Source organism: Bicyclus anynana, chromosome 11 (assembly GCF_947172395.1).
Source record: "Bicyclus anynana chromosome 11, ilBicAnyn1.1, whole genome shotgun sequence".
NCBI lineage: Eukaryota > Metazoa > Arthropoda > Insecta > Lepidoptera > Nymphalidae > Bicyclus > Bicyclus anynana.
In genome coordinates this window covers 2,146,750-2,218,838 of record NC_069093.1, presented here as the reverse complement: position 1 = coordinate 2,218,838, position 72,089 = coordinate 2,146,750, and the positions used below count along the sequence as shown (strand labels likewise).

General features: G+C 35.9%; 1 protein-coding gene across 1 annotated transcript; it reads left to right on the top strand.

Annotated features, from left to right (window-relative positions):
• The first annotated feature begins 56,699 nt into the window (after positions 1-56,699).
• On the top strand, positions 56,700-70,629 carry LOC112043008 (protein cortex). Its single transcript, XM_024078246.2, has 9 exons — positions 56,700-56,857; positions 60,674-60,778; positions 64,090-64,267; positions 64,998-65,158; positions 65,736-65,893; positions 66,647-66,857; positions 67,650-67,848; positions 68,925-69,065; positions 69,981-70,629. The coding sequence occupies exons 1-9, from the start codon at positions 56,828-56,830 to the stop codon at positions 70,118-70,120; spliced, it is 1,323 nt and encodes a 440-aa protein (XP_023934014.2). The 5' UTR covers positions 56,700-56,827; the 3' UTR covers positions 70,121-70,629.
• Positions 70,630-72,089: the final 1,460 nt, after the last annotated feature.

Genomic DNA, 72,089 nt, shown 5'->3' with positions numbered 1-72,089 from the left:
CCAATATACAAAAAAGGGCACGCAAAATGAAACTGTTCACTATTCCAACATGTAGGTTGGTGCAAACCCGCGAGTCACCTCTTGTTCGCGCGTTGGCATTGCTAAGCGGGGTATTGGAGTGGGACCCGGATTTAGATTTGTTTTTCTCCTCGCCTGCTGAATTTCACAGAACTTTCAGCAGATACGTTCAAGTAATTCAGGAATTATAGATAGTTTATATAAACACATTAGGTTAAGCCTGTAATGTTTATATATATATGTGTATAAAATAAATAAATAAATAAATAAATAAATAATTCTTAAGCTGGCTCAGCTAGTCAGTCTTGTTGTCAAAGCACTCATCTTCATGTCTCTGAGTCAATATCAGTGGTTCATCATAATGGTCTGTTCATAATAATCAATTTAGTCTGAAATTAAAAAAAAAAAAAAAATATTTCATACTAAAAGTTAGATAGAATCTTTTAGAGGAAAACATTAGCAGTGGTGTCCTGGGTTTGATCCCTGGCTGGGCCGATTGAGGTTTTCTCAATTGGTCTAGGTCTGGCTGGTGGGAGGCTTCAGCCAGTTACCACCTTACTGGCAAAGACCTACCACTAAGCGATTTAGCATTCCGGTACGATGCCATGTAGAAACCAAAAGGGGTGTGGATTGTCTTACTACTCCTAACAAGTTAGCCCGTTACCATCTTAGATTACATCATCACTTACCATCAGGTGAGATTGTAGTCAAGGGCTAACTTGTAAAGAATAAAAAAAAAACCTGCTCCAATGTGGATTGGTAGTTATGGTGTTAATATATCACTATCAGATGTTAATGATAATTAATGTTCCGAAGGTCCTGTGTTTGATCCCCGGCTGGACCAATTGAGACATACGGCCAAGCGATTTAGCATTCCGGTGTGATGACGTGTAGCAACTGAAAGGGTTGTGGATTTTCAGTTTAACTTGTAAAGAATAAAAAATAAAATAAAACAGTAACATTTTGCTCTCAGTAGAGGATTTTGAATGGTATATCTAAATGCCTAGATAAACTAACTCTGCGAACTCATTGTAATTATGACACTGTTGTTGGCTGGTGAAGGAATAAAACACCCTAAGAGCTAGAGAACTGTTCAAATCCATCACACACTTAGGTAAACCTATGTATATTAGTGCTGATTCATACGAGACTTAGAGATTAACACTGGGATAAAAATAACATGCGGACTTTTCTAAGAGACAGAGGAAATGCCCACCCTCTCCTTTTGCGCAGCCAGGATGTGCTAAATACTTCCCAACAAAGAAATTACTGCTATAACTAGTGCAGGGACATGTAGTAGACAAGCAGCGCGATCACTTATTAATCGAGCATTGTTGATTGTTCTTCAGTTGGCTAACTGTAAGTTAACCACTTGTAATTACGCTAACCACCTTAGCCCTGCCTTGCCTGAGTTAAGGGTTGTTTTAATGAGAAACTTCTTAAGAAATGGACATCGACAAAATTAGATAGAGGTAGTTTTCTTTTTTGTTTACTTTTATATTTTTGATTAACAATAACACAAACGAAGTAAACTTTGCTCCTAAGATCACTATAATTTAGTAAAACTTTGCTCAATTTCTAAATTCTCTTTAAAAGTTAAAACCTGAAAAATAAAAATTTTGTTTTGTTTTGTTTTTGTTAAATTAAAATTTTAATCCACAGGTTATTAATATGCTATGTTTCACCACAGACTAATAGGATACCCCGTTATTTTGACACTAGCCTACACAGACAACAGGGAGATTACCAAATAGTCCAAATAGCCCTTGGTTAAATTCGTTAATTGCGTTTTGTTACTTGAGTTGCATGTACCATTTTCTCGCGCTATTTTCTTCAATAGTAGATATTTTTCGTGAAATTTAATGCTTCTTTAATGTTTTAAACAAAAGACATAAAACTTTGTTAAAATATATGCATTATTATGGAGTTTGACTTAAATTTGATAATATTATTAACGATAGTTTCACTATCGTTTTGCATAAACAATACGCAATCTTCATGAATGATTTCAGTTCATCGTTCACCATCCGGTCTTCATATAATGAACTAAATTAGACAATACCAATGTAAAGTTACGATTGATCGTTGATCGTAGCCGATCGTATGAACTTTACGATCAATGAACTCCGTTAGACAATTAGGCCCCAGGATATGACCTCTACCTCCGATTCTGGAGGGTGTGGGTTCGGGGAATGCACCTCCAACTTTTTAGTTGTGTGCATTTTATGAAATTAAATATCACGTGTCTCAAACGGTGAAGGAAAAACATCGTGAGGAAATCTGCATACCAGAGAATTTTCTTAAATCTCTGCGTGTGTGAAGTTTGCCAACCCGCATTGGGCCAGCGTGGTGGACTATTGGCCTAGTGGCCTAACCCCTCTCATTCTGAGAGGAGACTCGAGCTCAGCAGTGAGCTAAATATGGGTTGATAATGATGATGATGATGATATATAGCCTTTTTATCTCGATATTTCTACGGTTATAGGAACTACGTGAGAATGTTTGTGTAGTAAAGTATGTTTGTTCCTCCTTTGCGCTACCGCTACTGAACCAATTTGGATGAACTTTGGAATGGAAATAGATTTTAGCCTGAATTAACACATAGGCTACTTTCATCACGGAAAAATCCATGTTCTCCGCGGGATTTGTGAAAAACTGAGTTTCACGAGGACGAAATCGCGGGCGTCCGCTAGTTTTCAATAAATTTGCTTTAAAAGCGTCACGTCGCTACGGGGCCCTGCTAGACCAGAATCCTAGATTTTAATCACCGTGCGCTGTCAAAAATTGATAGCTTCGTTATCCGTCTCCGTCAGACGGGCACATAAGGGCCCGGACACAACGCCTTTGAAATATTTTAAGTTCCCATTAAATATACACCTATAAATTGAGTAGGTACTGAATGTATATGAAATATAACCTATAGGTTAATATATAATATACTAGCTGACGCCTACTTGGATGAATAGTATTTTAAATCAATATAAATATATCCGTTGCAAATGGGTTGGCTAAAAATTACTCAGTTGCTTTCTTCTTTCACAAAGAAATTTGTTGTACCACAATGGTTTTATTTATTAACAATTCACATATGCTTAGTTTCCTAAGCAAATAAACTTTGCTACTTTCTTTTTCAACTTAATAAACATTATTTGTTAAATAACATAATACTTAATTGTGCGTATGGAAAAACCTGGTCATGAGAAAATAATAATTAATTAATTACACGTTTATTGAGTGACGAGCGAACGCCCGCGACTTCGTCCGCCCTTAATCCGGCCCTTACAGTAGTATCGCTATAAAAATGGAGTAACTTCTTCCGTTTTCCCAACATTTCCCTTCACTGCTCTGCTCCTATTGATCGTAGAGTGATGAAAAGTTTACTATAACCTGCCCAGGAGTATGAAGAATAATTGTACCAATTCTCGTTAAAATCCGTCGAGTAGATTTTGTTTCTTTAACGAATATACAGACAGACAGACGTACAGAAAGACAGACAGACAGGCAAAAATTTTGCTGATTGCATTTTTGGCATTTGTATCGATCACTAATCACCTCCTGATATTTATACAGAATTGATCTCTCTACAGACTTATTAGATGTGTTGTGTGTAATAACCTTTATAAGTATTGAGTATTTTAAACATAACGAACGCACCAACTGCGGTATGCTGATACGCATGATGATTTACATCTTAACTTGGCCACATGATAAAAACCAAGACGTGACCAACCGTCATGGAGGAATACTAGTAACATAGTCCTCCTAATATGTACTTCACTAGCTAACGCCGCGCGGTTTCACCCGCGTGGTTCCTGTTCCCGTAAGAATACGGAGTTAATATATAGCCTATAACCTTCCTCGATAAATGGGCTATCTAACACTGAAAGAATTTTTCAAAACGGACCAGTAGTTTCTGAGATTAGCGCGTTCAATCAAACAAACAAACAAACTCTTTAGCTTCATAATATTTGTATAGATTATTATTTTAACAGCCGACAACAGTGCCAGGCTTCCTTCCTAAATGGAGAAAAGGAAGCTTAAGCCCATCACGCTGCTATAATGCGGGTTGGCGAGCTTAGTGATAATATAAAGGTACCAGTTACATGACGATAATATAAAGATAAGAGTCGGATCGAACGAATCATTCATCGAATCGAAAAAGAACGGATCATTCACCCGGTGAGTGTCAAATTCTCAAACAAATAGAGGTTGAATTCGACACTCAGTGGCTGAATGATCCCCTGGGAGTGTCTCTACAACGTCTATGAAGTCCTCCACTGTTAGACTATAGTCTATTCTAGTTCATCATCATCATGAATATTGTCTATTGACTATTGACATCAACAACCCATATTATATGGCTCATTGTTCAGCGCAAGTCTTCTCTCAGGATGAGAGGGGTCAGGCTCATTGTTCAGCGCGAGTCGTCTCTCAGGATGAGAGGGGTTAGGCTAATAGTCCACTATGCTGGCCCAATGTGGATTGGCAGACTTAACATATAAAGAAACTTGAGTAATTTCTCAGGTAAGCAGGTTTCCTTACGATGTTTTTCCTTCGCCGTTTGGGACACGTGATTATTAATTTATTGAAATTCATATTTGGAGGTGCATGTCCTGGACCGGATTCGATTTTTTTTTGAATAATTGCCACGAAGCCAAGATACTGTACTATAAGTAAGTACTATATTTTAAGTTACAAAATCAAGCACTTACTCACAAATTTGTACAAAACCCTCGGTGACCGAATCCGTCTTGCAAAAGCCTCTACAGTCGTTATAGTATAATTCTAGTAGAGTTTTACCACTTATTGTAGACTAGTCAGTTAGATGTAATGGTATTTAAAATTACATAAACATAAAGAAGTCTTATATTTAAATTTATTCATATTTGTACTAAAAAGGTAAAGGCAAATACTAATTATTTCCTAAGTATTTATACCACTGCCACATAGAGCTCGCTATAAAAATTTACGACCTCTTTTTTTGTTTCTAATAAGTTATAGCTTCGTAATTATACAGTTACAGATAACGTATCACGATGCTGTTAAATGGTAATAGAACATTTCATTATCAGGCTTTTTGCCACTTCTAACGATTCAATTCTAATAAATTAATGACATAACTAGACGCTTCGAGTTTTATGGGGTTTTATTATAAACGAAGCAATTCAGACAACAATAAGGGCTCCCACATACGGGCCACCGGCCACAACCACAAAACGCCATTACCGGCTTATTTCTTGTAGCTTTCATACAAATGTATGAAACGCCGCTACCAGCATATTTCCTGTAGTTTTATACATGTTTATTATTTATTATTTTATTTATTATTTATTTATTTATAGACATGAAATATGCCCAGAGAAACATTACAGTTTCCCAATTCGTTACTCGAGCAATCAGAAATATAATTACAACAATAAATCTAAAATTACAAAATGAATATTAAACAATCAAAATAATTTAAAAAATTCAATTCAAATTCAAACAAATTAAAAATTAAGAATAAATTAACATTAACCAAGTCAAATAAATAAAAATTAAACAATTCAAATAAATTAATAACAATAGTCAATTAGAATACACAAAAAAATAACAATAAAAATTAACTAGTCAAAAAAACAAAATTAAAAATATCCTATACATAAATATAAATATATAAATAATAATAAAATAATGTAATATGAACTCGCCGCACACGGTTGCCGCCGATGGCCGCCACACGCTACAATCGTCGCTGCTCGCTTCTTGTGGCCCGCATCAGCCACTAAACGCCGACACAAAACGCCACCACACGCCACTCGCGCGATTATGATACTGCATGTATGGGTTAAAAAAGTAGCAGTCACCGACCACAAGTGCCGACCACCGGCCACATGTGGCTATCGCGCGCTTCAGCTACTTTTGTGGCCCCTTCTTGCTTCTTGTAATGGCGTTTGTGGCTGTCGCGTGTGCCCCGTATGCGGCAACACTAAATAACATAGACACCAAACCACAGCAGTTATTATTATTATTATGGATCCTTGAAACCTGCTACCTCCCACAGCCACCACCCTCCAAAGTCCGTACTTATCTATAGACGGAACATGAGCTGACAAACTTTCAGCTTTTATAAAATGACGAAGAACAATCATTCTTTTTTTTTTCTTTAAAAAAAATAATAATATTTGCCATATTTTTATATGGCATATAAATATGACCAATATTTCCATTCCCCTACAACTAGCCGGGAAAACTGTATTAGGAGTGGGTACGATAATAGACCAACGGGGCGGTGATCGAACCACCATCCCTCGATGACGAGTCCGACCGCTCTTACCGTTGAGCTATTGAGGCTATAAAATCATTGGTATGCAACATTACAATATTTTGAAATATTATGAATATGATAATGTGTTTGGTACAAAATGTAACATTTGTTGTGGTTTGTAACGCATTTCTCAGTATTGACAAGGTTACACAGGAGACATTAGTAACTGCCAGATTGATCACGACATTTCAAGCCAATATTGGCTTAATTTAATCAGAAATGGTTATGACAAACAAATTAATTTTGACTTTCCTGCTATATTGTTAACTCATACCAGTTTATGTTAAATTGATTTTATTCATGACTTCATTTACGTAAATACAAACGCCATAATGCTATGCTTATGTATAACTATGCTCTATAACATAGGTTCTCAAAGGATGTGATAACGTCACTTTATGGGCATTTTAGACTTTCAGAGACCCAGATAAGTAGTAAGAAAATAGGCAGATTCAAAAAAGAAGGTAGTAGAAAACTGATTTTACATTTAAATAAACTTCGAATTGGATGATATTAAGATGAATATTAATTTATGTATGTTAGTAGTAAGCAAAGTGAGTGACTTAAACTAATTTTTAGTTAGTGACTAGGTTATTGCTTATTTTAAGTTTATGTTGAAGTAAAATTACTAACTAGTCACATAAGTTGGCCAAATTGTAATTGTATTGAGTAACAAATTGAAGCTTTATAACAGAAAAAAAAATCGATTTTTATACTATTACAACATGGGCAATTCACATGAAAAAATATTCTCGAAAGGTGAGTGGGCAGAATAAGTTTGAGAATCTATGTTCTACAATATGCTTTGCATAAACCGACTCCTTTATTTTTTTAATCAATTTCACGCTGGATGACCTTTTAAATCATTTTAATATTCCTCAAGAACATTATTGTTTTTTCTGGTTGTAAAGTACCCATATTTTTTCTTGTATACTTGACAAGATGTATGTGAAATTTCAAGCTGATCGGTTGAGTAGTTAAAGAGCTAAAGGGTAACATATAAATAAACAGACTCAATTGGAATATATAATATAGTATTTTATTTTAATCACATCACACTATTATACAGGGTGTTCTGATAATAGTACGACATACTTTGCAAGGTGATAGGCCTACTAAAATAATATATGTTAACCGAAATTTTACGGTTTTTAAGTTATATGCTTAAAATTAAAAGACTCTTTTCTCAAAGTAACTAACTAAAATATGGTTAGTTTGAGAAAAGAGTTAAAATATTTTGGGAAAAACATCGTGAAGGAAACCTGCATAAATACCAGAGAATTTTCTTAGTTCTCTGCGTGTGTGAAGTCTGCCAATCCGCATTGGGCTAGCGTGGTAGACTATTGGCCTAAACCCGCTCATTCTGACAGGAGAGCTCAGCACTTCACTTAAAAACTGGCTAATTTTGCGTTGACAGTTTTAGAATTATTGGTAAAGAAAATTATACATAAATGCCTTTAAATATAGTCCAATATTCAATAAAATCCCAAATTCAGAGCAATTTCAATCTTAAGGATTGAGTTTAAGGTTGAATTTGCAAATGCGATTACTTGAATTGAGTGCCAAGAAGTTGTGTTTGGCACTCATTGAGTGGGGACGATTTTGTTCGCTGATTGTGCCTCCACTTTTTTATAAGAGATTAATGCTAATACTAAAGCAATTAGTATGGATGTAGCTACATAATGAATTCATGCGTAATTGATTTTAGTGATTTTAATTTTGTGAACAGGAATACTGTTTGAATAAACTGTCAATTCTGTGATACAATCACAGAATTGACAGTTTATTCAACCACGCCACACTGATGTAATGATTTTTATTTAATTAACCATTCCTAAGATGCCTTTTACATAAGATAGCATTATTCCTAGATAACAAACACACTAGCCGTCTTTACGATTTTCGAAAGTTCCCCTCGATTTCTCCAGGATGCCATCATCAGATCCTGACATCAAAAAAATGGGACCACCCTGGAATTAAACAAAAAAAGAATTTTCAAAATCGGTCCACAAATGACGGAATTATCGCTGGACATAAAAAAAAAAAAAAAACATACAGCCGAACGTAGAACCTCCTCCTCCTCCTTTTTGGAAGTCGGTTAATAAAAGTTGTTTTTGACACAAAAGTCATTTGCAGCAACATTGTTGCTGTCGGGTCTCTTTGACAGACTTTTCATTTTAATTCTTTTGTATTAAGTACACCTCAAATATCTTACACCATTCCTTGAGCCCTAAACACTAAAATGTCAAGAGATAAAGGCTATTTTTTTAATCTATGAATAAACAACTGCAGAATTACAATTGAGTGTATGTAGTTAAAAAACATAATGATATATCGATCAATAGGGCCATATATAACTTAGTGTAACGATGTACGTATGTTAACATAGTCGTAATGTATATTATTATATTTTCCGTTTTAGGGTAAAATATTTCCCCATAAACTGGTGAAACAGTCGCATGAACACTAAAAATGTACATGAAAATTCAATTTTTTTTTGACAAATAAAGCTAATTTAATAAGCGAACTATGTAGTGCAAAAAATGTGCTTAATTGCTTACAATGAATGTAACTTCGTGCGTTAAGTTTGCCGCATTTTTTGTATTAACATGGTTAATATTTTTACCCTCTAATTAACTGAAAAGCCTAGACTTGACTTAAGATCTAGCAAGCGAGATTTTGGATGTCTTTACCAAGATTCCAGTAAGAATAAAATGATATTTGTGTTGGAATTAAAAAAATATGTATAAACAAAAAAATGTACCGACATATAAAGATGCATTACTCAAAAACTATACTTTTTAGAGTACTTCGAACACATTGCCAGGAAAGATGGAGATAATCCGGAAAAATTAGTTATTACTGGCAACGAAGGTGGAAGGAAAACGATCGCGGGGGCGCAGCCCGATGCGTTGGTCCGACCAGGTCCGCACTACACTCGAGTCAACAGTTTACGATACTCTTCGCGTAGCCTGAGATAGGAAAGAATGGCATACCATCCTAAAGACTAAGATTATGGAGGTGGTCATGACCCTCACACATGAGGAATACGACTCACGGAGGAGGAGGACTCTAAAAAGCGAAATATAACATCGTACCTATGTCCTTTCTATTGATCGGTTTGAAGGAGGTGCTATGCCAATTAGGCTCTTAAAGTTTGTTTTGTTTTTTGGTATACTGAATTTACTTTATTTATTACTCTCCTTCCCCCACCGCCCATTTTTATCGCGAGTAGGTACTATTTTTGAAAAATAATAATACGACAGGATAACTTTTGGCCCGTCAGCTAATGACGTAGCTACGCTTATGATACGATTTATGAAGCTTTACCGAAAACGATTAAAAATAATTTGTTGAAGGACAATACGTGACAATACTTACCGTCCGGTAGGTACGTAAGCAAGTCCGTAATTATATTTTTAACTCAGTATTCGTACTTGTAGTAAATATTTGCTAGACATAAAGCGTGACCTTTATTTTCATTGTGTACCTACTATTAATGAAAGAAAGCTTCCATAATCGAAGGTACGTTTTGTAAAGCCTATAATTATAGAATAGAAATACTACAACATCTTAAATAATACATATTAAAATTATTTTCTATGCAAACCTTCACATAATAGTTTATATTATGTGAAGGTTTGCACCTGTGTACAGATTAGGCTACCTGCTGGCCTATTCACTATTTTGGTCTTTATTATCAATCTATTAAAATAAACATCAAATCAATTGACAAAATGTCACTTACATACTGTCTGATAAGCACCGGACGATATTTTTACATAGAATCTCAATTTCGTCTATGTCAACTAGCATACGTCAAAGATAGTGAATAAACCTGATGAACTATACAGACTATTGTTAGACTAAGTAACCGATTTTTTATCTAATTTAGCTATGTAATAGCTATACAACATATACTTAAAACTTATTCAGCTATAAAACTTACCCGGCAGATTCTCGAAAAATTCCGAAATGTTCCTGTAATGATGAAAAAAATTCATTAAAAAACAAAATAAAAATAAGGGTGAACATAATAAAAAGTAAGCTTCAGTAACCTTCCTCACATTCATTTATTAGGGTTAAATGTATACTTATATTATAAAGAGGTATCCGGTATTGTAAGAGTTATCTCTAGATATACTGAACCGATTTCAAAAATTGATTTACCTATATAAAGTCACGTTATTTGTGAATGTCGTAGGCTATATTTTATCCCCATATAATGAAATTCTCGCATGACAATGTTAGTTGCTATACTCCACCAAAACTGCTTCACCGATTTTGATGATGTTATATACTCAGAGGCACAATTATCCGCCCACTTTAATATACTCGCGTCATATTGAAGCGGGCGGATAATTGTGTCTCAACGTATATTTATATTCGACAGATCTATTTTTCGTTAAATTAATTCGAAGTGATTCACTATGTTTTAATGACGTTTAATTTCTTAAAATGCACATTAACAGTTGGAGGTGTATGCCTTGGACCGGATTTGAACTTACGCCCTCCGTATTGAAGACAGATGTCATATCTACTGAGCTATCACGGCTCTCACGACAGACTGTAATGATTGAAAGTCACAAGAGGTCGCTAGTGATCCATAAAACACATTGGCGATACAAAATATACATTTTTGCACCGTCACCTGCCAGGGTGGTTATTCCGGTGCGGCACGCTTGATGTCCATTCCTGACCCCCCAAGTAACCTTTGTCCAGTTTGTAGCCACATTCATCCATATTTATTAGAAACGACAATTTTATAATGACTCTAATGATATCAATGATAACCTACACAGCTTGGACTTTTAATTGAAAGCGCGCATTTGAAATAACTTTGCACTTTGTTTACTTTTATGAATATCAAACATCCTTTTCAAAATTAATCTATATATATAAAATAAAGTCGAGTTTGTTACAACACTTATAACTCGAGATCTGTTGGATCGATTTTCATGGATTTTGATTCGTTGGATTTGCGTCCGCCCCGAATAGCAGAATTTATCTTCCGTTTTTGTACTACGTACGTTCGGAACCCTAAAAACAATGCAAAATGATTTTAGGGGTAGGGTAGGGTAGGGATAGGGCAGAAGTGCACATAAGTCAAAGTGAAGCTTGACCGGGTCCGCTAGTTGTTAATAAACAATAGTTGCAATGAAAATGATGTATTTTCCGGTTTCATCATAAACTGATGTTAAAGCTGGAAGTTATGACAGGAGACCTTGTAATCATTTTAAGGAATTTATTGGTATTAAAGGTACATTGTAATTAAAAGACAATGTTTTAAAAATCTATACTAATATTATAAAGCTGCAGAGTTTGTTTGTTTGGTTGAACGCGCTAATCTCAAGAAATACTGGTCTGGTTTGAAAAATTGTTTCAGTGTTAGATAACTCATTTATCAAGAAAGGCTATAGGCTATATATTATCCCCATATTCTTACGGGAACGGGAACCACGCGGGTGAAACCGCGCGGTTTCAGCTAGTTATTAGATATGGCTTAGATATTAGGATTTAAGTTTTGAGTACTTTAAATCCTATACCATTTTTTCTCTGAGTGAAAAATCTGGCGAAAAGTAATGTTAATTTTAAGATGTTAACCAAGAAAAAAATACATATATGAGGTAGATTTTATCTGTGAGTTATACAAGATAATTTCATATATGGCTAAAATAGAGTAATAACGTAGTAGGTACTAATGGTATTAGTCAAGTAATTAAGTGTAGGTATTAATCCGAATATGTTATGGGCTCGTTAGGGTCCAAACTAGAGTGGGCGCCTACAAGGGAAATGTAACAGTACATGTAATAATCTATTAATGCAAACAAGGAAAAGGCCTTTCCTGTTAATTAATTTAGCGTTTTACAACATTATCAAAGTACAGCAGTGTTGCTAGCAACTTTGACAGTAGTTCTTGGCTAGAAGATGCTGTTTACTCTTGAATATGCCCTATATTGAAAATGGCGAGGAAAACAGCTGGGTCACTGGTCATTCCTCAAAATTTTAATTTTAATATTATAATTTTATCAGCCTGGCTGTCCAGCGCGGAAATGCAGCCCGTATTCTTGCCACCATTCCACGTGGGCATGATTTGTATAGTTATTAGGATAAGTTAGCTTAAGTTCCTTATTGTATTCTTTGTATCTCTGAAATAAAGCTTATTATTTTGATTTTCATGCGTATAAGGAAAGAGGTACTACGAGTACACCTCAGAAACAAAAAATAAATAATGATTTTCACGTGAGAATTCACTTTTTTCTTTTTATTAATATGACCGAATTAGTCTGCGAATACCAGAGTATCTCTCGGGGTGAAATAGCTATATAAATATTTTTCCGAGAATTGGAACCTTATTTGAAGGATTTTTTTCCTCTGATTCAATCAGTATTTGAAAAAATAATCAAACCTGACGGTCTCTTTTTATGAGTTTTATATTATTCTTTACAAGTTAACCCTTGACTACAATCTCACTTGATGGTAAGTGATGATTCAATTTAAGAAGGAAGCGGGCTAACTTGTTAAGAGGAGGAGAAAAAACCACACCCCTTTCAGTTTCTACACGACATGGTACCGGAATGCTAAATACTTTGGCGGTACGTCTTTGCCGGTAGTCACTAGCCACGTCGAAGCCTCTCACCAGTCAGAGGTTATAAAGAAAACGTCAGTCAACCCAGCCGGGGATCGAACCCAGGACCTTTGTCTTGTGAATTCACCGCGCATACCACGGCGCCGCGGAGGCCGACAAAACCTTGTAAATATAACTTATAAAACATATAATATTATTAAAAATATGATTACATGCCTATTGCATAAATGCATATGCTATGCGTAACTATTGTATTCGCTAAAAAAGTTGATATAATTAGAATAATGTCTTCAACAATGCGTCACTGTACGCCCGTCAACCGGAAGCGTAGGTGTTAAGCCTCATTTATTTTATTTACATATTTTTTACTACCAGACCCCACATACATTCCTGAACTTTGAAGAATTAAGAACGTTGACTTACAAGTTTTCATGATTTTTTTCATTCAAAATATGTAGTTTTTGTACTACATATTTTGGATAATTTTGGATTATTTTGTTTACTTTTACTTCTTTTAGTCAGAAATCATACTGTTTCACGGTATCATATATATATCATATACCAAAAAAATAATGAATTATTAAAAAGGAAAAACATTTAAAGAAAATTTGGTCAGGGGGGGTCAAATCCGGTCTGGGGCATACACCTCCAAGTTTTAAGTTATGTACATTTTAAGAAAAACATAGTGAGGAAACCTGTACACCAAAGAATTTTCTTAATTCTCTGCGGGTGTGAAGTCTGCCAATCCGCATAGTAGTGGACTATTGGCCTAACCCCTAATCATTGTGAGAAGAGACTCGAGCTCAGCAGTGAGCCGAACATGGGTTGATAATGATGATGACGGCATGACTGGCTGGGAGGTCAGAGGTAAGGTACTATTATTTTGTTTTTTAACAAGACGGTTATTCTGGGCACCATCCAATAAATTGTCTACGGCCTTCATACTAAAGGTACGCTATTGTGTAACACATAAAGAAGTTAACAAGTAAATAGCTTCTCAATGCTCATTATTATGCACGTTCTGCATAAAAGCATTATTTTACTGTATTTGCACAATTAGCTTCAAGACACCAAATGTGCTGTTGACATTATCAACCATTACATACTTTTAGATAAGGAAAAGGTCAAATTAGATGTTATTTTTCAATGGCACGGTTATGGATTAAGATATTTTATATACATTAAACATATGTCATATATGCAATATCCGCACTTAGTACTTATATTTAATCGAAGTACATTCATTATCTGCCTATTCTAACCGCCCACAGCATGACCAGCTGGCCTATTCACTAATGCTTTTAAAACCCTAGTCGGACTCCAAACTTTTTTTTAAATTGGTACAGGATTGGCTGGTGCGAGGCTACGGCCACACTACCGTCAAGCGATTTAGCATTCCGGTACGATGTCATGTAGAAACCGAAAGGAGTGTGGATTTTTATCCTACTCCTTACGAGCGAGCTAAATTAGATCGCTTCCATCTTAGATGGCATCATCAGGTGAGATTGTAGTCAAAGGCTGACTTACTTGTAAAAAATAAAAAAGGTGCTGAGGTCAATTCTTCGTGGACTGGGCCTTTAGGCCATATTAAAAGCCTTTTTAACCCATTACGAACTGGACCTAAACCTAAAAACTACGTCAAGCCTACAAAGGTATGCAGATAAGGGCGTTTGGACGTGGCGTCCTTGTTCCAATTAGCAACCTTTTTTAATTTAGTGACAATTTAACGCTTAGTTACGTTCACACCTGATGTTAAGTGACGATACAGTCCAAGATAGTATCGAATTAACTTAGGAGTACAATTTATTTACAGTATACCAGCGGCGAAGAGTCTATACAAGCCGATTCCCGCCGGCTTACCTTTTAAATACCCATACATACATACATATTCATTGTTGTATTATTGAATATACAATTAACAGAAACAGGAGCTTGGAGGAGTATCACGCGGTATGGATTTCGTTTTCTTTGGGACAGCTTATCTTCATAAAAATTCCTTCTAATATGGGTATATGGGTAAATAGGTACCCATATCACTTATATATGTATAATGTAGGTAGTAAGCTTTAGAATGTTTTCATTAAAGCTCGTCCGGGAATAAAATAAATAAACTAATGCAATACGCACAGCGCTATCTTGCCACATCAGCTTCGCGACTCGTTGAGCTATGTCGGTGACTTTGGTTCTTCTGCGGATCTGATTCAATCAGAATCAGAAATGAGGAGATCCGAAGACGACAGATCTCCGTATTCAAATAACAACATAGATTTAAAGATAATACTGTACCTTTTGTTATTGAGCGTGAAAAGCCGCGGTATGGAACTTTATTTTGTTTTTATGCGGAAAATAAAACAGTTGTGTACAATTATGGCTTACAACTAAAGTAGATTAAAGAATGGTTTAGATACACAACATACATCTCTATCCACAAGTTACAAAATACAGATAGGCTTAAACTATTTATCAACATTAATTTTAGTTTTTGAGTTTTTTCTATTTTATGTAATAAGTATTTTTCAAGGTTTTATTTACGACTTTTTTCAAATTTTCAATGTACGTAGTCATGCACATTTACAGCATTCTAGGAGTAATAATAGTCTCTGCGCTAAGGCCTAGTTCGGACTACTTTAGTATTTTAGACGAGTTTGGGCGGTAAATCAAAAAATTGTTCTTACTTGACTAAAATACTAAAGTAGTCCGAACTAGGCATACGCCGCGTACAGATAGACCGACGGACAGACAGACAGACATGGGAAAACTGTAGGGGTTCCTTGTGGACTACGGAACCCTAAAATGCATGCACACTCAAACGGTAAATGATTATATACTAAAGTATTACGTGTGTTATGTTTACACAAGTTGCTATTAGTTGTCTAAATTCCCGTAATAACGCATACGCGATAAGTAGTGTGAAGTGAACATCTGCGTTAATTTCGTTTCACTCAATTAAAAGGTAAAGTGCAAAAAGTAATTTGTTTTATTTACAACTAACTATGTACACTACGTAATGCGTAAACATATTGAGGAACACGTTTCATAGAATAAAATGTGAAGAAGGATACTTTTCTGCTTATTTTACTTTAAATACCGATCTTATCTGAAGATATGGTATTTTTATTGCAAGCTCTTTTATATAACGTTATTTATGTTCTTTGGAACACAATTATATACAGATGTAGAACTTAAGGATATAATTTCCTGTGAATGAATTTGTATCTTGACCTGAGGAATGGATGTTAAGCCCTGTGTCGATGACTTTACCAACTATCCTAACATAGAAACCAAAATAAAACAGGCGATGCTACTCTGTCTGTCTGTAGCACCTTAGCTCCCAAACGAACGAAGCGATTACAGTTTAGTTTTTTTTTTTGTATTAAAGGTGATTTATGTGCGGAAGTTCTTAGACATGTTTGTTAACAATCGGTTGAGTCGTTTAAAAGTTGTGGGGGTGAAAGTGGGGAAGAATAACAGAATGTCTGCAAATATACTAGAGTGAGGGAGTTTCAATTGTGTGCACTTTAAGAAATTAAATGACACTTGTCTCAAACGGTGAAGGAAGAACATCGTGAGGAAACCTGTATACCAGAGAATTTTCTCAATTCTCTGCGTGTGTGAAATCTCCCAATCCGCATTGGGCCAGCGTGGTGGACTATTGGCCTAACTCGAGCTCAGCAGTGAGCCGAATATGGGTTGATAATGTATGTATGTATAGATTCAAAAAATTATTATACTACACTAATAACTCTATTAGCGACATAGTAATAGAGTTATTAGTGTAATAACTCTATTACGAACGAAGCTGAAGTGGCAATGGGCGGGGCACATAATTCGAAGAGCCGATGGACGTTGGGGTAACAAAGTGCTGGAATGGCGACCCTGAACTAGTAAGCGCAGTGTTGGCCGAACCCCCCACCAGGTGGACTGACGACATCAAGCGAGTCGCAGGGATTCGCTGGATGCAGGTGTCTCCATCGGCTGATATGATGATGATGAATAACTCGATGTGATGAAGACCTCCGAACCGCCTCACGCCTGAGGTACATATGTTATGCCTCATGAAATAGTGATTAATTGCTAGTGAAAAATGTTAATCGAATAGTAAAAATCACTTAACGCAGCATTAACGCGCCTCGATCAACACTTGTACGGCTGTACGCATACAGTTGTTTTTATTCCGATCTCTCCGATTATGAAAGTACACTTTGTTACGTTAGGGCGTAAGCAAACACGATACATTCGTATGCACATATCATATATACTGTAGTGTTTGCACACACTCTCTGGGTGATCGGTTGATCACTGGGGTTATCACATCCAGTTGGTTGAATACTGTATCTACTTAGTACCTCGTGATACTTACTGCTGTAGCACCAAAGTGCAACTCCCTCCCCCTCTTGTCCGAGGCTTGTATTTATAGACTCAACTATTGACAGTCTAGGCTGTTGACATATACTACATATACTACCAAAGATTTTATACTATTACATAAGTCACTGAAAAACGAAAGTTACCGGCGTAGTTTAACGAGTCATAAAGCTGAAGTGGCAAATGGCCGAGGCCAAGAGTCGATGGACGTTGGAGTCCCAAGATACTGGAGTGGTGTCCCCACACTGGATTGCACAGTGCCGGTCGACCTCCCACTAGGTGTACCGAAGATATTAAACGGGTTGCAGGTAGCCGCTGGATACAGGCGGCTCAAAACTATGTTTAGCACTGGACGTCTCTCCCTGGGCTGGACTAGCGACACTACTAAACAAGTGGTAATACTTCAATTAAAAAAAACTAAACAAATTGTGTAGTAAACCTTCCATTAAATAATATTTATTACAATTACATAAAAACCGGAATAGTAGCTGCATATAACGCGTCCAATATAATACCTAGTAAGAGTATAACCTACTTTTTGAAAAAAACTACTAAGAAATCAAGCTATGGTAATAACTATTTGCCGAGACTTTGCATGTTTGCCTATTCAATGCAAGAGCTTAAGGCTACAAGCAAATTTAAGGCAACGGCAATTGTTGCCGATTCTGTTTGCCGTTCCGGCAAATCAGTAGGAAGTCTATGTGTTGTCTCAACTGCTTGTCGCTAGTTTGCTCCGGCCCTAACTTATACATCACAACTTCATTCTTAGCCATTTACGTTTTCAATAAATCCACATAAATCATCACGTTTCAAGTGCAAATGTGTTCTACAATGATGAATACGACTGTTAGCATTGTTTTATTAATCTCTTCAATATTTATATACCGTGTATGATTTGTAGGATTAGCTGAGAAAAATGGAACATTGAACTTGTCATAAATCATTATCAGTCAATATCAGCATTGGCGTAACTAGGATTATTTCCTAGGGTCGTAATAGAATTCCATATCGGTAGCCTAGAATCCTAGGGTGGGCACAGGTCCATTCTAGGGTGGGCTCCCTCATATACGCCTATAAATATCGCCAGAATATATTCAATGGCTGATTGCTACTATTCTACTGCTCACTCCATCGATGAATCATTATGATAATATAAACAAAAAGAAAAAAATCAGTTCAACCGTGTCAACGCACTCTGTAACAGGTGGGAGCCCGCGGACTATAAACACTCATTAAAAAGCAGTTATCTCAGATATCAATACCATTGGGAGGAAGTAATAAAATCGCGCGGATTGCGAAACGGCATAAAAGTGTTGCCCTTAACATTGCTCCATAGCTCGCATGCCTGCTGTAACGAATTCAACGCTCGACGCGCCACCGCGGCGATCTCGTGCATTACTTGCGTGGCCGTTAGTCCAGGAGACAACTGACACATCTCTTCTGAGACTTCGAAATACTACGCCCGTGGGGACCGAGTACCTACTCACTTCCTTTTCAAAGAAATCAAGAGTGCAGTCCAGGATAAATCTGTCTGGAAAAAGTTTGTTTCGACCCTATGCACAGCCAGGTGTTGAAGGACTTGAAGAAGAAGAAGAAGAAGACTATATTGTTAAGAGAATTCCGAGATCAGAGAAAGATAAAAAGTAACGGTACAGCCAGTTTCGATTTTGTTAAAATTCTAATTTCAAAGTGTGTGTAAATAAATGATTACAAATTCATTAATTTGTGTTAAATTGTCCAACTGGTTCGAAATATATTTTATTACTTATCACTGGTAAGAAGATATTCCTGGTCACATTATGGCTAAAGCTAATGACCTCTTACGTAGATAGCTGTGCACGCCATTTTTTTACGTAAAGACAAGTTGATTAAGGTAAGGATTAAGTCGATTTAATTTGACCTGCTGTCAGTTGTCGGTTGAAAAACTGAATTACAATGTTAGCTGGTGTATTTTGTAACATCGTTATTTACAATTACGGTCATGCAATGATTGGTAATTATAATTTCATTTGGCTGCATTTTATATTTTTATGTTTTAAATACATTCAAGGTAGCCGTCTCTCCTTCTAGTACGAAATGTAATAAATATTGTTAATCTACTCTCATATTATACAACTTCAATCATCAAATTAAAAAAAAAAACATCAAAATTACATATTCACGTGCATATCGTAATAACTTTTTTACTAATGATGATTTTTATTTTTTTAATTTGTTATTATAGTAGGTACAGTTAGAGCTCTGGTTTATTTGTATTTATGCCCCTGGTGTACATTTGGTAAGACAAACATTCAGTTTAAAAATAACGAAGTAAGTACAACAACACGGTGAAGGAAAACATCGTGAAGAAACCTGCATATCAGAGAATTTTCTTAATTCTCTGCGTGTGTGAAGTTTGCTAATCCATTGGACCAGCGTGGAGGCCTAACGCCTCTCATTCTGAGAGGAGACTCGAGCTCAACATGGGTTGATAATAATTAAAGAACAGTCTAAAAGCCTGTGGGCTTTAAGACTATGACAGCTTACATGCAAATATTTTAATAAAATCTGTTGATTACTCACACGGTTAGGTGTGAATGCGTTACACACAAAAACGTGTATTTGCATGATATGATACGGGATATAGCAACAAAGTATTCGGCACTACCACATAGTATGATCCTCAATACAATACTGTTACGCAGTGTTACTTCATATCCCAGACGCGTCGAGCAAAAAGCGTGAACATAAATATACATTATTCATCAACACATCCGTCCGTGTGTCTCCACTAACGGTCCGAAGCAGCGCCAACTGCCCTGTACTCTGGAATCTTGATATAATAACAAGCGATGGACTTTTTACAGGCATTCGTTCAACTATGTCTTACACTCGAGGTATTTATCGGGATTTTTGAATAAAACTTGCAATTTTTATTACTCACTGGTCATCCATTGCAAGCCTATATGGATCAAAGTACTTTTATGCGGCCTACAGTACAGTATATGGCAGATATAGACGCGCAAAAGCGTAAAACAAAAACCCATTAGTCCGATTTGATTCCAACCCTTTACCGTTTAGCGGTTGTAGCTTAATATCACCATTAACAACCCACATTTGGCTGACTGTTGAGCACGAGTCTCCTCTCAGGATGAGAAGGGTTAGGCGTTAGTCCACTACGCTGACCCAATGCGAATTTGCATACTTTACACACAGAAAATTAAGAAAATTCTCAGATATGCAAGTTTCCTCACGATGTTTTTCTTCACCGTACCGCCAAGCGATTTAGCGTTCCGGTACGACGTCGTGTAGAAACCGAAAAGAGTGTGGATTTTCATCCTCCTCCTAACAATTTAGCCCGCTTCCATCTTAGACTGCATCATCACTTACCATCAAGTGAGATTGTAGTCAAGGGCTTACTTGTAAAGAATAATGAAAAAAAAAACCGTTTAAGACACGTGCTATTTAATTTGACTGAAAAGTTGGAGGTGCATGCTCTGGACCGGAATCAAACCTACGCCCTCCGAATCTTGGCTGTCACATCTCATATACTTAATATACCTAAACATTACTCATAAGTCCAACGTTTATCGGTGAAAAGCGTCTAAAAATCCCTTTAGAAATTTCGCGTCCTCATTGATAGAGTTTGAAGCGTAAGATTTAGACGTACTATTTTTACTAATGCACATAAAGTTAGCGTTACACTCACTAATGAAAGTGCGGCGACTGATATATTGTAACAAGCATGCCTGTGAGGAAAAGAGGAACCTATCTTTTCGAGGAGAGGTAATGAGAAATTTTCATTTCTAAAAAAGTAACGGACCACGTGGGCCACTCATTACACAGAAGTTACTTCATAGTGAACGAGATTCAATGAGATGTACTTTTTTCTGTTTACAATAAAGGATGTAATAGTTTGAGAATATATCAGAATTCCACTCTTATTTTTGTCTATTTGGTACTACAAATAATCACAGCAGTTAAATTGTTTACGTATATGTAATATGTATGAATGGTATGAAGGTTTTGTGATAGTAGTTTTTGATCAAAATAATAAGGCAGATTGTCTTAAATTCATTTTTCGATTCGGTATTTTTACATATAACACTCCTGACAGTGCATTCAGCTTTAATTTTATCGGGGTTCTACCCCTAGCAGCTGTCAACTTCACATCTCGCAACTTCAGTCCCGTCGTGACCACGATCCATGCAAGTGGGTCGAAATATCGACATTAAAAATCTTGTCGTTTTATCGTGATATGTACCCGTTTAAATAATATTCAAAAATTATAGAAATAGTTTTCGATTTATTATTATTTTCGTTAATGTAACCCACTGTAGTCTAACAACGTAGGTACACGTAGAAACTTATTGCATTATGCATCATAAACCTCCACGAAGTGCTGTGTGTATACGATTACATTAGTTAGGCGGACAACATTATGTCTTCATACTGACGTATCGCTCGACGGTTGTGCACCGTGTAACAGGACAGCCAGGCTACAGGTGCCATTAGTTAACTCACTGTTGCTGCGACGATTTTTCCACAACCATCATTTAAGTCCGTATTTTAAGAGATGTGACTATTTAGCTGTTTACGATAAAAGGTCCGTTAATTCTAACTTAAACTTTAAAACTGTTTAGTTATTTCTTCTATATATGTATAATTTACTTAAATCATCATCATTATCACCCATATTCGGCTCACTGCTGAGCTCGCGTCTCCTCCCAGAATGACCAGCGTTCCGGTACGATATCGTATAGAAACCGAAAAGGGGTGTGGATTATCAACCTCCTCCTAACGAGTTAGCCCGCCTCCATCTTAGACAGCATCATCACTTACCATTGTAGATTGTAGTCAAGAGCTAACTTGTAAAGAATAAAAAAAAACTAATTTTTTTTTGACACTTTATTTATTCAATATATTACTTTATTTATGCACCTATAAATAAATACTTGTACTTATAAGTAAATTATTTTTACTGGCACATTGCACTGATCGCACTGTGAATGAGGTGGAAAATGATTATACCAGCTATGAGGTGGGTATGACATACCGAAGATTTTTTGTAAAATAATCAATTTGCCTTAATTTGTTGAAAGTTTTGTGCATGCCACGAAAAGTAGCGGTAACAAGGGTTCAGGGCCTGTAGCCAGGCGACACGTCGACTCTCTTTCTACAGTTGTCTGTTTGAGAGTGAGATCAATCGTATGCTTTACTCTTTTCAGCTAGTTGTTACCCCCTATTACTTTGTTAGTACTTGGAAAAGTTAAGAACAGCATAAAGACAAAAAAGCAAAAAAAAAACATTTTATTTACTTATTTTATCTTAATTGTGCCTATATTTGACTATAAACAGACGTAACGACCCTGCACTAATTGCGCAATAGATGATGATGATTGTCGTGGTCAATCATTGTGCAATTATTTATATTGGGCAATTATTTAAATTACAATTATTTATTATAGTATATAGTAGGAGATGGATGGGGATAAACGTTACAAGACCTTAAGAGTTAATAATTATTATAATTAGCAATTAATCTAATTTATTATAATCAGCGATAAATTGACGGAACCCAGCGACAATGTTACTTTATAATGTACTAGCGGAAGCCCGCGACTTCGTCCGCGTGAAACTCGATGTAAACTTTCAACTACCTCTACCCTACCCGTACCCTACCCTACCCGTAAAAAAGTATTAAAAAAAAGTATCCTATGTCCTTCTCCTGGCTCTAAACTACCTCCCTGCCAATTTTCAACTAAATCGGTTCAGCCGTTCTTGAGATATAAGTGGAGTAACTAACACGACTTTCTTTTATATATATAGATTTACCTATATAATAGGACCATAGGTTGACAAAATGTCAGCTTACCTACAGTAAGGCATATCTTGGACTCCCGGTCTAAAATTATCACTTAAAATCTATACTAATATTATAAAGCTGAAGAGTATGTTCATTTGATTGAACGCGATAGTCTCAGGAACTACTGGTCCGATTTGAAAATTCTCTCAGTGTTAGATAGACCATTTATCGAGGAAGGCTTGATAAGCTTTATATTATCCTCGTATTCTTTCGGGAAGGGGAACCACGCGGGTCTGCTAGTTACGTTCAAGTAAAAGACATCAACGAGCTCGAATCCTCCTTTACGCCATAACAATTAATAACTAAAAAGTAACATTACAAATTGTAGTAAAGCCCAAAAATTTTGAAAACGTACAAACATTAACTATACTTTATTAATATAAACTGCATTCAATAAAATTAGTCATAAATTGAGCAAATAAAATGTGCTTAAAGATCTTAATTGCAGGTCTGAAGATGGAGTCTCAATCAGTTAAAGCGTACGCATTACTCATTCACGCTACTATTTTAATAAGGCTCCAGTATTTTAATTAGCTAACTGAGGTCTATATAAATCGCAATTGCCAGCGATATAGACGCTGGTGCACATTCTCGGAACTAAATTAGCTTGAATGAGTTAAACTTATTCCAACCGCTCAATTCATCTAGCTAGACTATTTTTATTCTATGTTAATAAATAGCAATACACAGAATTCAAAGCTGTCGTTAATATTTCTTAATTTATACTAAAAAGAAGTAAAGTTTGTAGTGTTGTAGGGGTAATGTCTGGAACTTCATAACTGATTTTGAAATATCACTTTTAATTAGACTAAAATATCGGTCTTAATCCTTTAAAATGGTTCCCTATAAAAAAGAAGGCATGACCTTGTAGGTCATGCCTTCTTTTTTATAGGAAAGGGAATCTGGAGCTTGGATCCACCATACTGCATTGAAGTATTTGAACTGTGCTATTATTAAAATAACTAGCGGAAGACTTCGTCCGCGTGTAATTGGTTTTAGTCTTTCAACCCCTATTTTACATGCAAAAAGATAAATAGAAAGGTATATTTATCTTTTCGCATGTTTTATAATTATAAATGTCCCAACTCGAAATATAAACGATTTATATGAAAAACCTTTAACCCTTTAGGGGTAGCATTTAAGAAATCTTAAATTACATTGTTTTTAGTATTTGTCTTGTAGTACACATATCAAATTTTACAAATGTGACTTGAAAACTGAAGGACTTTCCATACAAACTTTCAACCCCTATGTCTCACCTTTCTGATTTAATTTTCGCGACAAAAAGTATCCTATAGCCTTCTATGTAATATAGTCTCAAATAGTGAGAAGTTTCATTTGAATTCATTCAGTAGTTTCAACGTGATGCACAGCCAACATAAAATACAGACAGACGGACAAAAAATATATATATTTTTTGCCTCAGTATCGATTATACAATGCCTTCTATCCAAAATTATCAAAATATCTTCAATGTACAACCATTATACCTGTTACAGTTTTATTATAAGTATAGAATTTTATATTTTATAATTGATTTTACCAAAAAATCGAACCCCTATTCTTGGGTCAATTAGCATCGTCAAGTTTGTCAAACGTCATAATGACTCAGTCTACACAAATTGCAAGTGAATTCATTTTCACAGCAATTCGAATTAGTCAGCTAGTCGAAGTAAATAGAAAATACCGAGTTTGATTGAGAATGGAATTAGTACGAGACATAATGTATTGCTAGAACATTGATCATTGAGATTGCATTCATTATCATTCTATTTTCTTAATCTTCATTTAATTATTTAACTCGCTGAACGGCAACTTCGCATTAATTTGATTTTTTTTTACTGTTCGTGGTAATTATCATCATTAACAACACATATATTCGGCTCACTGTTGAGCACGAGTCTCCTGTCAGAATAAGAAGGGTTTAGCAGATTTCACATACGCAGAGAATTAAGAAGATTATCTGGTATGCAGGTTTCCTCGATGTTTTTCTTTCACCGTTTGAGACACGTTATATTTAATTTCTTGAAATGCACATCACTGAAAAGTTAGAGGTGCAGCCAGACCTGGACCAATTAAGAAAATCTCGATCGGCCCAGCCGGGGATCGAACCCAGGACCTCCGTATCGTAAATCCACCGCGCATTCCACTGCGCCAGGAAGGCCGTCAAAAGCTGATGGTATTCAGGATTTTAATCAGTTATTAATATAATATTACAGTAAAATCATGTGGTAGTGGCGCCTATGTATTAGGTATGCGACCGCGATGTTATATTTCACTTAAAACCTAACTGTACAGCGCAAACGCAAAGTCATTCAAGAATTCCGACCAATCAGAATCTTCTTGTTCGTTTTTTACTTTCGGACGGTTTGTAGGAGTAAAGAAAGCATTGCCATCGACTGACAATGGGGAATGAGTTCAAAAAGGAATTAAAATAATAACATGAAATAAGCAATAAGATTAAAAATCACAAGTTTTTTAATTTTTTAATTTTGCCAAACCTTTTAATACGAGCAGAGAACGGGAAGTGTTGACGATCGTCAAGGAATTCCTTAATCCTACATCCTGTAGTCACAAGTTCAGGACTCTGCTCGGAGTTTATCTCTCTACCCGATGGTAGATTGCGATGGACCCGGCACCCGCACGGTAAATATATTTTCCTAAAGTAAGTGATGTGAAAGTGGTAAGTGATGAAGCAATCTAAGATAGAAGAGGGCCTTGTTAGGAGGAGGTTTCGGTTTTCGGTTTCACACCCCTTTCGGTTTCTACACAGCACCGTACCGGAACGCTAAATCGCTTGGCGGTAGGTCTTTGCCGGTAAGGTGGTAACTAGCCACGGCCGACGGCTCCCACCAGCCAGACCATAAGCCAATTAAAAAATCCTCAATCGGCCCTACCGGGGACCGAACCCAAGACCTCCGATCCACTGCGCAAATGACTGCGCCACGGAGACCGTCATTTTAAAGTGATATTTAGTTTAAAACGAAATTTATCGAATTTTATGACGACATTGAGTTTACTTTACCGGTTGGACGTGTTGCCAGCGGGCAGATGAGGTTAATTACTTCATTTTAGCACCACCTGTGTCCAAGTACCTCCACAGTTACATGCATTTTATATGCATTGACAGCCTCCGTGGCCCAGTGGTATGCGCGATGAATTTACAAGACGAAGGTCCTGGATTCAATCCCCAGCTGGGCCGATTGAGGTTTTCATAATTGGCTCAAGTCTGGCTGGAGGCTTCAGCCGTGGCTAGTTACCACCCTACCGGCAAAGACGTACCGCCAAGCGATATAGAGTTCCATTACCGCGTAGAAACCGAAAGGGGTGTGGATTTTCATCCTCCTCCTCCTCCTCAATTTTTTTTTTAAACTGTAACTCTAATAATTAAGAACTTTCCATACAAACTTTTAACCTCTATTTCACCCCTTCTATTTTAATTTTAGGGTTAAAAAGTACCCAGTGTTTTGCTCCAAGGTCCCATTTACCAATAAACCAAAACTCATCTTGATCGGTTCAGCTGTTTAGCCGTGAAAAGGTAACAGATAGACAGACAGACATAGTTTCGCATTTATAATATTAGTATAGAAGTATAGATTTACAATGACCAGGAACCAAACTCGGAGCTTTAAGTAGCGAGTAATACCGCTATCCAAGACAAAAACCCTGTAACGGCGACACATCAAATAAATTAAGCGCCATAACACTAAGCGAAGACTGGTTAATAAATTATACCACCATCAATTTTTTGTATTGTATTTCATTACAAACCGGACACCATTATTGTAAAGTTTAAATAAAATCAATTACGGTATTTATTAATAAACAATTTATTCGTTGTATTTAACAATGAATAATTTATTATTTTTTTTATTATCTATCGATGAATCCAACCAGTAAAATCACCCAAACCATATATTTAAAAAAAAAATGCTCGTTGTGTTTATTGGGTTATTAGGGTCTTAGAGGACCTACCAAAGTCACCTCGGGCAAAACTCCATATTTACCTGCGGTAGGAGCGTGGGATAAAATTTTTTCAACTTTTATAAAATAACAAAGATCTGGCTATCGCAGCCTCTCAACAGTCCTTACAAGGCGCGTCACATTTGCATGTAACCGTTCAAAAAGCGCGGAAAAAGCTGGTTTACAATAAAAATCTAAACGCGTATCTCGCCACGCATAACTGCGGAGGCAACATTGATTATTATCTTACGCTCATCTCGACTCGTCCCCACTACTTTTTGCCCCCCATAAATGGCATATCTGGACCAATTAATGTTAAGCATTCCCATGGACCCACTTTTTTTCTTACCACTTAAACCTGGAAGAAGATTGTTTAAGTGTTTTGCATTAATATATTTATTAGCTGATGAAAAAGTCATCCAATTAAGTTCCATAAATTCCATACATAGAGTGTTATATATGCCATTTAAATCGACATTTTCTTTTATAGTTGTGTTTTAGTATCGGTGATGCGTTTTATGAGACTTTATTGCTTTGTCTGAGCCTTATTTGATACTAGCTGACATCGCGCGGTTTCACCCGCGTGGTTCCCGTTCCCGTACGGGGATAATATTTAAGCTAGCCTTAAGAATTTTTCAAATCGGTAGTTCGAGATTAGCGCGTTCTAGCTAACAAAAAAACAAACTCTTTAGGTTTTTAATATTAGTCTAGATTCGTTAACAAATAATAATAAATTTAGGTTTAGCAATGCAATGCAATGTAAGTGGCTATCGAAGATTTTTTTTTACGTATTTAGGTATCTCGGAAGGAAAATTATCCACCTGATATTAAAACTTGAACCTGATTCGAAACTTGGTGTTTTTGAATTTTTTATTCAGCCTAATTCTTCTTGTCGTTAGTATCAAATAGAAATTAATTACTAGCAAGATTTATTTATTGAAGCTAAACTATCAACGGCATTTTGCTACCTGATCGATATTATAATAAAGAGACCGAGACGAGACCGCATCTGATCGATTTTATAATATAATCATTAGTAACATAGATTTTAAATTAATCTAGGAAGCTCAAGTAAATAGAATTAGGACTTCAGCCAACCATTAATATACTAGAACCTTACTTATTAAAGACAACTAACTACATTGGAGTATTAGAACAATTGTATTAAAACTTTAACAATGTATTTACACGTTTCAAAGAAAAAGAAACACCTAAATCTTGATTATAACATATTGATAACATTCTTGAATATTAATAACTTTTTAATTACTTTAAGATCGCGATATGTTTCTGAGTACAACTCTAATTGATGCAGGCTTCATACACTTCCCAGGAATTAGTTCAATCACTTTTTTATAGCCTCATCTACAAACAAGGATGAGGCGTCAAGTTCAAACAGTCGCGAGGGAAGCAAAAACACATCTCGCTTAATAAAAACCTATTTCCCCGAACGAAATCCATCGATGCATAATATCGGGCGGAATCTATGATTCGATTCAGAGAATACGATTTATAATTGGCGAAATCGATAAGACTATAATACGACTTTACACTATCAAAGTCAAAGGTACAAAAATAGAAAATCTTTTCTCTTTATAATATTAGTGTAGATAATAATTAAACAAATAATTTTGCCTGTAACACAGTAATAACCAGTACAGGAGGCAGGGCTTTAACCTAGTTGTGATATAAAGTATTGATAAATAACGAATTATTATTATTATTATTTTGTAGGTAGGTATCTATCTACACTAATTGTTAAACTTAACTTAACTTAACTTAACTGCCTCATTGGCCCCGTGGTTAGCTGGTTCAGCTACGGACAATGAGGTCCAGGGTTCGATTCCCGGGTCAGGCCAACAAAAACAAAATAGGTTATTGGGATTTTTCTTACAAGGAAAATCTTAATAGCAGCCTGGAGTTGGGAAGTTGGCGGTGTTAGTACACCCCCGTGCCTCGGAGAGCACGAAAAGCCGTTGGCCCTGCGCCTGATCTCTCACCGGTCGTGTCGCTCTGCCGTCCCATCGGATTTCGAGAGTGAGGGAAGAGAGAGTGCACCTGTGCTTGCGCATACACTTGTGCACTATAATATCTCCTGCGTACATGGTTAATCTCACCATGAGATTAGCCGCCGTGACCGAAAAGTCGGTCGGGAGCATATTATTAATTGTTAAAAGTTCAAAATAGATTTAGAATGCACCAATACAATAAACTCACGAAAAAATTGCCCAAATTAGTTAGTGACGTAATATCTATGAAATTATAACAACAACTGATGACACTTATTTGTAAGATTATATATTTTTTAAATTGGAAGTGGGGATACAAGTATTATAAAGCATATTATAAAGCTGAAGAGTTTGTTTGTTTGTTTCCTTGAACGCGCTAATCTCAGGAACTACATGTCTGATTTTAAAAATTCTTTCAGTTTTAGATAGCCCACTTATCGAGGAAGGCTAAGATCATATATTATCCCCGTATTCCTACGGGAGCGGGAACCACGCGGGTGAAGCGCGCGGCGTCAGCTAGTTATTCTATATCATTGACTTCTAATACCCCGTTACACATCACTATAGAACAGATACTGCGTATCATCCAAGCATAAAACTCGGCCACAATATTAATTTAAGTGTGTTTATTCTGCGTTGATTGTGGCCACGGCTTTCCGCTTACCCGAAAAACGTTGTCGAATCGATTTAATCGCTCGATATAAAAGTAATCGAATGCGGCGAATAAAAAATTGAACGAAACGAGTGTTAAAAAACGTGATGCTGCGTCACGCACGACCAGCCGCCGCCTCCTGTAGCCTGATGTCAAAGACTTCGGCCACTGATTCATAGGCATCGACACCGTTTAGCAGATATACAGTTCCGAAAATCGTATTGAAATGGAAATCGATTATTAGGTAGTAGGGAGTGTTACGGGAAATATAAGGGTTTAATTTTTCTCATTTTTGTTTAAATTTTTACTGTGGTGTTTTGTTCCCCTTTCTTTTTTAAGTACCTACTTAATTAGTGTAAATGGATATTTTTTTCATTTATTTTCTTAATTATAATATAAAACATAAGAAATTAAAAAATTGGCATATCTCCTAAATAAAAAGAAATTAATTGAAATAAAAGTAGCAAATTATGCTTGGACTTCCGATTAAAACCTCCGATGTAAAAGTGTCGGAGCCGAGGTCGGAACCGAAGGTGTAATAACAATCGGAAGTTTCGACTTAACGGAGCTGGAGTCGAAGCTCCGTAACATCCCTGCTGTCATATTTCACCATTTTAGAGGTTGAATTTTAAAAATTCTTCAATGACGTATTTCGTATTTTTTTATGATTTATGAACAAATTTTTAAAACTAAAAATGAAGGACTTTCCATACTAACTTTCAACCCTTATTTCCCCCTTCTATTTTTAACCGACTTCCAAAAAGGAGGAGGTTCTATGTTCGGCTGTATGTATGTTTTTTTTTTTATTTTAGGGTCAAAAGTACCTTATGTTATGCTCCAAGGTCCCATTTACCACAATACCAAAATTCATCTTGATCGGTTCAGCCGTTTAGCCGTGAAAAGGTATGAAAAGGACAGACAAACTAACTATCGCATTTATAATCCACGTATTAGTATGACCAATCATGTTTGTTTGAGGCTTCAACTTACGATGTTCTAGCTATATTCTAGCACACAAGACACCTACAGACATATTACATATTTTACAGTTTACTTTAGAAATGAACTTACCTAAGTTCATATCCAAACTGTACAATATGTAAACAGTGGCCGAGAAGCGTCTTGACAGCTTCTTTCGTAATTGGAATGTCACTTCTTTGAAAATGAAATGGTTTCTGTAGGACTCGGTTTTCTGGTAAAAAGTATATAACAGAATTTAATTTAGGACCCATGTTGTGGTCAATACACTTTTTGGCTCACCATAAAATGGTGTAAATGTCATTAGGGTTCCGTTGTCCACAAGGAATCCTTATAGTTTCGCTATGTCTGTCTATCCGTCCGTCAGAGACTAGAACGCTGTAAATTAGCATGAATACATTACAAGTACATTACATGAATACATTACAAGTACATTACATACAAGTACATTAAAAATGTGAACAAAGTTGTAAAATAAAATCTTCAAAAATTTTTTGAGGGATCTTATTATTAAGCTTAATAATAAGAGCCTATTATAATATATAATTAGCCTAAATATATTAAATATTAGATAATATTAAGCTTATCTTAATATTATCTCTTATTATTTCATAGTGTGGGATATCATTGGAAAGGTCTCCAAAAATATGAGGGGTCTTTTACCAATATTTTTCGATTTAGGGATCCGTAAGGGACGGTTGTTTATGGGCGAAAAAATTCACGAGAAGATATACAATAAATTACAAAAAAAACCATGTAAGTAGTAGTTTAAAGAGTAATAGTTGACCGACTTCTAAAACGTAATTGGAACTCGAAAATTGCATAGTATTCCGTTGTTAATTAAAAATATAAAGTTGTCAGTAATTATAAAATTTTAAATTTTGTATAAGTATGTATATTAATTACGTCTGTAAAATGGTAAAAAACTATCATGAAAAAAAAAATTTAGGGTTCCTTCCCAAACTCAAATCAAAAATTGTAAAAAACTATTTGTATACAATTTAAATATGTTACCTCTTTATATAATAAAGTTAGTTTAGATAAAACAGGAGGTTAACTTTATCTGCCATTGAAACAGTTATAAAGTCATAAATGACATCTCTCAGTGCTTGCACTGTCAAGTTTGACACCTCTATTTGCGTCGCGGATCGACATGACAGATAACATATCGACATTTTTCGATGTGCGAGCACGAAAAATAATTTACACTTAAAACGCATATAAACAAATAGTATATGCCAACGTAAAAGACATTTATCACCTTTTAATAATTCTTGTGGTTTTTGCCGCGAATACTTGATCGTTCGTGTCGCACCGCGTATCATGTCTCACGATATCTCATTATTCTATAATCATCTTGAGGCCATTACAAAACTCGAATGTAATTACATCTATAAAGAAGTGCCTAAAAACAATAATCATTGTTTTCAGTGTACTTTTAATCTGACACTGTTGTGTTCAACGAATTATGATTTTTAATCTGTTATGCAAACACGTATATCATCGTAGACAGAAAAGTAAATAGACAGATAGAAAACATTCATTTAATTCCCTCAAAAATAAGAGACCAATTATTTATATGTGAATTCTGGGAAAAGAAACGACAAGTTTCAACAACGATTTGATATTCAGTGTCATGGCGCGTGCTGTTTTTTTTTCGGGCAAAACGACAGTCCAAACAAGTATGACAAATATAAGTTAATAACAGATAACAAAGCTTTATTTAAATAATATAAAATAAATGTATTAGGAGCACGAAAATATAGTAAGTTGGCTTAAAAATATATTGACACAAAGATGGTTCAGTGTAATGTGGTTGGATGTCAAAATCTATAAGCCAATAAGTTGTCTGTTTACTTCTCTTTCTACGTATATTATATTCTTTTTAAAGATGGCGCCTCTTTAGCTGGCGCTGTGTATGTTGGCAGAATTAATAAAAAGGTCACATTAATAAGAGGGCTTCAAATAAGAGATCCCTACTTGTTCTTGGAGTGCTTAACTTAAAAATGGTAAAACCTCGGAATTCGAAAAATAAAGATTTATTGACTGGCCCTAGATTTCGAGATATAAACCTAACGGCACTCCGCTGTATAATAAAACTGTAACAGGTGAAATTCTGTACATTGAAGATATTTTGAAAAAATTTTTTGATGGGCATTAAATAATCCATACTGAAGCCAAAAATATTTGTTTTTTATTTTTTGTCTATCTGAGTGAATGAATTGAAATGAAACTGGCCACTATGACACGATTTTAAACTGTAATTTTGTTAAAAGATTAAATAATACTTTTTGTCGTAAAAATAAAAATAGAAGGGGCGAAATAGGGGTTGAAAGTTTGTATGGAGAGTCCTTCATTTATCAAGTTACATTTTTCAAGTTACGATTTTATAATGCCATACAACAAAAACTTTTAAAATATCTTCAATATACACAGAATTAGACCTGTTACAGCTAACTAGCAACTAACACAGGCTTATAGAAGAGTCGTATTATAGTGTTAATGACTACATAAACGACAAAAAAGCTTGGAAATGAAATGTATTACATGACTGGCTACTTATATAATACCTACTGGTGTTGGTCATAAACTTAAAAAAAAAAACCTGGCTGAGTTTGTTGTGGGCTCTTCTCGGACCAAGGCGCTGTGGAACCCTTGTAAATTTAATTTTAGGTTTCGACTAATTCAATCACCGTCATTCTATAATATTAATACCTGACATTTCGGAAATGCTTGTATACTAAGCCTAATTGAAATAAATGAATATTGACTATAAGAACACTAGCGGACGCCCGCGACTTCGTCCGCGTGGAATTTATTTTTTCCCAAATCCCTCGGGAACCATGGATTTTAATGGATAAAAAGTAGCCTATGTGTTAATCCAGGCTATAATATATCTTAATAACAAATTTCAGCTAATTCGATTCACTAGTCGAGGCGTGAAAGAGTAACAAACACCCAAACATCCAAACATCCATACAAACTTTCGCGTTTACAATATTATTAGGATTACTTTTTCTATTGGAAAAATTCCCTAGCTTAAAGCATCGGCGACATAAGCCCGTGAATACACACCACGTTGATACTTGGCTACTTATTTACTTAAATTAAGACAACCTTAGAAAAAACTATACCTTTGTTTCATAACAACTTCTTCATTAAAACATCTCCTGTCTCCTTTATTAAAATACCTCCTAACTCTTCTCAAGATAAAGGCCGCCAATGCCGAAATTCTGTCACGAAGATGGTTTTTCTCTGGCCATGTTGAAATAAACAATACTAAGGAATGCTCTTTTTATTGAAATTGTTCCATTAACATTTTGGCACTGTCCTAATTAATAATTCAAAAAGTACACTCCGCAAGAATGGAGAGTACAGTTTTTCAGAATTCTCAATAATTACCTGTAGAACATACGTCGGCCATACGACATTAAAATTGAATAATAAGTTACATATTTCTTTAATTACTATGTTTTGTACGCCAATAATAGTCATGAGGGACTTGTAATTTGACAATAATTGTATTTTGAGATTCCGTTGACTAATATGGGGACAGAATTTCTCCGTAAATTTTAATGTTAGGATGTGACTTGCGTCGATAAGTATGATTTACATGGATCACTAATTGATTATTTTCACGGATAATTATCATCCTTTCTTCAGCAGTAGTAATTACTTATTGCTGTAACGGTAAAAAGTATTGTTGTAAATCGTACCTTAACATCTTCCTTGCAAGCCTTCTTTGGAACGATTTTTGGCGATAAGTATGCGAAAATCTTTTAAATTTTCCACAACTCGTCGGGTGTTTTTTGGTGACCGAATCCTTTCTTGACCAGTAACATTCGTTCCCAAATTAATTTTGGAATCGAAAACTTGGCTTGTTCTTTTTCAGATGCAGTTGATAACCATCTCGATTATGTCAAACAAAAAATCGCATCATATTCGGTACATTCAAACACTCACAGTCTGTGTTTCTGTGTATCTATGTGACTGTGTGTGTAGGCCATAGATGAATTAGATTTGGAGTTGCATCGCACCCAAATGCACCAATATCTCTATCAACGTCTGTCACTGTTTGAGGGGACGACGTAAGCTCACACATCGAAAATATTTAACACCAATAATTAAATTTTGTGTCGTTACACAAACTAACGAACACATTGCATGAACTCGCTACATATTTGATTACTTGATCAATTTACAGCAAATTGATCAATTAATATTTGATTATTTGATCAATTTGCTGTTCCGGCTGAAGAATCGATTCTTTTTTATTTTATTTTTTCACAAGTTTGATATAATAAAGTTGTAAATATTTACAAATAAACCGTAACTTTAACTTTTAATAAACTAAAAGTTAAAGTTACGGTTACCATTATCACACCAGCAATTTACCAATAAATTTATTTTTTATGTGAATTATAAAAAACCGGCATTTTTAGAGAGCTCTTACTTATTTACAAGACGAAAAGGTTTACAACAATGAACCATCAATTCTATTGAAACAGTTTTTATAAACGCGTTAGATCGTTGATCTTATACTTTGACATAAAGGTAACGTCTAGAGAGTTTATAGAAATAGTCTGAGGATCCAACTTATAACATCTCTCTTACGTTGGTGGTAAAATAAGCAATCATAATTCAATTCGCAGCTATCGCTCATTATAATAAATAATGTCTAAGGATATTTTATTATGAAACCAATTATTTTTATTAAATAAGGCACGATGTTGAGCTAATTATCAATTACAGCTCATTTATCAAACGACAGAAGTAATAACTAAAATAATAATGGATATTTAATTGAAGGTTTCTAAACAAACAAGCTATTATTACTATTCAAATTAATTTATTCAATAAAAACTTCAAAGTTACGTTTTAATCAAGAAACTGTTTAAACATAACCGTACAATACTATTTTATTGAAATATTTTAGAAGATATTAAGTTAGTAATAATATTTGACACTCGTCAAAGGAGTAACCCAGTCTCCCTACAAAATTTAGGCCCAAAAAATTCAAACGATACATATAAGGAGATCTCATGAGCCCAATTTTCAGAAAAATCTATGTTCGCAAAATTGCCTAAATTGCTTGTTAAAGGTGCATTTGCGTAACTTCGCTGCGCAAATTCAATGCATAATCTGTGTCAGACTGACAGTTTTTCTAGGGATTTAACATTAATTTGACACATTTTGTCTCTAGAAAAATTGTCAGTTTGATAAAGATAATACATAAAATAAATTTACTGTCAAACGTATTCAATGACATTGACGTTCACATTCAGAGACAGTGTGCATTTTCAAAGACAGCTGGCAACCAATGTCAATCAGTGATATACGACTAAAATACTAAAATTCAAACGGAGTAATCTAGTGAAAAATACAAAATTGTAAATACATAGCTATATATAATATAGTACATACTCGCAAATACCGTGGCTTTCTAGTGGTAAAAGAATTTTCAAAATCGGTTCAGAAGATCCAGATATTAACCCCTACAATACCACAAACTTTATCTCTTTATCAAATCATATAATCCATCAAATTCATAATCATAAATTAAGCTTTAATTCTCAATTCTCTTAAAGTAAAGTGGACCTAATCACTAGTGTTTTAGGATTATTTACCATTATTTAATTTGAAGAAATTTGAGGTTTAAATCCATGTTTGTTATTATGGCCGAATAATATAAGTAGGCGTCCACAGATTTTATCTACCGTAATATTAAAAATCCGTTTGATGCGATACGCCCGATAGGTACGTACGATTTGGGTCTGTGGAACTACCATTATCGTGTTCTCCGTGGCACCTGAATCCGCAACGACGGGTTAAGAGTTTCGCCAGTCTGATTTTCCTGACTCTCTAAATTAAATAATAAACTATATTAACTTTTATAGAATCGTTGACAAAGGCTAGCAAAATTAGTTCTACCTATTAGTTACATTTATATACCTCATGTGCGTTTCTTTCGACCTTTTTTCTAATGTTTTAATGTGTCTTCAAACGAACATTCTGCCAACATGTATAATTATACGTAATCAGAGCTTAACTACTTCATTCAGTATCTTCGCGGTAATAAAGGGCTTCTTTACTTATAAGTACGCAGCTGTCTCTGTCATAATAACCGTTTAATGCCCATGTACGACAGCGCTGTGACCAACATGCAAAGGGATGCAAACTAAAAAACGAATAACTAAGAATCTTCCTAAACTTTATAGAATTCTGTACCTCGAAAGCAAAAGAATCGGATCAAAATTCAAATTTCATTTAAATAAATTAGGCTTAGTTTACAAGCACTTTCGAAACGTCAATATTAAATTTAATGTACCACCGTTAAATTCAATCATGACATAAAGTAAAGTCGAAAACTTAAAATTAAAGTTACGAAGGTTCCAAAGGTATTTTTTTTTTTTGTAAAGCACCATTTTACAAACTTATCTAGAACTAAGTACACAATCGCATTATAGTGCAGTTCAACACCAAGTTTTTTGTAACATTTATATAATCATTAACATATAATAAGACTTTCCTAGATACTTACGTCTCTGCTTGCGTTTAATAAAAACTATGAACTTTTTGAAAGACATGCCTGTGGCTTCATGTGGTAATTTGTTATAAAAATCGATCATCGATCGAAAATATCTGGCTCACTTTGGAAGAATAATGAATTTTTTAGCCACTCCGATGTCGTGTGATACGGCCTTTTATACCTTAAAACACATAATTTCGACTCTCAGTTGAATCAAACTTCTTAGGGTACCTACGAGTACATCTCGTTTACCCAGAAGTATGAAACTTGTCACGTAATATCGTCTTTTTATACTATTTACAAAAATATTATTGTTACTTACACGTACTAATAGTATTAAAAGATATAAAGCAAGGGTTCCCATAAAGCTTCCGCAGTGAGCGGTGGTTTGGCCGGGATTCCTCGACTATCGCATTTGTTATAAAATGAAAACATGGTGAAAGATCCTTAGCACAAGTTCACCACGTTATTCATGAAATTTCCAGGATTTCCAGGATTCCTTGATATCTCGCTGCCAACCAACAAATAAAGAAAGAAGGAAAATGTGTTTATTTGGACCCACAGCAATATACAGATGGCACGAAAATATATTTAAAAAAAAAAGTAAACTAAATGTAAAAGATATTAAATAAACCAAAAAAAACGTACGACCTGGCAGCCACTGAGCCTCCGCTTTTTAAATTTCTGATGTATTTTCTGTACTTTAGCATACTCGTATATGTACTGTTTACACATAGAAACCTTTTTATTGAACCTATCTATTGCTGAAAACTGCATTGATTAGTTTAAACGATGAGAACATACAGCGGAAGCGACTACATGCAATGATGATTGATGATGATGATGAGATTCAACAATCAAGTTTAATAAAATAGAATATATTTTTTTTTAATTCTGTACACGTTAGCCCTTGACTACAATCTCACCTGATGGTAAGTGATGATACAATCTAAGGTGGAAGCGGGCTAACTTGTTAGGAGTAGGATGAAATCCACACTCCTTTCGGTTTCTACACGACATCGTACCGGAACGCTAAATCGCTTGGCGGTACGTCTTTGTCGGTAGGGTAGTAACTAGCCACGGCCAAAACCTCCCACCAGCCAGACCTAAACCAATTGAGATAACCTCAATGGGCATTACCGGGGATCGAACCCAGGACCTCCGTCTTGTAAATCCACCGCGCACACTACTGCGCCACGGAGGCCGTCAGATTTACAACCTTAGAGGCAATTTTAGCAGTATGAATAAAGAAAGACATTTAAAATCAAGCTACGAGAAGCCATATCCTTGAATATTTATTTTTATTGCGTAAACTATGTGAATTATGGTGGCCGTAGTGGTAGGTACATCGGATATCTTAGTTTGTTCGCGTGCAAGTAATCACAATCTTGTTCTGTTAGAGCGCCATGGCATGCGACGCCGCGGTCTGAGCCAATGCGGCCCTTTGAACGTCACTGAGCCATATATAACTAACTAACGCCTCGCAGCGTCACCCGTGTAGTTCCAGTTCCAGTTTCCGTGAAAATACACGTAAAATACATACATGACACTCACTAATAACCGCTTTGTAGTGGTAAAAAAAATCAAAATCGTTTCAATAGATCCAGTTAACCCACCACAAACTTTACCGCTTTATAATCTATACTCTATTCTAATATATAAAGCTGAAGAGTCTGTTTGTTTGATTGAACGCGCTAATCTCAGGAACTACTGGTCCGATTTGAAAAATTCTTGCAGTGTTAGATAGCCCATTTATCGAAGAAGGCTATTAGCTATATATTATCCCCGTACTCTTACGGGAACGGGAACCAAGCGGATGAAACCGCGCGGCGTCTACTAGTGTTACAATAAAATGTCAAAAAAAGTCCAAAAGAAAAGACGCGAGTAAAACCACAAACTGTAGTAAGTATAATTTTAATGATCTCAAAATTACAAGTATTGCGTGTGGTTATGTGCAAAATGTGTAAAACGAAAAAAGGTTTGAATACAAATAAATGGATTAATTGAAATGTTAATGGTAACGACATTCGCATACTTGTATACGAACCCACTTTACTCGTAATTGCGGGTAGATAGAGAGAAAGAGATGGCAATTCGAATTAACGTAATTTAAAACCTTTAAGTAGAGTACAAAAGCCGACGGGCCAGCCATGGGAGACTTCCGAAGTTGCTTTATCGAGCTTATTTTCTTCTATAGCCAACATACAACATGTGAGATATGAGTCTAGCGTTAGTGAATTGATAAAATATTTGTCAATCACTACATAGTGTAAAAAAGTCGCTTTCTCTCTCCCTATATTCTTTTAACAGACTCAAAAGCGATTACAAAAATAAGAAAACTAATGTCGAACAAAGGTTCACAACATTTGTCAGGTCAACTAAATTAACAAATCAAACTGTAACCAAAATAAGACCCTAGAATGGCAGAGAATAACCTTGAGTGAAGTCACGCACTTGTGAACGTTGTGTGTAGGGTTAAAGGCGCCTTTGACAGATATCTAAAACTCCCCGCCTATCCCAAGTGACCCATAAAGAATTACACAACAAGAGATGTGGACGGCTCGAACGTCACGAGCACACTAAAGCCGTCCCTACCGCAAGTCGTTGCAACGCGGCGATAACAATTCCTATATCACACTATAATTATAAAGGCGGAAGCTTGTGTGTATGTTTGTTCCTCGTTTACGCTGCGGCTACTGAAATGATTTGGCTGAAATTTGGGATGAAGAGTAGTTTATAGTGTTGTAGGAGGTAACGTAATCTCTGGATCTACTAGAGAGCCGCGTTATTTGTGAGTGTCAAAGGCTATATTTTATCTCCGTCTTTTTGTTGTTCACAGGAAGGGGAACTACGCGGGTGAAACCGCGGGGTGCTAGCTAATCTACATTAACTAATAATATAAAGCTAGCGAGTTTGTTTGTTTGATTGAACGCGCTAATATCAGGAAGTACTGGTCCGATTTGAAAAATTCTTTCAGTGTTAGGTAGCCCATTTATCGATGAAGGCTTTAGGCTATATATTATCTCCGGATTTTTACGGGAACGGGAACCACGCGGGTGAAACCGCGCGGCGTCAGCTAGTTTTTGATAAAAATAGATGACAATATCATGATATATAAGTATGTAGTAAAATCTAGATTAATTTATTAGAATCACACTAATATCATAAAGGCGAATGTTTGTGTATGTTTGTTCCTCCTTTACACTGCGACTACAGAAGCGATTCGGCTGAAATTTGGAATGGAAATAGATTTTACTCTGGATTAACACATAGGCTACTTATCATCCCGAAAAAATTAATCGCGGGCGTCCGCTTGTTTTGATAATAATAGATGACAATAATCATAATACATAACTATATCCAAAAATCTTGATTAACTTATTATAATTTTAATATACCTAATTCATCATCGTCAAGCAAAAACCGATTAAATTCTATCCATATCAGCTCGTTTAAAAGAAACTCCATCTTGGGAGCGTTGTATTAAATCAACCATTAATTATTCATCGGACACAAAGTATTGTACAGTCCGTTAGTCTGTGGACGTTGCACAGATTGTTCTGAGATAACCAACTGAATAAAAGCTTCTAACTGTCTATTGATTTTCTTAAGACTGTGTAATAGCTGTAAAGTTATATCTGTAATCTAGAGAGGCGTAGATGTTGGTGGGGCTTATTTGTAAAGTATCCTATTAAAATATGTTTTTAACCGACTTCAAAAAAAGGAGGAGGTTTTCAATTCGAAACGTATGTTTTTTTTAATGTTTGTTACCTCTTCGTCATTTTTTTACCAATTCTGAAAATTCTTTTTTGTTTAAAAGAGATTGAGACTACCTATGAGAACACCACTTATATTTTTTCGCCATTCGCCAGAGCCTCGTCGGTCCATCTGCAGGGTGTACCACAAGCAGGTGAGGTTGACAGTTGGGAAGACTGGCTAGTACTAGCCTCCCCCTTACGCCCCTAACTGAACTATTACGGTGAGAATACTTGTTGTCACGAATTACATGATATCTCGTATTTGCGAGCTGTTTTAAGGCTAATGCAATACTTATTTAGCCTGCCAACCCGCGTTGAAGCAGCATGGTGGATCTAAGTTCCATATCCTCTTTCCTATAAGACAGTGAGGCCTGGCCTTATAGTAGACTTTTTAAGATTTCAATTTTGAATTTTATCTATATTATTTAATATTTCTGCGATTTTGTCAACTGAAATTTGACAAATTCACAGAAGCTAGATTTTTACGTGTCTTTTGTTCGTTATCAACTTATATTCGGCATACTGCTGAGCTCGAGTCTCCTTTTAGAATGAGAGGAGTTAGGCCAATAGTCCACGACGATGAACCCAATGAGGATTGGCAGACTTCACACACGCAGAGAATTAGGAAAATTCTCTGGTGTACAGGTTTCCTTACGATGTTTTCCTTCACCGTTTGAGACACGTGATATTTAATTTCTTAAAATGTACACAACTGAAAAGTTGGAGGTGCATGCCCCGGACCGGATTCGATATAATCTGTATTTCCTCTTTACTCGTTATTGTTTCATATTTCTGCGATTTTATCACATTTTTATTATCCGTTTTACACAACTGCAAGGACTGTTTATAGAAACTGCGCTTGTAGCCAAGTGGCACGTCTATTCTCTTTCTACAAACGCTAACGATTCGAAAATTTAAAAAAAATGTATGAGCATGACAGATGCTATCGATAACTAGATCACGTGATGTATCGATAGCAAATGTCATTCCCATACATTTTTTTATTTTAAATTCATTTGCAAGTGTAGAAAAATAATCGACGTGCCACATGACTATACGCCCTGTTTACTTGGCCTATAAGTATTTAAAGATATTAACTAGGTATATTGATATTTTATTTTTACAACAGTAGTTCTAGTACCCGAGTACAGGAAACAAATGTTCACTTATCCCTAAAGGTTTCAATAAAGATATTAAATAAATTGGTATTCTCTATAATATTGCGGCGATATTATCGCATTTTCACTGCATTAGCGTATAAAGGGCACACCATTTTTTTTTTACATCGGGTTATTAAAATGGACAAGATTATACTTTATAAAATGTCATCTGACAGATGTAATGGACCCCCGGCCATTACAATCGATTGTGGGTTGAAAGGAAGCTTTTTGTTTCAATTTATAGTCGTACAACTGTAAATGTAACTTGTTCATTTGCTTTGGACTACAATTAAAGACCCGCGTGTACTATTCAAATAGCGTATATGTGCAATGTTTATACCACAATAGTTTCAGGAATTCAGAATGTACTTTGTATAAGATGCGTCTACACACCTATACGAATAATTTATAATAATTCACACAGCTCTCTGTCTTTTCGATGCGTATCTATTATTTATAATAGGACTGTTTTATTAATTTGTTATGGTTATATACCGTGATAGCCCAGTGGATATGACCTCGCCTCTGATTCCGGAGGGTGTTGGTTAGAATCCAGTCCGGGACATCATCCAACTTTTCCGTTGTGTTCATTTAAGAAATTAAATATCACATGTCTCAAAAGGTGACGGAAAAACATCGCGAGGAAACCTGCATACCATAGAGTTTACTCAATTATCTGCGTGTGTGAAGTCTGCCAATCCGCATTAGGCCAGCGTGGTGGACTATTGGCTTAATCTCTCTGATTCTGAGAGGAGACTCGTGCTCAACAGTGAGCCGAATATTGGTTGATAATGATGATACAATACACACATTATTATTTAGCCCCAACGTAAGCGTAGCGTGTGTTATAGGTACCTACGAATATAACTGATTTTTATTTATAGTATTAAATATAGTAATATAATACACCCGAACACTGAAAAACACCCATGCTCATTACACGAATATTTTACAATAGTGGGAATCGAATCCAATCACCGAGGGGTGGTGGTTCGATCCACACCCCGTTGGTCTATTGTCATACTCCTAATACAGTCTTTCCCGACTAGTTGGAGGGGAATAGAAATATTGGTCATATTAAAAAGATAATTCATTTTCTTAAAGTTTAAGTAGTATAAATATGTTTTATCGACAAGTCAAAATCGTTTAAAAGTAGTCGGTAAGTTTAATAAAAATGTATTGCCTTTTAACCATTTAACGGGTTAAAGCAATTAATAGGCCGACGCGTGGGACCATTAGCCGCCGGGGAAAATGTCTCGCTACGGGGCGTGCAAAGAAGCTGCCTTCCTTAATAAATGATGTCCCTATAAACTGAGTTTTCTGTCTAAATAGCCGTACTAATGAAATGAAATAAAATGTTAATTTTACTTTATTGTAAACCCTAAGAAAATATATATAGATAATAAATAAAATCGGCAACACTTGTAGCTTAAACACGATTACTGATTTTTGCAACCTAACAATGATTTATATGTTTAGAAAAATGTTTTATTGGTTTAATAAGCACACATATATAAGTTTATTTTAAAATAATATTAAAACTACTTAAATAGACTATATACTAAGTTTATATAAATGACTAATATTATGGCGAAAGTTGGTGTGTAAGTGTGGAAGTGTGTAAGTATGTTTGTTCCTCTTTTACGCTGCGGCTACATAAGCGATTTGGCTGAAATGTGGAATAAAAATAGACTACTTTTCATCCCTGAAAAATCCATGGTTCCCGTGGGATTTTTGAATACCAAATTCCACGCGGATGAAGTCGCCGGCGTCCGTTAGTCTACAATAATATTATACAGAGGAAAGGTTTAATTGTTTATATGCATTGAATAGACTCCGAAATTACTGAACCGATTTGAAAAATTCTTTCACTGTTGGGAAGTACACTATTCCCGGGTGCTATAGGCTATATTTTATGCCCGTATTCCTACGGGAATGTGAATTACGCGGGTAAACCACGTGACGACTGCTAGTATAACACAAAAAAATATGTATACTTTTAAATTATATCGAAAGACTTGGGCGTCGTAGAATACGTCCGAAATGTATAAAAATATGTGTATAAATAATCGAATATAGGAAAAAGTGTAAAATGGAAAAAAAGAATTACAATAAAATTACTAATATTATAAAGAGGTAAATATTGTGTATTTGTGAGGTTGTAGGGGTTGTAGATAATGTTTAGATATATTGCAACGATTTTGAAAATTCTTTTATCAATAAAAATATATACATTATTTGTGAGTGTTATAAATTTATTTTTATCCCCACAAAAGCTGGAATTACGGGGTGAAACCGCAGGCTCCTAATCTATACTAATATTATACAGAGGTGAAGTTTGTAAGTTTGTAAAGTTGTATGGGGAGTTCCTGAACCGATTTTGAAAATACTTTTACCAAGAAAAAGCCACATTATTCATGAGTGTCATAGACTTTATCTTATATCCGTATTCCAGGGATTATTACAATGCTCATACTGTATCAAGCAAGCTGTGTATGTTGAAGATTTTCATAATAACGCAGATGAAACTTTAATTTGTTATATATATATAAAAAAAAAACAATTAACAATTATTGTAACTGAATAAACTTGGTATAAAATAACAGCCTAGAATTTGTTCTGATTCCAACATGGATTTAAAATTATCTGAGCTGAACATTTTTCTCAAGTTTTCTTATAAATTGTTCAAATTAAGATGAATGCTAAAATATAACTTATTGCATATTGAACTAGTGATAAACATGATGTCTATATTAAACATAATTATTATAAAGTAGTACTACTAAGTAGGTCTAAGTTATATCTAGCATCGTTAAGTAAATCATAAAAGAAAATTCTAATCTCTTTGCCACATGGATCACTTGTTGATTTTTTTAAATATTCCAGTTTAAGTATAATATTCAATTTTCGGTTATTAGATATATATCAAATCAAATCAAAAATCATTTATTTCAAGTAGGCTCAGTTTACAAGCACTTTTGACACGTCAGTTGACTATTTGTAAAGATTCTACCACCGGTTCGGAAGGCAGGTCCTGCTGAGAAGATACCGGCAAGAAACTCAACAGTTGCTCTTTTGAAAAAGACATACAGTATTATAATTTACAATTGATAACAATTACTGTTTACATTTCTTATAGTTAGTATATATAGGTTTCGTGATAATTATCGATATTACCTAAAACGTATACTTTTATAACTATTTGATGTTGAAATCAAATAGTTTGAAGTAACGCTCCTACGCAAAACGTTCTATAATTTTTATATAGATTGATTTTAGTTTTTAGTAAACATTAACAAGAACTAATAAATATTGCATAAGTTCGAGTACATACCTGGATGATTGCCGATCAATGTCGATCACTTACACAAACACTTCACATTTTGAAATTGAAAAATTACCACACTACACTACACTAAAATTGGGCTTACAAATTTCAGCGCTAATACGTCATAATTAACAAATTTTGCAAATTTCAGTTACTCCTCTATTCCTTATTGTTATATAGAATAAATAGTTCTACATAGACTCACTACATTTTTATACTGTAAAATGTATCAATCGAAAATTACCTACGAGATTAAAAAACCTTATTTTCCATTCTGTCAAGGAATCACTTTGCATTCGGAGCACGGATTCGTGAATCAGCTGTTCGCGACAAGGACGTTCGTTGAAAAAATAATGGCCGCGAGGTCGTTGCTCCCGAGGCGGCTGAATGAACTGTTTTTTTAATCGTAGTTCGTTGAAACGCGCGCGCGCCGCTCGCGGTCTCTACGACGAATGAGGAGCCTTAGAACTATTTCAAACATCTCTCCTCTAATCCTTCTTAAGTGTGGGTTTCTAATGCATCGGTGGGCGTTAGGAAGTGGGGCTATCGGTTCGGACATGGGGTTAATGGTAATTAATTAGATGACGTCACGTGAATACGTCACGTTTGATTTTAAGCTCGATTGATACAGTCCCAACGAATGGAGACAGCGGTGTTTTTAACGCATTATAGTACACAGGAATGTTGTCTCCAACCATCCAATTTGGTGTTGATTGAAAACCGGCATTTTAATGAAATCAACAAATTAGTGATGTCTTATGAACAGGAGAGCAAAGTGTATCTATTAAGAAGCCTTTAAAATCGATAACGATAAAATTAATTTATTTATCAGCACTAGGTACGAATAAAAAATACTTACATTTTTAAATTGTTAACATATTTATACATCCCCGTTGCTGTACAAATACGTAGGCCAGAAACTAAATTTTAAAAAATTGCCTCTAATGAAATTGCAGGACTTCTGACATATTTGTAGTTATTATATGTTTTACCAAAGAGTTAAAGATTCGTTATAGTTGAAGTCATTTTATACTCGTATTTTATACTCGTCGATGTAATATTCGCCTATAACAAGTTTTATTAGTCTGAACTTCATTTCCATAGGATGCCAAAAACAAAATGTCACTAACAACATAGTTGCAATGGAAATGGGCGATATCACATCGCTGTAACTTTACAGAATGCAGGGCTGATCACGCGTTGATGTCTAATATACTGGCCTAGTGCAAAGCAAGCAATTTACAAAAATATTTTAGTGAGGATAAATCTAATTTAATTGAATTAATTAATAGTAAAAAATATGCAAAGTTAACAACAAGAATTGATCATTAGATTTATATTTAATATCATAGTCTATACTAATATTAAAAAGAGGTAAAGATGGTTGTGTTGTAGGGATCTCTGGATCTACAGAACCAATTATGAAAATTAGATTGTCACTAGAAAGCCACGTTATTTATGAGTGTCACAGATATACTTTGTCCTCGTATTCTTACGGAAACGGAAACTACGCGGGTGAATCCGCCGTACGTCGGTTAGTTTGAAATAAATTAATGGATGTTTTTTTTTTATTTTAAGCCGGTTGATTGCAATTCTTTTTTCATACAAATTTGCTTTTTCTGGACATGTTTTAGGTACCCATTTTTTAATAGAGCTTTGGTTATTGTATATCTCAAAGTTTGGTCGTTTTATTCAATGTTCCGCCGTCGGCCTCCTCTTTCTACTTTAAACCCTCGGTTAGTACTACTTTAATTGTATAACTAGGCGACGTCCCACGATTTCATTCGCGTAGTTCCCGTTTCTGTGAGAATACGGAAACAAAATATAGCTTTTAACACTCACAAATAAACTGGCTTTTTTGGTAAAAGAATTTTCCAAATTGGTGCAGTATATTCAAAGATTACCCCAATCTTTACCCCTAAAAAATACTAGTTTATTTTGTTCTTTACAACGTAGCCCTTGACTGCAATCTCACCTGATGATAAGTGATGATGCAATCTAAGATGGAAGCGAGCTAACATGTTAGGCGTAGGATGAAAATCCACACCCATTTCGGTTTCTACACGATATCGTACCGGAAAACTAAATCGCTTGGCGTCTTTGCCGGTAGGGTGGTAACTAGCTAAGGCCGAAGCCTCCTACCAGCCAAATATTAGCATACTAGGACTAAATACCAGCATTAACCAAACCATACCTCAAATGATGAATCTCTCCAAGTAGGTATTAAATATTGATAATGATGGGTACGTTTAGGGCAACCAAAGAAAACTAACTTCAGAAATACTCTACCACCACGTCAGATTAAGATAAAATAGGTAAGCTGATAGCTAAAAGGTGTGCATTCCGAAAAACTGACGATTTGAGCGTTTCGTAATGGAATGGGAAAGTTCCAAAGTTACAAAATAAAACCATTATATTTCTGTTATCAAATCACGAGCGCGATTAATTTTTTACTTATTTTTAATGAAATAATCTCCTCAATAATCGCTCATTTTCTGATGATTTCAGCAAGCCAAAAAAATTGTCTTGAAAGTCTGTAGTTTTCTTTCCCCATCGCTGAAAGCGAAAAAAAGTATATAACCACTAGCTGATGCCGCGCGGTTTCACCCGCCTGGTTCCCGTTCCCGTAGGAATACTGGGATAAAATATAGCCTTCCTCGATAAATGGGCTATCAAACACTGTAAGAATTTTTTTAATCGGACCAGTAGTTCCTGAGATTAGCGCGTTCAATCAAACAAACTCTTCAGCTTTATAATATTAGTATAATATTAGTATTGATATAGATTTATTCTTGCTATCATCTAATCTACCCAATCCAATCGATTCTAATGACGCTTTAGTAACTGCAAAGTTAGCATCCCGGGCTCCCCTTTTATTCGTTGGTTTCGAATTAATAGTGATCAACATTGGCTTAGGTCGAAATAATTAAAAAATATTTTTCAACTAGCTACAGGTTTCAATAGTAGGCATTTTGTCGCTGACGATTAAATTATTAACGGGCTGAATGTTATGATGCAAGCTGTCATCGTGTATAATTAACGCAACATTTTAATTCTCTGCAACTCGTTGTGTGTAATTATTGTACTGTACGTATATGTAAACGGGTCTACACGCTGAACAATTTCATGTTGATATTGTGCGATGTGCAGAGTTGAATATTCCAGAACTTTTATCCAGACCTATTACTTAATTATTGTAATAGGACTTTATAAAGGGTTCCGTGCTTAATTATATTTATTATTTTAATAATAGATAAATTGAAATTAAAACCAGTTACTCAAATCTAGACGCTGCTGAAAAAATAAAATTTCTAAGTTAAAGTAACATATAGTTATACTGCAAAAAACTTGTATTATGAAGCTTTTAAATAAATTCAAAGTTTATAGGGTAGCCCTATAGGTACGAACTTATAGGGTTTCGTTGACCTATACCAATGTTTGGCAAATTATATATACTCTAACACAAATCTATACTAATATTATAAAGAGGAAAACTTCTGAAAAGAAAAAATCTGATAGCTATACATTTGTAATGAAATTGTAATTAAATAAAATTGTCTATTTAAAATGTATTGAATGTAATCAATAATCAAGGTTATGTCAGCCATTGACGATTATCAAGTAATTACACATGCCTGCAGCGCTAAAACGGCTTGACAGCCGATAAAACTGATCGTGTGTTAGTCGCTATGACATCATGCCAATCGCGCTGCTGGTGTGTGAGATTACATGTTCGTCAGTGGCTGGCATTAGGCAAATATGTATGTTTCTACAGAACACTCAGTGGGTAATTCTCGTATTTATCTGTTTTTTTTTATTATTATAGGCTTATTATTTCCTTCCTCATAAGCAGAAGCCGATTAAAGTATAAAAAGTCTAGTTTTTTTTTTTTTAAATGAAGATATTTTTGATTAAGTGGGAAGAAATACAAAAAATATTATTATCAATATACCTACTAAGCACCTGTCCTATCCCGACTCATTCTACGCGACCGCTAATGAGCAGTTTAATTGCGATTTCCTGTAAGACGCTCGCTGACCACGAAATAATAACAGTGTGTAATATTGTTTACTTATACTACTTATATGTCGGCCTCCGTGGCGCAGTGGTATGCGCGGTGGATTTACATGATGGAGGTTCTGGGTTCGATTCCCGGCTGGGCCTATTGAGGTTTTCTTAATTGGTCCACGTCTGGCTGGTGGGAGGCTTCAGCCGTGGCTAGTTACCACTCTACTGACAAACGTACCGCTAAGCGATTTAGCGTTCCGGTAAGAAGGAAAGAAAGAGGTGGTTTTTAATCCCACCCGCCCGCTTCCATCTCAGATTGCATCATCACTTACCATCAGACGAAATTGTAGTCAAGGGCTAACTTGTAAAGAATAAAACTTACTGGCTATAAAATGGATGTCTATTGGTAAAAGAATTTTCAAATTCAGTAGATCAAGAAATTGTACCTATTAAAACTTCACAAACATTACATTTTTATAATATCAGTAGTATTGACTAGCGGACGCCTACTGCTTCTCACGCGTAGAACCTTTCTATAAAAGCGAAATCTCAACATGTATTATTTATTTAGTAGGTAATATGATGATGTCGATGGTAGCTAGAAGAAAATTGCACTTGGCAACTCTTCTGTTTGGCGTTCTTAAGAATAAAGAACCAAAAGAAATCTGTGATAGATTACAGTGAGTATAGTAATATTTAGATAATTTTATTGTTTAGAGCATGTAGTGCTAACCTATAAGTGGCTGAACATTTTGTTTTTAAGTAATGTAAGGTTGTTGGTTAACCAAATAAATATATAAAAATAAAAAAAAAAAAAAAAAAAAAACAGTATAACTCACTCTAACACAGTCTGGACACTAAAAGCACCTCAGCACTTAGCTTGTTTCGGGGTAGTCTATACTAATATTATAAAGCTCAAGAGTTTGTTTGTTTGATTGAACGCGCTAATATCAAGAACTACTGGTACGATTTGAAAAATTATTTCAGGTTTAGATAGCCCACGTATCGAGGAAGGCTATAGGCTATATATTATCCCCATATTCCTACGGGAACGGGAACCATGCGGGTGAACCCGCGCGGCGTCAGCTAGTTTTATATAAGCGGCCACCAAGTGTTGGAATAATCTGCCTCTCCCATCGCGATGTCAGTATTGTGTATCTGTGTCAAATAAACACATTTTCGTTCTTTCTTTCCTTCCTTTTTCTACCTTTGTTTAGATTTCCCTAAAGCTTTATCGAAGGTCCGGACATCACACTTTTAGACCTTGACAAGTTGTAAGTGTAAGCTTGTCAAACAAGTATGTTTACATTGTAAACAAGATATCGTATTGCAGCTAAATATATGTTCACATTTAGCTATTTAGATCCCTAATTAATCGATACACAGATAATATCGGCAGCTGTGAGGCCCATGGTGCTTGAAAATAATTACAAGAGTTCAAAAATAGCAATTAGACTTTTATTCTATAAGCAAAAAAATATTTTTCCACTTATACGGTGTGAAAATTAACACATTTGTCACTTATTATGACACTTTAATTTAAACAGAGCAAGTGCGTATCAGAACCGCTTACAGTGAGTTCCGTAAAAAATTGTAAAATAGGATAAATAAAAAGTGTGTGTCAGTTTCGACGACCTCCGTGGCGCAGTGGTATGCGCGGTGGATTTACAAAACGGAGGTCCTGGGTTGGATCCCCAGCTGGGCCGATCGAGATTTTCTTAATTGGTCCAGGTCTGGCTGGTGGTGAGGTGAGATTGTAGTCAAGGGCTAACTTTTCAAGAATGAAAAAAAAAAAACGTACGAATGGAGTTTATACTTTCCGATAGAAATACGTGTATGTCCCGCAGCATACACTATGTACGTCTCCATATTTTGCCTGAAAAGTGAAAGGTGCGCAGAATAGGTTGCGCACAAAAAACGTAACGCTCTAATTCGTTCATCGAATTTAATGCCCAAATTTTTTTCATACCGGGTTCTATATATGAAAAATCGATTTTTAAGGAGTAAACTCCAAAAATATAAAGAAATAAATGAGAGATTAAAATATGTCGCACAATAGGAATCTGACAAGGAAAGTTGGAGGGCACAAGAGCACGTGGCAGGTAACCAATGCGCTGGACTGACCAAGTAAAAAACCGCTCCCCATGGATCGCTCCACGAATGTTCTAGGAGAGCCACACTACGGGAGGAATGGCGACGGATAGTGAGGCTTGCCACCGCACCCAAATGACGACCACGACCACTCTGTGAAGAGTGTAACGACGAAGAAGAAGAAGAAGGAATCTGACAATTTTGATAGTATTTTAAATTACTAAATTCAATACATTTCAATTGCTTCAGCATGTTTTCTAAAAAGCCCATTTTCGACAAATTAAAAACTGTAACGCGAGCCTAATGCGTTTAAAAACTCCATTTAAAGTTATTTCTCAAAACTATTCTAATTGTTTAATTTATTCTTTGTATATTGACTTTATGTAACGAAACCTTAACTTTTTACAATGACAACAATATGTTGTCCACGATGACAGACATTATTTAACCTAAAAGCAAAAGGTTATCCTCCACTTGATACGAGAGCTATAGTAAGCTAGCAAATAACTCGAGCTATTAATTATTATACGAGTGTTTTTAATGAAATTGAATATTTTACACAGCTAATTGACATAACAAGCGATCGTCAGTTATGGTTATCTAATAATATTTTTAACATAAAATTAAACCGACTTCAAAGATATATTTAAGTTGTTTTGATTTCAACACAAAATTACCATGAGAATAAAATTTGGACCAATCGGGAAGTATATTCGTTAAAACAAAAAAAGAATTTTCTAAATTGGGTAACAAATGACAAAGTTATGAGGTACACATAAAAAAATACATACTCGTCGAATTGAGAACCTCCTCCTTTTTTTGAAATCGGTTAATTTTTTTTTAAATATAGCCATTAAAATATCACCTAGATTGCCTCATTTGATTTTGATTTTGATTAACATAATATTTTACAATTCTTTTATTTGCGATCAAGCTGAAATACTCATAATAACGAGACGCAAATCAAATTGGCTAGTTTTACTAGCAAATGAAATCCTTAAAATACCTACGTGCATATAACAAAAATAATTTGAAAACGATAAAAAATTATTAATAATGATACTTATATAAGTCAAATCTTGAGCTTTAATGTATTCTACGTTCTATATACCTATATAATTTGAATTGGATATTATTTATTTTGTTGGCATAATCGATAACGACACATATCTGTGATATAATGTGTAGAAACCGAAAGGAGTGTGGATTTCATCCTGCTCCTAACAAGTTAGCCTGCTTCCATCTTAGACTGCATCATCACTTACCATCAGGTGATATTGTAGTCAAGGGTTAACTTGTAAAAAAATTAAAAAAAATAGAATCTGGCTTCCATTTTTACATTTGTTTGATAGGATTTCCTATTTCATAAAGATGTCTTAATTTTCAAAATTCCATCACAATACATACCAAATGGTGGAATACAAGCTTTAGTTTAATGTATAACGTATTACATACTTCTAATTAAACTTTACAATACACTGTTTACTATTTTTTACTTTATGCGTTACTTATATGTATTTATTTATTTTACCTTAGTTAATTTTGTCTTACATAATCCTCATTACCGTCGATAACAGCCATGTATTTACTATTTTACCATAAATTAAGTAAATATAAAAACTGGGAAAATTTTAGGTATTCTGACAATTTCTAATTTACGAAGGCACTTTAATGTTTAATTATACAAGTAATGAGCTAATTTGTAATCAGAAGCTTTTTGCAACCTATCGATAACAGGAAATTCAATTTGTTATGAAGTAGTAAGAAGCCATTTTTTTCGGATTAACTTTGCTGTGGGCTTTCATGCAATGGCGTGTATAATGTTTTTAGAGCAAGCGTTATAAGTACAAATTGAAAAAAATGGAAAATTCCTTGTCCTCCTGTATAGGGAGACTATTCTGTAACGATGTGTTTTAAAAGAATATATATCTCTCTCTTTCTATAGTATTGTGTTAGACAGAGAGAGATAGAGGTGAATTCAAAACTCGAACTTTCGAGCTATACAAAACATCGTTACAGAATAGTCCTCCAGGTTCTTAAGTTCTCAGAATAGACAGAGCACCTTTGTCTTGGTAGATTATACGCCACTGCGTCTATGGAACCGCAGCAACGTATTAAGGGGCTTTCGCAAGGTTAACGTAGGCGGTTACGCCCCTTTACGACCCCTTAAAACCTTTTTTTTTATTCTACTCAAGTTAGCCCTTGACTACAATCTCACCTGATGGTAAGTGATGATGCAATCTAAGATGGAGGCGGCATAACTTGTTAGGAAGAGGATGAAAATCCACACCCCTTTCGGTTTCTACACGACATCATACCGCTAAATCGCTTGGCAGTACGTCTTTGTCGGCAGGGTGGTAACTAGCCACAGCAGAAGCCTCCCACCAGCCAGACCTAGACCAATTAAGAAAATCTCAATCGGTCCAGCCGGGGATCGAACCCAGGATCTCCGTCTTGTAAATCCACCGAGCACACCACTGCGCCACGGAGGCCGCCAAAAGAAAAACTCCAGAAAAATATGCAGCGTTCATAAAGAAAGTAAGCAGTTTAAATAATATAGTCTACACAGGACACATTGCAAATGTATGGAATGTCCTACCAGCTTCCGTTTTCACCACCACCTACAGGGTATCTTTAAGTCGAGAGTAAATGAGCATCTTTTAGGCAAGCGCGTCAATCTAACACTTGCTCATATTAGAAACAAACATCTAAGAAAGGCTGTCAAGGTAATTTTACTGTGTGAAGAATTTCAGATATTTCGATAGCTAATTCTACTTCTTTTCATGGATTCACCGTATGGGCGCCAGGTAATTTGTGTAGCAGAGAGAAAATCTCATAGTAAACTTCCAGACAGAAATGTGTAGGTTTATCGTCGTCGTCATTAACCCATATTCGGCTCACTGCTGAGCTCGAGTCTCCTCTAAGAATGAGAGGGGTAAGGCCAATAGACCACCACGCTGGCTGGTTTATCAGGCCCCTTGAAACGTGTGTCAAAACTCAACTTTTCTGCTCATATTATTTGCTAACTTAGTTTAGTCCTTTGGCCGGAGGCTTCTAGCATAGCCTCGAGCATTGAAGAACTTAATAATTCCTAGGCATTAATTAGGTTCATAACTTACATTACATTAAAATATACGGCTTAAATAATTTATTTTTATTAATTTAATTGTTTCGATATAATGGAAAAAGAATTGTTCTCTAATCTAAATATATATAAAAGCAAATTGGTAGGCTCGTTGGTAATTATATTAGGATAAATTTTATACATTAAGACTAAATTATTGCTTTTTTAAATTAAATTAAAGTAATTTTTTTTACTCGTACCTATGTACCTACAGGATAAGGTACATAGGTACGAGTAAAAAAAATTTACTTTGAAACAAAAGAAGCGAACGACAACTTTCATTAGGCGCGGGGAATCCGTGAAAATAACTTTCGAAGTAGTCATGGAACTATTTGTGTGTCCCTTAAGCAACAGATCCGACATCTATCAGCGGTTTAGTTCCTCTTTCCTTATACACACTGAAAAGATGTGAAATGCTCCTCCAGCTTCCGTTTTTCCCTCTACCAACAATATGAGTATCTTAAAGTCAAAAAAAAAGTCAGATTGCAATTGGTCTAGGATACTCCAACTTAGGGAACAGTGCAAGATTTATCAAAACAGTTCAATAGTTTAGTTCTTTGAAGTGGTTTTATTTTTTTAACTATTTTTGCTTAATAAATCGTATTGTAGGTATGTTGCAAACAATTATCTTGCAACAATAATGCAAATGTAAAATCTTTACAATTATACCTTTACAAACACAAATATTCACACGCCATTGCCAAATATTAGCACACAAAAACATTTACCAATTAACAATGTAACAATCGTTCTTTGTTATATTAACGCCATAATTATAGGCGTGAACGTAGGAGGCGCGTAACATAACCCCTCCTATGTTAGAAAGGTGTTTACATAAAAGATTAACAACGTGGGAAAGTACATAACTAAACATCAGCTTAATACTGACCTCTGTTACGTAGAACGTAAGGTACGTTTTACAGATACGAGTGAACAAACACTGATGTATTGATTACATGTAGAAAAATCCATCGTGCTTAATTATCTGGAACTATAAATTGATTTCAAAAAAGGGGAAAGTTCTCTCTTTGACACGTGTTTTTTTTAAGTTTGTTACTTCATAAATTCGTCAATTAGGTATATACTAACCATGTTTGAATTTTAATTAATTACTACTAAAAAGATTATATTAAATCAATCATTTCCTACACATTAATAATTATTACTTTAGTACCTACCTACCAGCGGCGAAGAGTCTATACAGGCCGATTCCGGCCGGGTTACCTTGTAAAAATCAATACATACTATATTCATTATTGTAATGAATAGATAATTATGTAAAATATGTATGAAAAACCGAATTATCGAGCTTCTTTTTCTTGGCGACGGCTTACTTTTGTAAAATTCCATCCTTTGCCACTGTTATCTACTTACTACTTACCTACCTACCTACTTAATACTTAGATATACATAGGACGTACAGACGTAACAGTATAATGATTTATTATCTGGTGTAAAAAAAACATCGTCATATCGTGGTATTCATATGCATTTTACGATAATGTTATATGTTATTTGTATCTATACTCTCTTATTATACACATATATGTATATTATGAGAGTAGAAGTCAAATAAGGGTGTTAGATAAATCAATAAATATAATATTTTTGTCTTTCAGTTCGCGCTAACTTCAGGAACTACACAATAGATTTTGTAATAGTTAAAAAGTTTAAAAAAACAGTACATGAAACGTTGAAAATAGCGTTATACTCTTCTAAAGGCAGTAACAAGAAAAAAATTACATCAATCTAAGATTGGTCGTCCTATTCTTACGAAAACCTAATTTGTTTAATTATTTTTATAGGTTATTTGTATAAATAGGTTTATTGTATAAATAATCATATTATATAATATATTCATTAAGGCTTAAAAGGGCTAGAACTCAGAACCGTAAAGCCTGTTTAAAAAATACTATAGAAGAACATTTTATGGTAAACACAATGACTTAGTGAGGGTATTTGTACAATAAATTGACACTACACCGAACTTTAATGAAAACCGTTGACAGACGCTGCTTTATTACAAAATACTGTGTTTTTCTGATAAAACCTTTGTGATTTAGTATTATTTACATACTATATTGTGAATATTTTTTAAAAACTATGGATTACGGAGTATTTGCCAATAAAAATGTAAGTTAAAGATTCGTTTACAATAGTAAGGAAGTTGTTGCCCTTGCAGTAGTTATAAAATTTTGCAACTAGGTATTTTGTTATTGTTTTTAGATAATTGATTTGAATTTTTAACAACAACAAATTACGAACATACAACAGGACTTTAGTATGTCCGTAGTTTGATTAATAATACTGTTAAATCATAAAAAGCAAAGCTATTCCATTTTAACCGACTTCAAAAAAAAAGGAGGAGTTTCTCAATTCGACTCGTACCTATGTTTTTTTTTTAATGTTTGTCTCAGAACTTCGTCATTTTGAAATTCTTTTTTGTTTGAATGTGTATACTCCTGAAGTGGTTCCATTGTCACCATATCAGGATCTGATGATGGGATCCTGGAGAAATCGAGGGAAACTTTCAAAAATTGTAAGGAATTTGTCCTTACAATTTTTGAAAGTTTTCCTCGATTTCTCGTTCTCGATTTGAAGGCGGTGCTAAGCCGGTGTTGTCTTAATTTAAGCCGTTTCTGAAAGAATTAAATAAAAGAACACACAACAGTTAGTACATAATATGATATACTAGCGGACGCCCGCGACTTCGTTCGCGTGTAATTCAGTTTTTCACAAATCCCACGGGAACCATGGATTTTCCGGGACGAAAAGTTTAGCCTATGCGTTAATCCAGAGAGAAATCTATTTCCATTCCAAATTTCAATCAAATCGCCTCAGTAGCCGCAACGTAAAGTAATATGTATTCATGTCCGGGATTTTCTTTTCGTTTAAAGAGTATAAATCTAGGATGAGTTTTCCGGAGTTTTATATAGGTATTTTTTTTTCTGGGTAAGTTTATAAAGCGGCATTTATTTTAACGATAGTTAGATTTTTTTTTTAATTAAAATTATTGATAACTAAAAATGTAACGAATGTTTTTAAATAGACATTGTCGTTGTAAAAGTATCGTTTTTGTACAAGTAATAATTTTGTACGAAAAATATTTTTCTTTAAATTTTTTTATGTTAATTTGTTTTATTTTCCAATGGAAATTAAAGGAATTTAACCCAATACCTCTAACCGTGAAGCTATTACAAGCTACATCCTCACGTACCCACTTATTATGCACACACGATGTTGTTTTGCGGTAATGATTATGGCTGCTGCATAAATCAACACTTAATATAATGTTTGTCGTAACTATGATATTATGACATTAAACACTAAAGGGCAAAGTTGTACATACACTCCACATGAGATATATGTACACCGCAAACACAATTGTGATGTAGGAAAATGTTTCTTATCTCATCATCATCATCATATCAGCCGATGGAAGTCCACTGCAGGACATAGGCCTTTTGTAGGGACTTCCAAACATCACGATACTGAGCCAACTGCATCCAGCGAATCCCTGCGACTCGCTTGATGTCATCAGTCCACCATTCCAGCACTTTGGGACCCCAACGTGACCAACGTCCATCGACTCTTCGTACTATCTACTAGGAAATAATCCATATCCATATTTGAACGGGTTTTTTTTATTATGTACAAGTTAGCCCTTGACTACAATCTGACCTGATGGTAAGTGATGATGCAGTCTAAGATGGAAACGGACTAACTTGTTAGGAGTTGAATGAAAATTACACCCCTTTTGGCTTCTACACGACATCGTAATGGAACGCTAAATCACTTGGTGGTACTTCTTTGCCGGTAGGGCGATAACTAACCACGGCAGAGGCCTCCCACCAACCAGACCTGGACCAATTAAGAAAATCTCAATCGGCCCAGCCGTAGATCGAACCCAAGTAAAAAAAGAATTAATTAAGGTTTTCAAAACAAAATACGGGCGTCGCAAATGATAATTTTATATTATAGATAGTTTACGACCCCACAAAATCACCGCAAAAATTGATCTGAATTTAGCGACTCCACTGAACGCACACATGCACAATTTTGTCTTTAATTCAATTATATATGTGGGATATTGGCTTAAAGAAATACAGGATTTATCTTCTTCTTACTTCACTCCTGCGTCGTTCACTTAACATTCGCCATCTTCCAAAAACTCCCTTGCATCCCTTTCACACACATACTTGCTCGCTCTCACCATTCTACGTTCTATTCCAGTCCTACGTATATTTATCTATAACTATTTATCTATAATGTAGTTTTTACACTTCCTGAAAACACGACTCGACATTGTAGACGATATTTAGGTATTATTTGTTTAAATAACGTTCGTTGTAAAAATAAAATTAAGTCAATTTTCCACATTTGTCCCACTCAGTTTTGGTGCCCTAGTGCCCCATCTCTAGTATAAAATATCATTGGGCGTAAAACAACCCATAACCTAATAATAAGTTAGTATTAATTTACATACGATAAGATCGTTATTTATTTATACGCGGTGTTGAAAAAAGTCTTCATCAAAAGCAACTTCGCACATATTATTAAGTCACGTAATCGTATGGGAACAACTTTAATTTGAAAAAAAATTACAATCCCCTACTCAGTATTGATAAACGACTGTTGTTTGTTAAACATCGTATGATACTTTTTTTTTTTATCTAAACACCACCTTTTCTAACGTCTGTGTAACTGAAGATTTTAAAAATACACCATGTTCGATACCAATGATTATAATATATTCGTAGTAGTTATGTGTACATATTTATATAAAATACGTAATATTATATGTAATTATGTACAAATTTAGTAATTATGAATACATATTATATTTTTTATAATAATATTCTTTTCTTTTTATTAGCTGACGCTGCGCGGTTTCACTCGCGTGGTTCCAGTTTCCATAGGAATACAGGGATAATATATAGCCTATAGCCTTCCTCGATAAATGGGCTATCTAACACAGAAATATTTTCAAATCGAACCAATAATTCATGAGACTAGGGCGTTCAATCAAACATACTCTTCAACTCTATAATATTAGTGTAGATTATTTTAACTAGTTATAGGTTTTTAAAGATTTTTTTTAAATTTCTGATGGTTGCCTGTTTTCATGGCAGCACTTGGAACGGGGACTCAGCTGAAAATCAGCGCTGCATGCTTTTTGCTTATGGAGAGTATATAGCAATATGCTGAGCTGGGGACCTTTTTCTAAGTTATGCCACATATCGCAGGGTATTATTCTGAAATAATTGTGCTGTGAGCATACCTAATGTAGCAATAAAGATATTTTCTTCATTCAAAGATAAATAATACTAGGAGACGCCACGCGGTTTCACCCGCGTAGTTCCTATTACACGCTGAAATAGTAACTTTCCATTGGTGAAATAATTCTAAAATCGGTCTAGTAGCCTATTCGTATCAAACGAACAATCAAATCTTACCTCTTTATAATATTAGCATAGAAAACCGGTCAAGTGTGTGTTGGGCCACAGGGTTCTGCAGTTGCCAACCAATGCCAATTTAGAATGTTGGTTTTTACTTGGTCGACTGCAAAATTTAATTCTGTTATCGCCGCGTTGCAACGACTTTCGGTACGGACGGCTTCTAGTTCTCGTGGCATTCGAGCCGTCCACATCTCTTGTTGTGTAATTCTTTATGGGTCACTTGGGGTAGGCGGGGAGAGTGACTTGAGTGGAAAAGGGGACTGTTAGATATCTGTCAAAGGCGCCTTTAACCCTACACACAACGTTCACAAGTGCGTGACTTCACTCAAGGTCATTCTCTGCCATTCTAGGGTCTTATTTTGGTTACAGTTTGATTTGTTAATTAAGTTGTCCTGACAAATATTGTGAATCATAACCATTGTTCGACATTTGTTTTCTTATTTTTGTAATCACTTTTGGTCCGCTAAAAATTCCTATTAATGTATTTCAGGTAAATTCGAGAAATCGCTCGGACAGGTTCGTGTTCCCGCGGGACTACATCAGTGAGGTGTTCCAGCGACCACGCCACTCGCGCCCTCTGGAGCATTGTCAATCGGTACTTCATCATCACAATCATTCATATAGTTTACCTAAAGGCGAACACACCAGATCCCGTCCGTGCCCCCTTAACGTGTACGTATGTAGAGAAAGAAGTCCCGCACAATCACACTAATATTATAAAGGCGAAAGTTTGTGTGTAAGTGTGAAAGTGTGTAAGTATGTTTGTTCCTCTTTTACGCTGCGGCTACTAAAGCGATTTGGCTAAAATTTGGAATGGAAATGGATTTTACTCTGGATTAACACATAGACTACTTTTCATCCCGGAAAAGCCCATGGTTCCCGAGGTATTTGTGAAAAACTAAATTTCACGCGAAGTCGCGGGCGTCCGCTAGTTGACAACAAGACCGACTTAACTTAATGACAATGAGCGCCATTAAGAATCAGCGCTGCGTCTGGGGGACTTGTTTCCTGAAAAGGACTTTCGTAATATTTCTAAAACTTCCGAGATAAAACAAGTTACGTATGTACTGAGCCTAAAAATCGAAAGAAAATACAGTTGGAATGCAATAATAACTAGAAATACTAGCTGGATTCTATATATAAATAGAAAAAAAAGAATTATTTAAAAAAATCACCATAACATCAGGGCCGTTTTTTTAACATAACCGGTAAGTAATACGAATTGGCTCCTCTGGTGTCAGAAGGTCTAGCTCATTTTGTGCGCAAAGGATCAGCCTGGTGAAAATGCAGCCAGTATTCTTACCACGTGGGCATGATTTGTATAGTTACTAAGACCAGTTAGCTTAAGTTTCCTATTGTTTTTTTTCTCAATAAAAAGGTAGGTAAGTATAATACATTTTCCCCAAGCGAAAAGTTTGCTGAGTGGGAACTATACAATTTTAACGGGACGGGAATAAACACAGAACCTTGATTTAATACACTAAGTTTGGCGTATGTTATTTGACATATACGAAATTGAGAGAGAACCCTTCGTGGATATCATACAGTTGGCATTTCTCAGTTTATTTAATGTTTATTTTAATAGGTTGTTAATAAAGACCATTAGTAAATAGGCTAGCTCCTACATAAAATACATGGACTTCCGCAAAACATCTATTTATTTTTTTATCTTTATTTTTACGCGATACAGCAAATTGGTTTACCTATATGTAAAGTAATTTATATGGAACTCTCACGTAAGCGGTTAAATAGCGGCTACAATTGTAATTAGAATAATCTTTCGCCGCAGGATAACGATTAACTATCGACTTTTTAATTACTCGGTATGAAAAGAATACTATCAATTGAGTTGTAAGTTTGGTAAAGTAAGGAAGCAATTCTGTATTTGTCATACCAGTACGACCCTATTATATTGCGGTGTTAGTTATACGACTGGGTTTTATTAATTAGCGATAGTCACTCCCACAATGTTTTCCATAATTCTTTTTAAATATTTTTCTCACAAGGTGATTCCTGTGACTCCGTCTGTAGAAATATCTTATTTATAATTCTATACTAATATTATAAAGAGGTAAAGTTTGTGAGGGGGCAGTATCTGGAACTAATAAACCGATTTTGAAAGTCTTTCAATTGAAAGCCACGTTATATGCAAGTCTCATAAGCTACGTTTTGTCCCCGTATTCCCATTGGAATGGTAGCTACGAGAGTGAAACCGTGGAGCGTCAGCTAGTTTTGTATATTGTGAAATGGTGATAATAAAAAAGAAACTTCTTGGTTTAGAAACTTAGGCTTACTTCTTGGATCAAAGTGCGTTCGGAACCCTCGTAGTTATAAATTCAAGTTAAATTTTAATTATCACAATTTTTTAAAATAATGTAAACTATCAATGATAAACATACAGACGAAAATTTAAAAAACAGCTGATTCGCAAACTGTTTTATATTAAATACATACTTTTGATGCCTAATTGATTGATTAATTAATGAACAAAAAAATACAGATATGATTCCCTTACGATTTTAGTATATGTATATATATGATGATATATTTTGCTTATTTGTTACGTCATGTAACGCCGCAGGGCGTTGGGATAAAGAAATAATTTAGAAATTCTTGTTACGAGTGTAGGAATACCAAGCTATATGCACCTGCAGGCTATTTCTTTATTAGAGCTTTTTGTTTCAAAATACTTTCCATTATTTATTTTTAACCCCTATTAAAAAGAGGGGTGATAACAGCTCTCTCTGAAAAGTCTGGTGTGTCTGACCCCCTAGCCAAGGGAAAATGTATAGGAATGACAGATCTTGATCACGTGACAATAGCAAATGTCATTCCCATACATCATTCTAGTTTTCGAAGCGTTAGCGATCGTAGAAAGAGAAACGACATGCCTCTTGGCTAGGGGGGCTGTATCATCGTAGCTTATAAACGAATATACGGACTATGATAATAAATGCTTTTTTGTTTGAAAGCTGCCGTAATCAAGTTGGTTCTTATAGTTTGGCAACTTCGTTCATAGCACTCCCGATGGTCTGCGCGGGTCGTGGGGTGTGTAGCGACGAATGAAAACCCACGACTGATGCACCTCTCTTTCCCGCACGCACGATTTCACGCCCGCGCAGTATTTTCCCTCGTCGCCCGCATATCGTGGGAGTGTCACAGAACTTGCCAGACTATAGTTAGATTAGATATAGATATATTTATCTGATTACTAAAATTTTTAATTCAATATTTTAGTTACCTACCTTACTAGTTTAAATAGTTCGTAATCGATTAATAGGTAGGTAATTCTGTTATAATTCCCTTTTAGTATTTTTTACCGAGGAGAAAAAAAACCGCGATGGCCCAGTGGATAATGACCTCTGCCTTTGATTTGGAGGGCGTAGGTTCGAGTCCGGACAGATTGCACCTCCAACTTTTCAGTAGTACAAGAGCGAGAGAATATGGGTTGTCAATGATGAAAATGATTGAAAAAACGACCATTTTATATTCTGAGTTCCTCAACAATTATTTGATGCACTGATGTTTTTTTTTATTTTTTTTATTGTTTACAAGTAGTCCTTGACTAAAATCTCACCTGATGGTAAGTGATGATGTAGTCTTAGATGGAAGCGGGCTAACTTGTAAGGAGGAGGATGAAAATCCACACCCCTTACGGTTTCTACACGGCATTGTACCGGAACGCTAAATCGCTTGGCGGTACGTCTTTGCCGGTAGGGTGGTAACTAGCCACGGCCGAAGCCTCCCACCAGCCAGACCTGGACCAATTAAGAAAATCTCAATCTGCCCAGCCGGGGATCGAACCCAGGACCTCCGTTTTGTAAATCCACCGCGCATACCACTGCGCCATAGAGGCCGTCAAATACGGTATATTTAAAAAAAAACATTGTATTTTAATTTTTGCAGATTGGAGACCGATTGAAGAATTTAAAATACACAAATTATGTGGACAAAACATTAGGCGTGGCCCACAGGGACAGTCTCAAGCCCGAGGTCGAGCGCTGGCCCTGCATACCGAGGAAGAAGACCTACTTGTCGTCCGTCCATAGCATACTGGACTTGCCCAGATATAGCGATGCTGTTTGTGAGTAACCAACGAAGGCGATCTCCATTGTTTGCAATTTTTCTTTCTTTTATTTATACTTGTAGGCTGGTGCCTTGAAAGTTTTATTTATTACTAGCGGACTTCGTCCGCGTGAAATTCAGTTTCAGAAACACACACACACACACACACACACACACTTAAATACAAACTTTCGCCTTTATAATATTAATGTGATTTGACTAGACGCCACGTGGCTTTACCCACGTAGTTCTTGTTCCCGTAGGAATACGATATCCCCGTATTTCCCGTATCCCCATATTAATAATAAATGTAATATGAGATAATACGGGAATAATATGTATTATGAGATAATACGGGAATAATATGTAATATGAGATAATATGTAATATGAGAGAGTTATGTTACTCCCTGATAATGTCTGTTCTATTGCTGAATTTTTCAAATCGGTCGAGTAGTTTTTGAGTTTATTCGTTACATACAAGAATAGAAGTCTTTCCTCTTTACAGTATTAGTTCATAGGTATGGATTATTAGCGGACGCCCGCGACTTCGTCCGCGTGGAATTTAGTTTTCCACAAATACCGCGGAACCGTTGGTTTTTCCGGGATAAAAAGTAGCCTATGTGTTAATCCAGAGTAAAATATATTTCCATTCCAAATTTCAGCCAAATCGCTTCAGTAGCCGCAGCGTAAAGGAGGAACAAACATACTTACACACTTACACACACAAACTTATTGTATTTGCTTTAGTTCCAGAGCTATTGGACTGGAGCAAGGATAACATCCTGGTGGCGGCCTTGGGCAACTACTACCACAAGTTGAGCCTCAGCAGCCAAAGCATCGTCAGCCGCGTGTTCACGCGCCACGAGATCCAGTGCTGCAAGTTTGACCCGCGTGGGGAACTGTTGCTTGTACGTTCCTATCAGCCTATTTTAACGGCCCATTAGGCCCGCCTAGGCCTCCTTTCTTAGAGCCTATTTACGTAGAAAGCTCAGGTCCTCTGCCCTAATCTGCCAGATCGATCGATCTATCAAACGGTTAAGGAAAAATATCGTGAGGAAACCTGCATACCTGAGAATTTTAATAATAATAATAATAAAATGTTTCATTTAGCTGAGTAAAACACAAACACACAATATGAAATAAAAAAAAAACAATGAAAAAATGTAACACATGTTTTAGTAAGACAAAAATTTACAAAATAGTGACTGCACTGTAATTTGGATATAAGAAGAGACCGCACGCCAGGGTGGTAGTGGCTCTGCAGAGCTTTGCTCCCTGGCGTGCGGTCTCTTTTTATATCCAGATTACACTTATGTTACAATTAATAAATCTACATTACTTACATTCATGTTAATCTAATCTACGTTGGTCCTGAGCTTTTTTCGGAATTTCTCTCTCTCTATCTGCCACTTAATGGACCCAGCACTCGCACGGTAAATCCATGGAATGCTAAGATATACTCATCTTCTGTTGATAACATTCCAGCTCGGTACAAACTTAAGGAGAGTGGAGATCCATAACAACGCGTGCAACAAGAAAGAGAACGAGGTGATCTGTCCATGCTACGTTAAGGGTCAGGAGCCCTTCATCTGCTGCTCCGTCACCACCGTCGACTGGAGTCCCACTGGCAATTCTTTCGTCATGTATGTATTACTTCTGAGCTAGCTTACTCTAATGTGACACTCACGGAGAGTGGAGATCCTCAACAACAAGAGAGAGAGAGAGAGAACGGGGTAACTGCCTGTGCTACGCTCAGCCCTTTTTCTGATTGCGTTATCGCCAGCGTCACTTTTGGCGAATGCAGAAGCATTGCCTGATGGGATCCAAAGGTAATAACAGAATGTAAAAGGGCGGAACGACTCTTTAGGGGGATCTCGTCTTAGATTCGGACCTCGGCTTAAAAGGCCGTTCGGGCAGGGTGTTTTGGCCCGAGTGTATCGATCCGGGCGCCTCCGTGATCGTGAGTTAAATATGATATCGAATAACTAAACCTTTCCTTTAGTTCCTCTTTCTTTAACCTTTCGTTCAGTTCCTCTTTCCTTATACGCACTGCAAAGATTTATTAATTTATTTAATTATTTAAATTAATATTTAAGATGTGGGGTGCTCTCCCAGCTTCAGTGTTCCCCACCACCTACATGGGCATGGATACCCATATGGGCAAATTCAAGTCAAGAGTGAATCTTCTAGGCAAACGCAAAAACAAAAAAATAGGCTGCATCATCGCTTACCATCAGGCGTAATTGCAACTAAGCGCCTGTTTATACAAAATAAATAAAAACCTCGTGTTCGCCGGCGAAGACACTATGTGGCTTGTTTTAAGTTATCACTTCTGTCAAGCGTCCCCGCACACGCTTTTTTTTTTTTTTAACTTTGACGACTTTGTCTTTGTGCAGTGGCTGCGCACTCGGTGTGGTGTCGTCACTAACACGCAGCGCGCGGGTGATCGCCTGCTATCGCACGCACCTTGGGCCCGTGCTCCTGGCACGCGTATCGCCCGACGCGCGCTACGTGGCCGTGTGCTCCGTGAACAGAAACTGCGTGTTGCTGCTCACGTGGCCCGACCTCGTGTTCAACTCGCGTATGGTCTCCGACTGTCTCATCAAGGTAACGTTCATTACATAAAAAACAAGCGTGCTTTACTGACTCAGACTAACTATATAAGGACCTGACTCGCTAGACATTACCCCTTTGTCAAAGTATAAGATCCAACGCGTTTATAAAAACTGTTTTAATAGGTTTAATGTTTCGTTGTCGTAATCGTGTAAGCGATATGTTTATTTAATGTGTGAAATATATATAAAAACTAGCCGACGCCGCGCGGTTTTACCCGCGTGGTTCCCGTTCCCGTAGGTATATGGGGATAATATATAGCCTATAGCCTTCCTCGATAAATGGGCTATCTAACACAGAAATCACAGTTCCTGAGATTAGCGCGTTCAATCAAACAAACAAACAAACAAACTCTTCAGCTTTATTATATTAGTATAGATTAAAAAACAGTCAAAAATCCTTTAACGTAATTAAATGGAAACCATATAGTGCTTCAAATATTACCCTTTAAATCCTTGTAATTCCGAAATTTATAATCACATGTACCATGTTACTTTTATAAAACTGCTTAACCTCAGATTAAAAGTATTAGTAATAATACCGTTAGCTTGCCGAGAAGTGAAGGGCTTTTTAACCCCGTATTCCTGTTATAGCTTGGCAAATTCATTCGTAACACTCCCGATGGACTAGCAATGAATGAGAAACCCACGACTGATGCACCTCACTTCCCCGCACGCACGACGCAGTCTTTCCCACCGTCCCCCGCATATCTTGGGAGTGTCATCAGCTAACTTGGCAGACTATAGAATTTCTTAGAGCACAGACCCCTTCCTCCTCCCTTTCCAGACGTTCTCGTGGCACCCGTGGCGCAGCGCGTTGTTGGGTGTGGGTGCGATGAACGTATCTCTGTCGGCGAGTTTGGCACTATGGAACGCGCCCACCAAGGAAGTGCGCGAGACCAGCCTGGGGCCGGCAAAGTACGGCCTCGACGCCATGTTGTTCAGCGAGCGCACGGGCGAGCTAGTCGCCAGCCTGTGGAATTCAGGTGAACTTTTTAAATGTTTTTTTTTTTGAAAATTTATCACATTAATATTATAAAAGCGAAAATATGTGTGTAAGTGTGTAAGTATGTTTGCTCGTCTTTTACACTGCGGCTACTGAAGCGATTTAGCTACTTTGATCCCGGAAAAATACATGGTTCCCGCGGGATTTGTGAAAAACTGAATTCCACGCGGAAGAAGTCGCGGGCGTCCGCTAGATTGTAATAATTATTTAAAATTTTACAATAATATTAAAACGACGTACCTATCTATATTAACTACCTACAACTGTTAAATTAACTACATATTGTAACAATAAAATATAAAATAGACTAAATTAAAATTATAGCTAAAGACTCAGGCGTCGTAGAATTCGCCCGAATCGATGTTCATTGGTAAAGTGCCCAGAAGACAGGCCATTGCCACGTTGTATGGCAAGGCCATAAAGGCCAAGGTATAGGCCAGACAAAATTTACTTCACTTCATCATCATCACCATCATTACCATCAACGTCACCGTCACCGTCACCGTCACCTTCACCTTCACAGTCACCGTCACCGTCTTTATCACATTATATTTGATTAATTTTGTTTCAGGGGATTCATTTTACCACAAGACATTAAGAAGACGCAAATTAAAATTATAGAAAAAACAATTATTATTGCAATGCTAAAAATAAAGTAAAAGAAAAAAACAATTTACAGTCAAAATAAAATGTCATCAAATCAATATAAAATCAAATCAGAAAATCCAGATATTTTGAAATCACATACACACACTGCAATTTTATTTAAATGTATTGATTAATTTCATTTCATTTCGTGCTTGCAGCAACGGTGACCATGGATGAGGATTTAATAATCTGGAATTTCCTCCCAGACGACAAGGTGAAGAAAAACACGAAACGGAAACGATTTTCCGTATTTTTAATTTAATAGGTTCTTTTTAAATTATAATCATCATCATCATCACCATCACCACCACCCTCACCGTCACTGTCACCACGGTAACCGTCAACGTCACCGTTACCGACGCCGTCACCGTCTCTATGGCCATTGTATTTGATTAATTTTGTTTACAGGGGATTCATTTTACCACAAGACATATTCGCAGCTGGTGGTGTTGAGCGACTCGCAGACGGTGGTGGATCAGTGGGGCGCCGGGCTCAGCTGGAGCGACTCGGTGCGCACCATGGTCTTCAACCCGGACGGGACCAAGCTCGGTACGGATTTACAAGCTCTTGCTTTTTTGTAGTATTTTTTTTTTTTTTGTTAATAAGTTAGCCCTTGACTACAATCTCACATGATGGTAATTAATGATGCAATCTAAGATGGAAGCGGGCTAACTTGTTAGGAGGAGGATGAAAATCCACACTCCTTTCGGTTTCTACACGGCATCGTACCGAAACGTTAAATAGCTTGGCGGTACGTCTTTGCCGGTAGGGTGGTAACTAGCCACGGCTGAAGCCTCCCACCAACCAAAGACGCCAAAGCCAAAGTACAGACTGTCGTGACTTTTTAGAAGCGGAATACTGGAACCGTCAACCTTAATCGAAGAGCTCAACGGTAAAGAAGCCGGGCGACAATAGTCCAGGGGGCGGGGGCATTCACCTGCTGGAATAGTCCGCTGGACTATGAACTGGGTTAAGAGTATGTAAAACTATAGTGTCTTCCCACTCCTAACACAATCTTTTCCGACTATTTGAAGGGGAATGGGAATATTGGTCATAAATAATGATAAAAGGGAATATCCCACCATGATGATTTTATTATCATCATCATCATTATTAACCCATATTCGGCTCACTGTAGAGCTCGAGTCTCCTCTCAGAATGAGAGGGGACGAATAGTCCACCACGCTGATCCAATGCGGATTGGCAGACTTCACACACGCAGAGACTTAAAAAAAATTCTATATTATGCATGATCCTCACGATGTTTTTCCTTCACCGTTTGAGACACGTAAGATTTAATTTCTTTAAATGCAAACAACTAAAAAGTTGAAGGTATATGCCTTGAACCTACGCCCTGTGGATCGAAGACAGAGGTAAGATCCACTAGGCTATCACGGACCTACTTCTTACTCGGCACTTTGTGTATGTATTTTAAATTAATTTGATTTCATTTCGTGCTTGCAGCAACGGCGACCATGGATGAGGATTTAATAATCTGGAATTTCCTCCCAGAAGACAAGGTGAAGAAAAACACGAAACGGAAACGATTTTCCGCAATGGCGGTGTATCAGGACAAGGCTGCGCAGGGCTTCTCTATTCGATGAATGTTGTTTCGGAACCTTGTTTATATTATAAGATCTCAATTTGCATAGATCTACCCTCATCGAGTTTTCTAATGAAAGGAATATATTATTTTAGTAATTTAATAGCACACAACCCAGCTTTTAAGTTTCATTTGCATCGTTGTTTGTATTTTTTTTTATTACTTTTTTTCAGTTTTGCAGTTTCTAACAAAAACTACTACAAATTAAGAGTACTGAAACTTTCTTTCGAAGTTTGGGTACTTTTGTTTGTAATGTTTTGTACTGAATCTTTCTTTTACTTTTTATATGTGGATACGGGACGGCGTTCCTATTAAATTTGCACAATTCGTAATTTTTTAAGTAATATTTTTTTCATTCGAATAATTCGATGAGGTGGATGTAATGCGCTGTACTTAATTTAAGAAGTCACTGGATGTTCTTCATTTAATATGTCAGTAAATATATTAATTGTTTAATCTTTAATATTGTTTTTAATATAATATATCAATATCAGAAAACTGATCAAATAATTATTATTTTCCTCATCTTTCTTCTATCTTCCACGACCGTGGATATGGAAGAGTGCGTTAGGATATCAAAATCGTATATGTTTTGATCGGAATGTTGTCTTTTGTTTTGATTAAGCCTGAAGCTTCCTAACTGCTACGAATATGCACTGAAAATATATTGGACAAAGGTCAGGTAAATAATTAAGTAAGGTAACTTAAGTCCTAAGAATTGTTCCTCCGTGGAGCTCCTTATCCACAAATCACTATCCCTATCCTTAAATTAACTACAAAGAATTAATTAAAAAAATTAGAACGCCCGGATTTTTAATTTGCTTTTTAACTTCCGTCTACTTTTTCTTCAGTCATCTCTAGTGCCCCGTCTAAACGAAATGGCGTAAGCAGTTGCTTTAGGTTTATAGGCTAATCCAGGACTGCCAGGACCTCGTAACCGAAGGCTGCTTCTTAATTCCTCTTCCTTCTAATAAAAACATAATTTACTAGACTAAGATTATAATCGACGTCATAGATAAGCCCTTAACGTACTATGAGTGAGGCCAGCGATTGTTTGCGAGATCGGAGCCTGCTGTAGAGATATGTTCATTGAATCGTCAGCGCCTCGAGGAGCCACGGGCAGACACTGCAATAGCCTCGGCTAATTTATTTTCCTATTGTACACATTTACTACACTGTACTCACAGATTAAAGAATAATAGGCAGATAGAACACACGGAACACGATGCTGTCGTAGCCATTCTAAATACAAAATTAAAAAACGAATAAATTCTCGAGTCAGTACGACACGAAGCATCAGTAATTTTCAATATTATTCAAGAAAAATGGCGTCTTATGTTTTTAAATATATTAAATACTGTTCACAAAAACAAAAGAAATAAGAGTGTAATTTGTATATGCGGATGTCAAAGAAACGCGTGACGTTTGTTTTTATGGGTTTCACCGGCTTCACCAAGATGTTTGTAAAAACTCGGTCTGGATTTTTTTTATTCTGTGACTGTACTACGAAGCTTCATTGGTCCAATGATTATCCTGTGGCTCTGGAACAAGAGAGGCTCGAGTTCTGCCACATAATACTCAATTTTCTGGGCCAGAATATGAAATACTGAATATTTCTTTCTTTCAAGAAATGTACAATAACCCGGAGTTAATATGCTGGTGATGTTACCCCGTTACCCCGTGCCTCAGAGCACAAACCATTATAAAATAAATAAAAGAATTAACAATACTTGGTAAATAATATTTATTTGGCGTAGGGCATAAACGCTCTGCTACGTTTCATGGCATGGCCTCCTCGATTTTTGTATCGGCAGGGCTTCCTATATTTTTGTATCAGCATGGTCTCCTCGATTTTTGTATCGGCATGGTCTCCTCGATTTTTGTATTGGCATGGCCTCCTAGATTTGGTCTCGGAGTGGCCTCTTAGATTTGTATCTTATTAGGAAGCCTGAATTATTCTAGCCAATGAC

Excerpts from the sequence above, each read along its gene's own strand:
- LOC112043008 (XM_024078246.2), top strand. The coding sequence starts at position 56,828 with ATGGATTACGGAGTATTTGCCAATAAAAAT. Across the intron at positions 64,268-64,997 it reads CAGATATAGCGATGCTGTTT|TTCCAGAGCTATTGGACTGG; the intron begins GTGAGTAACCAA and ends TATTTGCTTTAG. Across the intron at positions 66,858-67,649 it reads TCTCCGACTGTCTCATCAAG|ACGTTCTCGTGGCACCCGTG; the intron begins GTAACGTTCATT and ends CTCCCTTTCCAG.